The following is a 72,089-nucleotide window of genomic DNA, read 5'->3' on the forward strand; positions in this document are numbered from 1 at the left end:
TCATGATCTTAACAAAGAATATATAGAGAAAGAAAAGAGATTTGGCACTAACCTTTAAGTGAGCCAATCCCAAGCTAGAAAAACCTCTTTATTTCCACTTCTTTTTGCTGCCTCTAGTTTGCTCAAGGTGCAAGGATTGATTTTAGTGAAAGAAGCAAGGGTTTTTATGGTGAGAAACCAAGGTTTTGCAAGGTTTAATGAAGGAGAAACCATTGAGGAGAGAGAGAGAGATTTTCGGCCAACAAAGGGAAGGAAGAAGAAGCAGAATTATTTATTTACTTTTTTCCTATTTTGGCTTTTATAGTGAAGCTTGTCTAATTTTTATTGGCTAATAAGTTTTTAATTGCATCATTATGATGTCATTATTGAGTTTTATTTTCATTTTATTTTATTTTTCTTTCTTTTCTCTTTTACTTATTTTTAATTAATTTTTCATCAATATTTATTCACATTTTATGTTGTAAATCTCACTTACTTGAATGGACAAGTTGGTCAAAAATCATCTCTGGAGGTAAAATGACCAAAATGCCCTTCGTTTTACTTACTGAGTTAAAATTATCTATACTGATTTATGAAATTTTCTTAGCATTTTCTTGGCATTCTATTGTCATCTAAGGCTCAATAACTCTTCACTGAAGTCCCAAAAATTATTTCACAGGGTTCCCCTTGGGTCTAGGATCCGCAACTATCTTTATAGCCGCTTCCCGTTAGGGTTACCCATCGTCGTAGCTTTGTTTCATTTAATCTTAGTGCACTTCATTTTTTTAAATTTTTCCTTCATTTTTCTTATCATTAGTTGGGTTATTTATGACTCCTCACTCTAGTTCAAATATAGTTCCAGACATTCTAGCTGTCCGGACAGACATTAGTCACCAAAATAATATAATGTACAGACTATCTAAAGTGAGGGTGTTACACAAAACCTAATGGAACTTAGATAAATTGTTAGGATAAGTCAGTATTCCAAATCCTGAAATTAAACTAAATAACCACTTGACTCCAGAATAGTATTTATACCATATCTCTCATTAGGAAACTCCAATTGGGATGAGCTAAACTGTTCTGGAAACCTAAGAAATAGGACTCCAACTTTGATTTAGGAACTTTCCTCAAATTTTGAGTGTAAGGACCCTAAAATGGGAATCAAAGACACTAACCTGAACCTAAAATCCTGAAGGCACAGGGTTCAAGAGTCCAATCAGTTAATTGGCCATAACTCACCCTAAATAACCTAAAACATTATGATTCTTGAACTTGAGTGACCCTAAGACATAGGGTAACAACTCATATGAAGGATATTAGGCCTAAAAATGGTTGTAGCATGCCCAAATGACTAGACAAAATTTGATTCCAGAATCTACCTAGTTCTGGAACCAAAAAAGGTCAATGAACCAATTTTGGTAATTTGACCATAACTTGAGTTCTAAAACTCCAAATGACATGATACAAAAAGGAAAACAAAGGTAAGACATAGATGAACAACTTCCATGAAGGCAGTGTGGCCAAACAGTGGCTACATCTTGACCAATTTGCTAAGTGAAGTTAAGACACAAATTTTGGACCTAAAGAAAGGTTCATGAAATAACTTGTTATAAGGCAAGGAATTAATCTAAATGATTTGCCAAACATAAAAGTGACTTGAATATATATATGGGACCTATATTCCCATTACAAGTGGAATGAATGGTACCGATGAATAGTACCAATGAATAGTAATCGTGAATAGTATATAAAATAATGTAATAGCACTAATTTGCCTAAAGTATACCTAGACTTATGTATATAGCTTGGATAAATTGGTATACCAGTTAGGGACTATAGATAGTAGTACTACCCACATAAATGATCATTGATAGACAATATCTATCTAATATGGTTATTCTACAGGCTTTATGCCTGCCCATTGGCCATTGTGCCTAATATGATTTCTGGCTTTATGCTTGCCTGCTGGCCTTGTTCCTAACATGACAGATGTATACATGATAGACATATGGATGTCTAACTAGTATACTCCCAAGTATCCAGTCTTTATAGTCTGTCATAGGTTACTCGGACACAAATATGAGTAATAAGCTTTAAAAAAAATTAAATAATTACATGAAAAGAACCCAGTAAACTAATATGCTCCTATGGAGTAACCAAAGTTATGAAACGACTCATAAATAATAGAAATACAGATTGTAATGAACATCAGAATATGCATTATTATTTTCTTAGTTTATTTCCTTTTATTTTATGCACCACTAAGCAATTCGCTTAGCGCATTGGTTTTACTATGTATAGGTACTTGAGACCAGCAATAGCCACAGTAGTAGCAGTAGTGCCCACAAAGAGATTTGATCAGATCTATCATAGTGTGGGAGTCACCTCAGCAGTCTATTTTTGGCAGGGCCCATGTATATCTAGATTTTGTACTTTTTGCTCATTATACATAAATGAGATGTAATTAAATTTTGAGATTGTAAATAATTTGTAAATATTATACTTGATTTTATATGAATGAAATGAAATGTTTTTATTTGAAATGAATATGAGAAATCTATATGAGAATTATGATGATATGATATGACATATGGAAAAATGAAATGGATATGAAACTGTTTTTAACAGGTGATTAGTGAAACCTGCCAAACGCTAATAAAACAGAGGAGACTCTGTCCGGATCTCCATAAAAAAAATTAACACATGGGTAATATGAATAAATAGAATTTAAATTAATAATATATATGACAAGACAAGATAGGTGCTCCGGCACTAATTGTTGCACGCCTTGCTCGGCTACACTATAGATGGGTAAGGGGTGTCACACACTGACTCCCCCATGGTTGTGACTATGTTATGTTATGTATGTTATAGATCCAGAAAATCCAAGGGGAGATCTTTATGATGCCCCTTGGTGCATGACACATGTCATATTTTAAGTGAAAGTTCTAAGGAGCCTCTGTATGAGTCAGGCACATTGGATGTATTAAGCAGAAGTCCTGAGGGGCCTCTATATTAGCAAGGCACATTAGATTAAGGGAATCACTGGTAACAAGTCCATCTTATGTGAAATGTTTATGATGTGAAAACTCATATGGATGATGCATTACATATGGATGAAAATTAAGGTTATAAATAAATGTTTTGGATTAGTTTACTCACTGAGCTTGTGTAAGCTCGCCCAACTTTTCCCCTAACCCCAAGTGCAGGAGTGTAGGAATAGAAGAATCTTTTGGAGCTTGAGTAGCAGGAGTAACTATAGAGTATTTAAATGTATGTTGTATGATTAGTGGGCATGCAATATATAAAGGAATAGTTACTGTGTTGGAATTCAAGTTTCATAGATATTTTATCTAAAACACAAATGATGTAATTATGTATGTTTAACATCTAAGCTAAGTCCCTATGTGAGAATGTATGTGTGAACTAATATAGCTATTTTGCGCATGTAAAGGTTTACATTCTGAATTGATTTTATGTTGATTATGAATGAGAAAATTAAAGTGTAATGGTTTGGAGTATGCTTGGATTGTGATTTCTAGGATTTGTTTATGTGTAACAGGTCTTTAGGCTTACTACGGGTTCTAAAAGCATTAAGCTGACCGGATCCCTAGCGCCGGTAACGAACCCCGATTTGGGTCGTTACACATGTTCAATTACATGGATGAGAAGTGCAATTGAGTTTTTAGCAAGTTTAATGACCCTTCTTCAAGTGTTAGCTATGCTTCCTTTAGTAGAGGTTGGATTTGAGGGTTTGAATCAAGTGAAAAGTTATTTTTTTTTATTTGTTTAAAATAAAGTTAAAAAGATATATTAGGTAATGTTTTATGCATGCATGTAACTTATATGTGTGGAATGAGTCTTATATGTGATGAATTGATGTTGTTGGCTTGGAGTATGTTTTGGGACTGTAAAGTGGAGTTTTGGAATGTTTTATTGCAGTAGAATGCGATTTGAGAATTCTGGAGATTCTCAGGTTCAACTGTCGAAAATCATTATTTCAGCAACCAGAGTAATTGCTTCTTCTTAAGAGTTTTTAAAGTTTAGGATTTTGGCAGCCGAAGTTCCTTGCTTCAACAATAAAAGTAACAACTACCTGAAAAGGGCAATTAGGGTTCGAGATTTCAGTAACCAAAGTTGCTTCTGCCTACCTTATTTCCCTCTTTGTTTTATAGCTCCAAAACTTGTTTTTAGACACCAAAGAGACTTACAATATGTTGTATGATACATGTATAGAGTTATAGAGATCCGGATACCATTAGGGTCCATCTTTTATAAGATCGAACGTGAGGAACCCAGAAGGTTATAGTGAAGGAATAGTTACTGTTTGTGATTACAGTGTTTAATAGGCTACAAGAGGTCTAATAAATGATAACTTTCTACTTAATGGTAAATGAACACATGATCTTTTGCATGCATCATTCCATTATTTTATTAGATTATACATAGCTAGAACATGAATATGCTGCATTATTGCATAATTATTATTGGTACTTGATAGATGTTGGATGATCCACTTATTTCTCCTATGATACGGATATGTTTCATGTTTAAATCATGCATGATGTGATATGGTAAGACCAAATGAAGCCTAATAACTCCTTGGCTCACTATTTATGATAGAGGAAGACCCAAGGAGCGTCTTTATGAGTCAAGCACATTGGTTATCTTATATATTTAAGAGGAAGTCCTGAGGAGCATCTTTATGAGCCATGCAAATTGATTATGGGAAATCACTAGTGACAAGTCTATCTTATGTGAATTGTAAGTGTCTAAACTCATGTGATTGATGCATTGCATATGTACGAATTGAACTATATCATAAATGATTTTTTGTTGGTTTACTTACTAAACTTCCCCAAGCTTACCCCATTTTCTTAACCCCTGAAGTGTTGCATGATTAGAGACTTTAATAGGAAAAGTTAGCAAGAGGCACAGGTCTAGTAAGTTACCTTTTATGAATTGAGTTGTATAGTGGCCATGTAATTTGTGAACTATTAGATAATGTGCTTGGTTTTAAATGATTGTAGAATGTAATGTGCATGTGTAAGAATAGTATGTATATATGCCCAAATCCATAAGCACTCTCTTATAAATTATGTATAAATGAAAGTATGGATTACACTTTAGTATTTTATGAGTGATATAAAAAAGTTCAAAATTTTAAACTATTAAAAAAAAAAATGTTTTATGCTATGATGGAAATTTTAAAGTGTAATTGCTTATGAGTTGCTTGGATTTTGGTTTATATGCTATGAGAAAAGGTTTTAACAGGTTTTTAGGCTTGTTATGGGTTCCAGCAGCCTTAAATTGACCCATTCCCTAGAACTGGTAAGGGCCCCTAGTTAGGTCATTACAATAATAATTATGATAATAGTAATGATAATCAATATTATAACAAAAACAATTACCTTTTTAGTAATTAATTACATAAGTTGCAATATATATTAATAGTAAATATGACTTAAATGATTACAGAAAAATAAAACATTAATATAACAACATTAAAAAAAAGTAATAATTAATAATAAGTAAGCCAAGGTCTCCTTGTGCCATAAGGCAGCTTTAAGGGAAAATTTGCCATATGACAGTTTCAAGGAAAACTTAACTTGCTTTAGATAGATAGATAAATAAATTACATGGTAATTTATTTGAAAAATAAAATTACATAGTAATTGAGAATCAGTAGAATTATAAATAAATTTTGAAGATGGAAATCAATAACTTTGAAAGAAACAATAGAAAAATAAAGCAAATCAAAAAATATTCAAGAGCACTTAGATAAAAAGAAAATACTTAGTGAGATGATAATACTTGATGTGTATCAAATATCTTATATGGCTTACTATATATAGGCAAATAAATTGAATCATTTAAATAAAAATGTAATTTTATCATTAAATATTATTTAATTAAAAAAAGTAACAAAAGTATTCAAATTCAATTTTTATAACAATAAAATATTTTCCATTTACTTGGCCATTTTAATTCAATGGCTATAATGTAATGCCCTCACTGTAGGTAATCCGTACATTCTACTGTTTCGACGACTAACGTCTATTTGGACAGTCAGAATGTCTGGAACTACACTTAAACTAGGGTGAGGAGACATAAATTGATGAAATAAAGACCAAGAAAAATTAAAAAAAAAAATAAAAGAAATGAAATATGACTAAGTTAAAGTAGCTAAAACCACGGCGATGGGTGACCGTACTGAGAAGTCACTGCATAGACAGTTGACGATCCCAGACCTGCGAGGAACCCTAGGAAATAATTTTCGGGACTTAATTAAAGGTTTACTAAGGTACAAATGATATTAAAAATATCAAAGAAAATTTAGTTAATCGGTACAGATGAAAATAAAAATGAAATAGACAGTATAAAATTAAAGAAACCATCGGATCGGGGATTTAGTCGGTATTACTGAAAAAGTTTGACTATAACCCGAAGAGGGGCATTTTGGTCATTTAGCACCTAGAGTCGACTTTTGACCTAAATGTCCATTAAAATGAGTGATATTAAAATTTTAAAAATCCCATGAAAACATGAAACTATATATAATGTAATTAAAGGAAACATAAGGGGGAATTATTAGAATTATTAAAAACTTTAAGTATTGAAATTAATAAACTAATACTTAGTGGAGTATAAATAGCATAAAGTGACAAACTTATTCCACTCGAACTTCATCTTCTTCCTCATTTCATCCCATAGCCGAAACCTAGTTCTCCACTCTCCTCCATGAATTTCCTCTTCCAAGCTTCAAATCCCTCCCATTCTCAACATAAAACTCAAAGTTCACTTCACTAATATTAGTCCCCAGACCTTGGAAAGTTTATAGGTAGCCAAGAAAAGAAGAAATTTTGAAGTTTTTACAAGGTTGAAAAGCTGTCATTAAAGGTTAGTGCATGAATTATCTTACCTCTCTTCTTTAATCATGCTAAGCATGTTGAAATGAGTTGGTATGATAAGAAATTTAAAGAAAATGATTAATATTTAAGAACCCTAGATTTCGGCAGCCTTGGAAACTATGAGAGTTTGATAAATTCATGCATATAAATGGTGTTTAGTGATGTTGATGGATAATTAGATGAAGTTGTATATGTTGGAATTTCATTGTATGTGTATGTTATGATTGACAAATTGGAGTTAGGGTTTTGGTTTAACTATTGGAGACTTTGAAAATCCAGTGAATGTTTTGAGCCATAACTGAAATTGTGTTGCTCCAATTGGTATGAGGCTAATTGGGGATGAAACTAGACCTAAAATGCTTCATTTTTCATGAAGAAAACATGCCCAAAACTTGACCAAATTGTTGTCCCAATCCGGATGACCAAATAGTGAACCTAGAAAAAAGACCAAATAAATAGTACACATTCATTTGGCCATAACTCCCTCTACACAGGTCCAAATGATCTGAATTTTATACCATTGGAAAGCTTAGATATAAGACTACAACTTTCATGGAGACCACAGAGCCTAGAAATGTCTCAAACCAATCCAAATTGTTGGCCCAATCTAAGTCACATAACTGTCTAAAACCATATTGCCCATAAATTGCTATACATAGGCTTACCTAGCCAGTTTCGGCAAAGAGGCCATACCTTGGTCTACAAAAATCCAAATGCAATGAGACCAATAGCAAAATCTCCACAAGACACAGGTCTACAACATTGGTATTTTGACCAAAACCCATAAATCAAGGAAACTAGGTCAATTGGCTAGGTCAAATTAGTATGCAAATTCTGGAAATTGCCGAAGTGACCACTTGACCTCAGAATGGTCTTTTAGTCATATCTCCCACTAGGAAACTCCAATTGGGATGAGACATATTGTTCTAAAAACCTGAGGAATAGGGCTTCAACTTTTTTTCAGGCACTTTTCCTCAAATTATGAATGTAAGAATTCTAAAAGTTGAGTCAAATCCACTGACCTGAACTGGGATCCTATTGGCATAGGGTACATGAGTCCAGGCTAGTGATTTGGCTATAAGTAATTCTACAAAACTTGAAAAATTGCAATCCAAAATTTTGAGTAACTATAAGACATAGTGAAACAAACTCTATGAAGAACACTAAGCTTAAAAGTGACTATAATATGTCCAATTAAATTGGTAAAGTGCAACTCAAAAATCTACCTAGTTAAAAAGCCAGAATTAGGAAATGAACTAGTTATGGTTAATTGACCGTAACTTGAGTTCCAGAAATCCAAATGACATGATTCAAAAATGGAAAATAAGACAAGACATAAGGGAACAACTTTCATGAATGAAGTATGGCTAAACAGTGGCTACAAAGTGATCAAATTGATAAGTAAAATTAAGACATTAAAACTGAACCTAAAGAAAGGTTCACAAGACAAACTATTTTATGGTAGGGTTTTAACCCTAATATGTTACTAAACACTAAATTACATGAAATAGGTATGTGAGACCCACTTTTCCACTATAAAGTGACATAAAATTTCTAATAAGTAATTGATAATGCTTAATTGCCCAAAGTAAACCTAAGCTTATATATATAGTTTGGATCGATTGGTATACTAATTAGGGACTACAGATAGCAATACTGCCTACATGAATAATCATTGATCGACAAAATATGTCTGATATGATTGTTCTATAGGCTTTATGTCTGCCTGTTGGCCTTTTAGCCTAATTTCATTTCTAGCTTTAAAAGCCTGCCCGCTGGCCTTGTGCCTAACATGACAGTTGTATACAGGGTAGATATATGGTTCCTGTGTATCTAGCTTTTATAGTCTGTTATAGGTTACTTGGGCACTGATATGATTTTAAAGAGACTGAAAATGAAATAAATATATAGATAAGATCCTGATAAATAAATTGATCCCAAAGTTAAATAAATCTGTAAAGACTTAGAATTTATGAAATAGCCTAGAATTATTATTTTTAATTATTCAATTATTTTTCTTTAAAGTTATGCACCACTAAGCAATTCACTTTGCGTGTTGGTTTTCCATCGCATAGGTACTGGAGACTAGACACAACCACAGCAGTAGTGCCCTGACAGAGATTGACCAGATTTTACAGTGTCTACTAATCACCTCAGCAGAGTAGTTTTGGTAGGGCCCATGTATATTTAGTTTTGCATTTTGTTTACTGCACATAAATAAATGATGTAAATCTTTTTGAGATATGTAATTCAATTTTGATATTGTAAATAAATTTTAAATTATTGTAAATGAATTTCATATGAATGGAATGAAGAATATTTACTTGAAATGGATATGAGCAAATTATATGAGTACATGATGATGTGATATGATGTATGGAAATATGAAATGGATATGAAGTTGTTTTTAACAGGTAAACATTAGAACCCGCTAAATGCTAGTAAAGCAGAGGAGGCTTTGCCCAGGTTTCCACAGAAATAATTTGTGATAAAAAAAAATTTACCACATGTTTTCTATGAAGTTTAAAATTAATAATGGACAGGACAGGATAAGATAGGGTGCTTCAGCATCGAATGTGGCACGCTTTACTCGGCTATCCTGTAGACGGGTAAGGGTTGTCACATTTAGTAGTATCAGAGCAGAGGTTTAGGCGGTCCTAGACCTACATAGATAGAAAGAAGTAGTTTGCATCACATGCATGGGCCTTTAAATAGAGTCAAGGTGATACTAATGCAGATCTATTCTTTGTCTGTTTTATAGGATCAAAGGCATCTGATCCTTCAAAGCACAGGTCTCCTAGACTGATCGAGGAGCTAAAGAGTCACGCACCTGTACCTACTCCTAATAGGGAGCAAAGCATCAGAGCTGAGTTATCTATGAGTGCTGCGGGTAGAGCACAGTAGGCCTTCCTAGAACAGATGACACAGCTGCTCTGTTAGGTCACCAGAGCCATACCTCAGCCACAGCCACCTCCACCTCCACAACCTCAACCACAGCCACTGCTACCTGTACAGCCACCACTACCCCTACAGCCGCAACCTGTACACAGGTCCCCATTGGAGAGACTGTGAAAATATGGGGCAGTTGACTTCAAGGGTAAAAAGGAGGATGATCCAGCTGCCGCAGAGTACTGGCTGGATAGGACAGAGAGGGTTTTAGAGCAGCTCCACTGCACCCCAAAGCAGTAGTTGTTTGCTGGTTTTTACAAACCCGCAAGTGCACGGATCGCTAACAAGTAATAAAGTAGTGAGTAGAGTATCGTCCCACGAGGAATTTAATTAGTAACTACCAAACTACACAGTGATTTTGACCATTTAAGCTATCGAATAATGACGTAATGAAAGTTGTTTATTTTAAACACTAGAATGATAAACTTAAAATGAAATAATCTATTTTGAAATAATTTCAGAATTAAGATTTCATACTTGAATCTTACTATGGATGTTATCTTGTTTATTTGTTGGATTGAGAATCATTTGCTTGATGGAAATTAATCCTAAGGTATCCTAAGTCTTCTCTCAAGGCACCTAGGGTTTATTTTAATTAACTTAAACCCAACTTTCATGGCGATCAAATTAATTAAAACCATTTAAGGTCCTTGACCAATTTTGAGATTCCACAAAGATAATCAACCTATGTCTAGGTCAAAATTCCTAGGTTCAAAATCTTAATTTTTTAATATTAATCTTCACCTTTCAGTCCTTCAATTAATATCTATAATCAGTACTAAGTGGGTACCAACACATAGCATGCATTAAGATCACAAGAAATTAAATCAAGGAACAAATCTCAAATCTAATAAATAAAACTTAATGTTTATCCATAATAATGATTACAAGCATTACTCTCCCAATTCCAGAATATAAAAACTACTCACTCTTGGTGAGTTCAGCAAACATAATAAAAATGAAGTAAAGAGCAATAAAAATCCGTTTAAGGAAATGGAATGAAAGAACCAAAGAGGGTTTACAGCTTTAATTTTGTGGAACTTCGGCTGAAAAACTCCTCCTTGATACTGATATTCTTCTCCTCAAAACGGCTGAAGAGAGTGCAAAAGCGAGCACTCTTTGAAACTCCTAAAAAGCTATGTAAAAATATTGATCCCCTTCTTTTTGATATTTTCTACTTCTATTTATAATAGCCATTCTAGGGTTAGGTCATTTTGAGTCCCAAAAGCCTTAGGAGTTTGTTTTGAATGCATAAACAAGAGTAGGAATTCGGGTTAGGAAACTGGCTGCCGCATGATACACGGCCCGTGTTTCACTACACGGCCATGGCCATGTAACTTACTAGAGCGGAATGGCGGAGTCTTGCATTGGCACAGAGGCTTACACGGGTCTGCGTTGGCTGCACGGGTCTGGTTACATGACCTGTGTACTTTTGTTCTCAAAAAATTCTTCAAACTTGTGGCTGGCAGAGACTTACACGGGTCCCTACAGATTACACAGGTCCAATTACATGACCCGTGTACTTTTGTTCCTCCATTGGCTCTCTGGCTTTCATCTGGCAGAAGGTTACATGGGTTTGTGGCTTTGCTTACACAGACCGTGTACTTTGTATCAGCAGCAATTCTCAGTCTTTTGACCTCTCCAAGCTTCCCTTCGCACTCCTATGCTCTGGGACTTCACCAAAACACCTGAAATGATGCAGAAAACATGGAATTAAGAGCTTGATAATAGAAATTACAAAAACTAATGGAATCAACTACCATGCATGAGATTACTTACCTAAATGCTACGAGATAGTATACAAATGTGCTTAAAAATATCTATACAATTCAAGTGTATTAAATGCCCCCAAACTCAAACTTTTGCTTGTCCTCAAGCAAAACACAACTTTTTTTTAGAATGCACTTTAGGGGATAACTTAGGAATATAACCAACAATTCAATAAGCACATAATTGAACTCCTCCAATCCTTCATACCATTTACCCTCTTTCAAGGCATAAGGGTTCTAATAGCTGCCTGTTTGGAACTTCACCTCCTTTCATGGTGTTTCTAATAGTTATTCCTCTGTGCAAGGCTATTAATAAGTCACAAATAATCTGTTTTATCAAGATAGACTTGAGAAACACTTACTCCCCTAAATTTGCCTCTATTATGGATAATTGTGATGAAGTGACTCAATTCCAACTTCATAGGCATATCTCAATTTTCTATATCCACTAATGTAGCATACACTTTTCAAAAGATCAAAAGGTCTTTAAAAGGGTTATAATGGGGGCTAAAAGGATAATGACTTGGTTGCCAATGAAAGGTTTTTAGGGAATGCAAATATAAGGATAGCATTTATGCATAAAATACCAAGTATACTAAGTTTATTCTATTGATTTTGTATAGAGAAGAGGGGCTTTTAGTTTTTATAGTGCCAAGCATGCTTCCATGATACTTATCTTGGGACTTCTTCTTCTTTTTTTTATTTATTTATATCTCTTTTGTCCTCTTCCCCAAACTCATTGCTTTTGCTGGGTTGGAAAGGCAAATTTTTCTTTGATTTTAATTGCACACTTGCACTCTTTCTTGAGTCCTACATCCTCTCTCCATTTTTTTTTTTTTACACTTAATATACTTTTGACTCATGCATTTATCCTCCTCAAAAGGGTAGGATATGTGTTTAGGCTAGGAGCTAGGTAAATAATATGGGTAAATAATAAATTCTAAGGGATAGATATAAGTTTCAAATTGGCTACAAGGGATATATATTTTAATTAAGGGTGGCTAAGGCTTAGTGAGGTTATATCAAAGAATGCCTTAATCATTTCTTCATCAAGCATATGCTAAGATTTCGCCTTGATAGGTCCAAGAGATATGTTCTAGAGCTGGTGAGGCATTTTCAGGTTTGTTTATATTTCAAGAAATTTCTCCTAACTTCACAAGTTCGATGTGACAAATTAATAGTTATGAAGGGGTTTAACTAATCTAGTTCTACTAAAGAGATAAGGTTTTTTATAGACAACATGTTAAAATCCCTTTTTACCTAGATACATTCATTCCTCTATCCTGTGGAGTCCAATTATTAGCTTACTAGAAATTGGTTATAGTTCTAAGTTTCACAATTCAAAGTTCAAAATTTTCAAAAATTTTTCAATATTTTTTTGGAATTTTGATACACAAGAATAATATAGCTGAAATTAAGCAATGTAATGATATGCAAGACATGAAATGCACTTGTAACACCCCCCCCCCCCCCCTGCGCCCAAACTCGAATCGGACATTGTCCTCAATGTCAACATAATATGCAAAATTAGAGAAAACCATACAAAAATAATAAGAAAGCATATTATGTATTAAGCATGGAAAGGTTGGACAAAAAGCAAATAAAAAAGACCTATGATTGCAGTTTAGGACTAAGGTCTATAAGATTTTACAATAAAGTGCCTATCCTATAGTCCTAGCTCTAAAAGGTCTCTGATGGTGATGATGGCGACGATGGCGACGATGGCTCCTCTTCATCGAGCCTCTCCATTATCATGTCCAGCTTATTGTGGGCTTCCTGGAGGCTATCCTCGATTGCTTACATCCTGTTATTGATGGTGGTCTCGATACGCTGTAGGTATCCAAGGACCGGGTCTATGAGTGGTGGTGTGTATGGAGGCACTCGAGTGGGGGACTCATGAAATAATGGCTCTTAGGCTTCTGCTTATGACTGCGAGGTCTCACCAGGTCCATCTTGTGCTTTGTCTCTCCGAGGGATGGCATTCCCTTCGGCATCAAGCAAGTAGCAGGTGTTGCCGACCTTCTTACATATCCCCATAGATATGCAGATGGTTTGATCGATTCTTGATGTTCCATTGATGAAGCGCAGCCTATGATGTCTTGGGACGAATCTAAAGTGGAATGCGATGGTTGTGATGAAGCCACCAAGCACGATGTGCCCGGTAGGCTGATAACAGAGGTGGCAGAGGTGGTTGCACAAAAAGAAGCAGGAGCTGCAACGTGCCTGGTGACCATACACCATAGGAAAATGAGCTCGCTGGCGTTTACCACGCTAAGGCTATTACCAGGGCCCATGATGGTGTGGGCGGCTAACCGGTGCATGTAACGCAGGGCTGGATTAGTGATACCTGAGGATTTTGACTTGCTGGAGTTATAAGGCTCTGTGTTCGGGGCTATGTAGCTCCAGAAGTTAATACTATTGTAGAGCATGTGGTTCTAAGGGATCTCTTGGTGGCTGGTGCTGTCAAAGCCGAAGATGGCATTGAACTCATCTACATTCATTACCCAGTTGACACCAAGGAGGCAAAATTTAATTCTGCCTCTATCTTCCCTATCGGTAGGCCATAAGGTGGCCTTGAAACTACCCAAAAACTCTAGTGTGGTGTCCCGGTATGCGGGGAATTTGAGTTGGGCAAACCTTGTCCACCCGATGCTGTCGAGGAGTCCATTAATCTCATCTTGTAGCCTGATTTGCTCTAATAGTGTGAAATCCATGTATTTTGTGGAGCTAATTTTTTGAGTGTGAAGCCGGGTGCACAAGGCCTTATAGGCATCATCATGGAATCCCCAAGGAATGGAGATTTTGGGTTGTGGTGGCTGTTGGAGTGGTAGAGGAGTTGCTTGTGGCTGGGGTTGGGGTTGTGGAGGTGGTACAGTCCTTGTTCTTAGGCATTGTGGTGATAGCTGAGAGGGAAAAGGTGAGGATTCTCCTCCTTGCCTCGAGGAAGACCCCATTCTTCGTGCAGATCATTTTGCAGGAGCCATTGATCAATTTTGGGAAAGAGAAAACTAGGGTTTGGTGAAGGGAGAGGAGATTTAAGGGGTTTTTATAGACTAAGAGGGGTGGAGAGGAAGGGTTTTGTCTTTAGGAATGGTTTCAAGGCAAGGGGTGTATTTAAAGAGTCATTAGGACTCTTCGTTTCACACCCCAGAAGTCGTGTCTGTGACAAGATACATGGGTCTTATATCACTATACAGGTCCTAATATGTAGGGCCGTGTAAGTTTCTGCCCGAAAATTTCAAGTTCTATCATAGTACATGGCCTGAGTAAATGAGCTATAGGACCTGTGTAACTTACTGCCTCTTGAGTTGCTTTGCTGAACATGTTACACGGCCCGTGTAAATTACAAAGGAGACTCGTGTAAAATTCTGTCCTCAAGTTATTCCGCTAGCAACATTACACGGCCTGTGTAAATTACAAAGGGGACCCGTGTAACTTTCTGTCTCCCTCAGAGTTAAAATTTGCAAGAGTTTTATGGACTTCCAGAAAGTTACAGGGGCATGTGAAACCTATACACGACCCGTGTAATTTTCTGATTCTCCATTTTTTTCCTTATGAAAAATTTTGCTCACCACAATGCATAAAATGGATGTAAAGGTTAGCAATAAAGCTACTTCCCTAGTTTTGTTCAATTTTCTCTTGTGTGATTTTGACTTAATGATTCCTCTCTTCTCTTACTTCCAACTCCTTGCTTTTCCAAAGGTCCTACAAAATGAAACACTAATGAATATGAAACAAAAATCAAAATAAGAAAAGGGAAAGAAGGTAAGTTTAGAAAAATTTTGGATTGCCTCCCAAAAAGCACTTGTTTATAATCATTAGCTTGACTTTTCCTTCGTTCTATCACGGTCTGTCCGGAGGATTGTTGAGGGTGCAATTGACTCCCTTTTTTATGGGTTTTCCTTGAAAGTAAGGATTTAGCCTCTACCCATTGACTTTAAATGCTCCTGAGGTTTCGTTCCACAATTCTACTGCTCCATGCGGGAAGACTTGGGTTACCTTAAAAGGTCCAGACCATCTTGATTTCAGCTTTCCTAAAAAGAGTTTCAATCTAGAGTTGAATAGCAAGACAAGGTCTCCTTCTTTGATTTCCTTCCTTAAGATGTGCTTGTCATGCCATCTTTTGGTTTTGTCTTTGAAGATCCTAGTGTTTTCATATGCGTCCTGTTGGATTTCTTCCAACTCATTCAATTGTAGGAGCCTTTTTTCACCAGCAACTTTGAGGTCAAAGTTTAGGATCTGAATTACCCAGTAAGCTTTATGCTCAAGTTTAATAGGGAGATGGCATGATTTTCCATAAACTAGTCAGAAGGGTGTTGTACCAATTGGGGTTTTATATGCAGTGCGGTATGCCCACAGTGTATCATCTAACTTCATGCACCAGTCCTTCCTGGATCGATTTACAGTTTTCTCTAGAATCCGCTTCAGTTCCCTGTTTGAGATTTCTACTTGGCCGCTGGTTTGAGGATGATAAGGTGTGGCCTCCTTGTGAGTCACTCCATACTTTTTCAATAGTCTTTCGAATTATTGGTTGCAGAAGTGACTTCCTCCATCGCTAATTATTGCCCGTGGTGTGCCAAATCTTGTGAAGATATTCTTCTTAAGGAACCTTATGACCACTCTAGCATCGTTGGTTGGTGTGGCTACTACTTTTACCCATTTTGACACATAATCAACACTAACCAAATACACTTGTTTCCATGGGAAGAGAGGAATGAGCTTATGAAGTCTATCCCCCATATATCAAATAATTCTACCTCAAGTATACCATGCAATGGCATTTCATTCCTTCTTAAAGTGTTACCTATTCTTTGGCATTGATCACAAGCTAGCACAAAGGATCTCACATCCTTAAACAAATATGGCCAGTAAAACCCTGCTTGCAAGATCTTGGCTGCTATTTTTAAGGTGCCAAAGTGTCCTCCATATAGTGATGAATGGCAGTGTTGCAGATTGCTCTTTATTTCCTCTTCAGTTATGCATCTTCTTATCAGTCCATCATTACATCTCTTGTACAGTAGAGGTTCCTCCCATGTGTAGAACTGCACATCATGTAAAAATTTCTTCTTTTGCTTATAAGTCATGTTTGGAGGCAATACCTTGCATACAAGAAAATTAACAAAGTTAGCATACCATGGAGCTTAGGAGAATGCTAGTAATTGCTCATCAGGAAATAAATCATCAATTGGCAAATCCTCGAAGTCCCCTGTGTACTCCAATTTTAGCCTGGAAAGATGGTCAGCCACTACATTTTTGGATCCCTTTTTGTCCTTAATTTCAAGGTCAAATTCTTCCAGGAGTAAATCTATCAAATCAGCCTTGGTTTCGCCTCTTTCTTGTTCAAAAGGTACCGGATGGCAGCATGATCTATGAATACAATGACTTTTGACCCAATTAAGTAGGATTTGAATATGTCCATTGCAAACACCACTGCTAGGAATTCCTTCTCTGTGTTGGCATAATTGATTTACGCATCATCGAGTGTCTTGCTAACATAATAAATGACATGGAGCTTTTTATCTTTTATTTGCCAGAGCACCGCTCCAACTGCAAAGTCACTCGTATTGCACATCACCTCGAATGGTAGCTCCCAATCTGGTGGCTGCATTATTGGTGCTGAGATCAGGGCTTCTTTGATCCTGTTAAAAGAGATAAGGCAATTTTCATCAAAATCAAAGGGAACATCTTGACTTAACAGGTTGGTAAATGGCTTAGCTATTTTGGAAAAATCTTTAATGAATCTTCTGTAGAACCCTGCATGTCCCAAAAAGCTTCGCACTCCCCTGACTGATGTTGGTGGTGGCATGTTTTCAATGATCTCAATTTTTGCCTTATTAACTTCAATTCCTCTTTCTGATATCAAATGTCCCAGAACTATACCTTCCCTTACCATGAAGTGGCATTTTTCCCAATTTAGGACCAGGTTTGATTCTTCACATCTTTGCAACACCATAGATAAATTAGCTAGGCAATCATCAAAAGTAGTTCTATAGACAGAAAAATCAACCATAAAAACTTCCATGATATTTTTTATATAATCAGAAAAAATAGCCATCATGCATCTTTGAAAGGTAGCAGGGGCATTACAAAGACCAAAGGGCATCCTTCTATATGCAAATGTTCCATAAGGGCATATGAATGTGGTCTTTTCTTAGTCTTCTGGGTGAATGAGAATTTCAAAGAATCCCGAGTACCCATCTAGATAATAGAAGTAAGAGTGTTTCGCTAACCTCTCTAACATTTAGTCAATGAAAGGGAGAGGAAAATGGTCTTTTCTGGTGGCACTGTTCAATTTCTTATAATCTATGCACATTCGACAACCAGTGACTACCCTAGTAGGATCAATTCATTGTTTGCATTTTGGATAATAGTTTTCCCACCCTTCTTAGGAACTACATATACTGTACTAACCCATTTACTATCAGAAATTGGGTATATGATGCCTGCATCTAATAGTTTCAAAATTTCTTTCTTGACTACTTCTTTCATGTTTGGGTTAAGTCTTCTTTGGTGCTCGATAGTGGATTTACTGTTTTCTTCTATAGGTATCCTATGCATGCAACTCGAGGGGTTAATCCCTTTCAGGTCTTCTATTTTATACCCTATGGCCTTGTTATGGGTCCTAAGTTCTCTTAGCAATTTTTCCTCTTCTATCTTAGACAAGCTAGCATTGATTATAACAGGATATTTACAGTTTGAGTCAAAAAATGCATACCTTTGTGAGGAGGGGAGAGGTTTAAGCTCTACCTGTTTGGTGTTTTCCTGGAGCTTGCCCTTGGGTTGTTCCTCCTTCAACTTCTCCATCTCGGAAGCTTAAGCTAAGGGTAGGGGTGGATAAGCTGCTGACTATTGTGCACAGGCTACTATTTTCGTGTTTTCATTATTCGCTGTGTGACTGTGCACAATGCATGCTTCAAGAGGATCTTTAGGATGTATCTTAGAAAATTCATCTTCAACTTGTTTGTCAATTATGTCAACCTTGAAGCATTCGTCATGTTCGAATTTATGTTTCATTGTATTGAACAAGTTGAATTCCACTTCTTCTTCTCCTACCTTGAGGGTTAGTCGCCCATTTTTGACATCTATGATTGCTCCGGCGGTTGCCAAGAATGGTCTTCCCAAGATGATAGGGATCTAAACATCTTCTTCCATCTCAAGGACAACAAAGTCTACTGAAATGAAGAATTTGCCCACTTTGATGGGGATGTTCTCAAGTATGCCCACTAGATATTTAACAGATCGATCAGCCAATTGCAGTGAAATTGTCGTAGGCTTCAGTTCTCCGATCTCCAGCTTTTTGCATATTGATAGAGGCATTAAACTCACACTTACCCCAAGATCACAAAGGGCCTTGTCTATTTTCTTATTGCCAATGAGGCAGGGTATGGAGAAGCTTCCTGAATCTTTCAATTTTGGAGGCAGTTTGTTTTGCAGTATGGCACTGCATTCCTCTGTTAGAGCAACTGTCTCATAGTCTTCTAGTTTTCTTTTCTTTGACAGATTCCCCTTAAGAAATTTGGCATAGGATGGCATCTGAGATGGTGCTTCAGTGAAGGAAATATTGATATAAAGTTTCTATAAAACTTTTAAAAACTTTCCAAACTGCTTGTCTAATTTGGCTTTCTGAAATCTCTGAGGAAAAGGTAAGGGAGGCTGGTATGGCTCTGGTAACTTCTTTTTCTTCCCTGCTTACTCTTCCTGATCTTCTTGGCTTCTTCCTCCTTTTTATCTGCTTGGCTTTCAGATTTTTATGAGGTTTCCTCTGTCTACTCTTCCTCTGGTTGTACTAGAGTTCTCCCACTCCTTAATGTAACTGGCTTACAATTCTCCCTTGGGTTCATCTCTAGTTGACTAAGCAGTTTACCAACAGCCTTACTTGAAGAACTTGCTTGCTGAGCAATTTGATTCTCTAGCATCTTGTTATGGGTAGCAAGTTGGTCCATTCTGGAAGTCAGCTATTTAATCAATTCATTCTGTTGTTGTTGAGCTACTAGGAAACCTTCCATCATGGATTCCATGGTGATCTTCGGTTTAGGTTGCTGAGGTTGAGGAGGCAGTGGTGGCTGTGCAAAGTTTTGGCCTCTGTTCTGAAATCCACGGGGTGCTGGTGGTTTGTACCCCTGTTGTTTGTTTATTAGCTAATTCTGTTGATTGGACCATGAGAAATTTGGGTGGTTCCTCCATCTAGGGTTGTAAGTGTTTGAATATGGATTGTTGGGCTGTCTCTGGTTGAAGTTTCCTCCATTATTCACATAGTTTATCTATTCTATGGGAGGTTCATTGAAGCTGTTAAATTCTGAGGTTGTATATCCTCCTCTCTAGTCATCACAATGTTGGTTGCTTATACCAACTGTGTTGGCTTGCATTCTATCGAATCTCTTTGTGAGCTGATCAAATTGAGCATTTATCATGCTTAGGGCATCCACTTCGAGGACCCCTGCTGTTCTCCTCGCGGTTCCTCTTTCATTTGACCACTCATAATTATGATATGCGACCCTCTCTAGAAGTTCAAGTGCTTGTGTCACTATTTTCTCCATTAGGTCACCTTCTGCAGCTGAATCTACTATGCTCCTTGTAGAGGGTAGTAACCCATTATAGAAATTTTGCACTAGTAGCCAATCCTCTATGCTATGGTGTGGATATTCCCTCTGCAGGTCCTTATATCTTTCCCATACGTCATAGAGTGATTCACCTTCCTTTTGTCTGAAGGTGTTGAGCTCAAGCCTCAGTCTTGCAGTCTTTATAGGTAGGAAATATCTTGCTAGAAAAGCTTGTGAGAGGTTTTCCCAAGTGGTGAATGTTCTAGCTGGTTGAGAAAGTAATCACTTCCTTGCTCTGTCTCGAAGGGAGAATGGGAATGCTCTGAGTCTTATGGCTTGATTAGACACTCCATTCATCTTAAACATGTCACATAGGGCAAGAAAGCACTGGAGGTGATAGTGTAGATCTTCTGTTAGTGAACCTCCAAACTGGGCTTGTTGAATCATTTGAAGCCATGCTGGTTTTAACTCAAAGTTGTTGGCTTCTACTGTGGGTCTTGTGACACTGGGCTAAAATCCTTGGACAGATAGAGCTCTGTAATCTCTCAAGAGTCTTGGCCTATCATTATTATCGGCTATGGTTAGAATTTCGGGATTTTCTTGATCGTTCTCTTGATTTTTCCTTTCCCTCCTGATGGCTCTCAGAGTTCTATCTATTTGGGGATCACAGTCCAAGATTTCTTCTTCTAGCCTTGTTCTGATCATATACCAAGTCAGGCACCTGAGAGAAAAGAAAAGAAATAAAACAAATCCAATAAAATTTGATAATATATGTAATTGCCTAAATCAGCTAAATTGCCTATCGCTCAATATTACTAAAGCCAAATTCCCCGACAACGGAGTCAAAAACTTGTTTACTGGTTTTTACAACCCCGCAAGTGCACAGATCGCTAACAAGTAATAAAGTAGTGAGTAGAGTATCGTCCCACGAGGAATTTAATTAGTAACTACCAAACTACACAGTGATTTTGACTGTTTAGGCTATCGAATAATGAGGGAATGAGAGTTGTTTATTTTAAACACTAGAATGATAAACTTAAAATGAGATAATCTATTTTGAAACAATTCTGAAATTAAGATTTCACACTTGAATCTTACTATGGATGTTTTCTTTTTTATTTACTAGATTGAGAATCGTTTGCCTTTATGGAAATTAATCCTAAGGTATCCGAAGTCCTCTCTCAAGCTACCTAAGATGTATTTTAATTAACTGAAACTCGACTTTCATGATGATCAAATTAATTAAAACCCTTTAAGGTCTTTAACCAATTTTGAGATTCCACAAAGGTAATCAGCCTATGTCTAGATCAGAATTCCTAGGTTCAAAATCTTGATTTTTTAATATTAATCTTCACATTTCAGTCCTTCAATTAATATCTATAATTAGTACTACGTGGGTACCAATACATAGCATGCATTAAGATCACAAGAAATTAAATCAATGAACAAATCTCAAATCCAATAAATAAAACTTAATGTTTATCTATAATAATGATTACAAGCATTACTCTCCCAATTCCAGAATATAAAAACTACTCACTCATGGTGAGTTCAGCAAACATAATAAAAATGAAGTAAAGAGCAATAAAAATCGGTTTAAGGAAATGGAATGAAAAAACCGAAGAGGGCTTGCAGCTTTAATTTTGTGGAACTTTGGCTGAAAAACTCCTCCTTGATACTGATATTCTTCTCCTCAAGACGGCTGAAGAGAGTGCAGAAGTGAGCACTCTTTGAAACTCCTAAAAAGCTCTGTAAAAAGATTGATCCCCCTCTTCTTAATATTTTTTTGCTTCTACTTATAATAGTCGTTCTAGGGTTAGGTCATTTTGAGTCCCAAAAGCCTTAGGAGTCTGTTTTGAATGCATAAACAAGAGAGAAAATTCGGGTTAGGAAACTGGCTGCCGCATGATACACGGCCCGTGTGTTACTACATGGCCATGGCCATGTAACTTACTGGAGCTGAATGGCAGAGTCTTGCATTGGCACAGAGGTTTACACAGGTCCGCGTTGGCTACACGGGTCTGGTTACCCGACCCGTGTACTTTTGTTCTCAGAAAATTCTTCAAGCTTGTGCCGGCAGAGACTTACATGGGTCCCTACAGGTTACACGGGTCCAATTACATGACCCGTATACTTTTGTTCCTCCATTGGCTCTCTGGCTTTCATCTGGCAGAAGGTTACACGGGTCTATGGCTTTGCTTACACAGCACATGTACTTTGTATCAGCACCAATTCTCAGTCTTTTGACCTCTCCAATCTTACCTTCGCACTCCTATGCTCTGGGACTTCACCAAAACACCTGAAATGATGCAGAAAACATGGAATTAAGAGCTTGACAATGGAAATTACAGAAACTAATGAAATCAACTACCATGCATGAGATTACTTACCTAAATGCTATGAGATAGTATACAAATGTGCTTAAAAACATCTATACAATTCAAGTGTATCAGCAGTTGGAGTGCGCTCTGTCATTACTTCAGGAGGATGCATATCGGCGGTGGGTGACAGTATCGAGGGTAGTACAGCCTGCACAGATCACCTAGGATATCTTCCTGGTCGAGTTCAGAAAGAAATATGTCAACCATGTGTACTTAGAGGCTAGAAAGAGAGAATTCCTGGCATTAAGATAGAGGCAGCTTACAGTCTCCAAATATGAGCAGGAATTCGTGAGACTTAGTGGATATACATTGGAGATAATGCCCATAGAGGTTGATAAATGCAGGAGGTTTGAGGATAGATTAAATGACAACATTAGACTGATAGTTACTTCTCATCGCTTTACAGACTTCTCTTTATTGGTAGCATCAGCTGTTGATGTGGAGAGAGTCAGAGATGATGAGCAGTCCAGGAGAGACAGACAGCATAAGAGAGGTCCTGGACAGGGCCAGTTTAGTGCACCAGCTACTGGTAGTAAGAAACCTAAGGGTTCATAGAGCCAGACACAAGGCCAGAGGGGCCAATCTGGAGTATCTGTAGCTAGTTCCCCAGGTATAGTAACAAGGGTATCAATTCTAGTGCCAAAATGTACCCACTGTGGTAGGAGACATAGAGGGGAGTGTCGACTATTAATTGGGGGATTATTCAGATGTGAATCTACGGATCATTTCTTACGAGGTTGTCCATAGAGGAGTGCTCCCACTGCTCTACCACCGACTGAGAGGTTTGCCCTGGCAATGCAAAGGGTAGAAGACTTGTGAGGCCTGAGACAACTGGTACATCACAGAGGGCTTCTAAGATAATAGAACGACCAGAGACTGGAGTAGCACCCCTTGTGTATGCTATGGCTTGGGAGGAGTCAGATTCGGTAGACATTATCAGAGGTATATTTTCTATTTATAACACCTTTAAATATGTATTGATAGACCCTAATTATATTCACTCCTATATATGCATTGTACCTCCTGTTGAAAGAGGATACCGATAGATGGGTTAGAAGATGACATACTTGTCACCAACCCTTTAGGCCATAAGGTGATGGTAGATTATCAACCGAAAAGGATCGTATTAAAGATAGTGAATGGAAATAAGAAAGAGACTGTATATGAGATGAAAGAGGATGGGTGCAAAACTGATTGAGGATAAGTATAGGAAAATTTTGATTTATTGGGATATACCGTGGTAACTACGTAATGTTCTCAATGTTTGTGCTGTAAGCTGTAGATTAAAATACCGACTTGGGACTATTGTGTAGAGCTACGTATTTTCGATAGTAAATCGAGATGAGGATAAGATTGTAGAGCTAGGTCCAGTGAGACAGACTAAAGAGAAAGTTAAGTATTATAACACAAAAAAGCAAAGAGACAAGAAGATAGCAATTCCTTGATTATTTACACTGGGTAAATTTCGAGGACAAAATTTATTTAGAGGGGAAGAATTGTAACGCCCTCACTGTAGGCAGTCCATACGTTCTATTGTTCCGATGACTAACGTCTATTCAGACAGTCAGAATATCTGGAACTACACTTAAACTAGGGTGAGGAGACATAAATTGATGAAATAAAGACCAAGAAAAATTAAGGGAAAATAAAAGAAATGAAATGTGATTAGGTTAAAGGAGTCAAAACCACGGCGATGGGTGACCATACCAGGAAGTCACTATATAGACAGTTGACGATCCCAGACCTGTAAGGAACCCTAGGAAATAATTTTCGGGACTTAATTAAAGGTTTACTAAGGTACAAATGACATTAAAAATGTTAAAAAAAATTAATTAATCGGTACAGATGAAAATAAAAATGAAATAGACAGTATAAAATTAAAGGAACCATTGGATCAGGGGATTTAATCGGTATTACTGAAAAAAGTTTGACTATAACTCGAAGAGGGGCATTTCGGTCATTTGGCACCTAGAGTTAACTTTTGACCTAAATGTCCATTGAAATAAGTGATATTAAAATTTTAAAAATCCCATGAAAACATGAAACTATATGTAATGTAATTAAAGGAAACATAAGGGGGAATTATTAGAATTATTAAAAAATTTAAGTATTGAAATTAATAAACTAATACTTAGTGGAGTATAAATAGCATAAAGTGACAAACTTAATCCACTCAAACTTCATCTTCTTCCTCATTTGATCCCATAGTTGAAACCTAGTTCTCCTCCATGAATTTCCTCTTCCAAGCTTCAAATCCCTCCCATTCTCAACATAAAACTCAAAGTTCACTTCACTAAAATTAATCCCTACACCTAGGGAAGTTTATAGGCAGCCAATAAAAGAAGAAATCTTAAAGTTTTTGCAAGGTTGAGAAGCTGCCATTAAAGGGTAGTGCATAAATTATCTTAACTCTCTTCTTTAATCATGCTAAGCATGTTGAAATGAGTTGGTATGATAAGAAATTTGAAGAGAATTATGAATATTTAAGAAACCTAGATTTCGGCAGCCTTGGAAACTATGAGAGTTTGATAAATTCATGCATGTAAACGGTGGTTAGTGATGTTGATGGATAAGTAGATGAAGCTGTATATGTTGGAATTTGATTGCATGTGTATGTTGTGATTGACAAATTAGAGTTAGCATTTTTGTTTAACTATTGGAGACTTTGAAAATCCAGTGAATGTTTTGAGCCATAACTGAAATTGTGTTGCTCCAATTGGTATGAGGCCAATTGGAGATGAAACTAGATCTAAAATGCTTCATGAAGAAACCATGCCCAAATTCTGCCCAGAACTTGACCAAATTTTTGTCCCAATCCGGATGACCAAATAGTGAACCCAGAAAAATGACCAAATAAACAATACACATTCATTTGGCCATAACTCCCTCTACACAGGTCCAAATGACCTGAATTTTATACCATTGGAAAGCTTAGATATAAAACTACAACTTTCATGTAGACCATAGAGCCCAGAAATGCCTTAAACCAAACCAAATTGTTGGCCCAAGTTAAGTAACAAAACTATCTAAAACCATATTGCCCAAAAATTGCTATACATAAGCTTACCTGGCCAGTTTTGGCAAAGAAGCCATAACTTGGTCTACAGAAATCCAAATGTAATGAAACCAATGGAAAACTTTCCACAAGACATAGGTCTACATCATTGGTATTTTAACCAAAACTCAGAAATCAAGGAAACTAGGTCAATTGGCTAGGTCAAATTAGTATGCAAATTCTGGAAGTTGCCTAAGTGACCACTTGACCCCAGAATGGTCTTTTAGTCATATCTCCCACTAGGAAACTCCAATTGAGATGAGCCATATTGTTCTGGAAACCTGAGGAATAGGGCTTCAACTTTGTTTTAGACACTTTCCTCAAATTATGAATGTAAGAATTCTAAAACTTGAGTCAAAGCCACTGACCTAAACTAGGATCCTGTTGGCATAGGGTACATGAGTCCAGGCCAGTGATTTGGCTATAAGTAATTCTAAAAAACTTGAAAAATTGCAATCCAAAATTTTGAGTGACCATAAGACTAGGGCAACAGACTCTATGAAGAACACTAAGTCTAAAAGTGACTACAACATGTCCAATTAAATTCATAAAGTGCAACTCCAAAATCTGCCTAGTTAAAGAGCCAGAATTAGGAAATGAACCAGTTATGATTAATTGACCATAACTTGAGTTCCAAAAATCCAAATGACATGATTCAAAAAGAAAAAATAAGACAAGACATAGGGGAATAACTTCTATGAAAGAAGTATGGCCAAATAGTGGCTACAAAGTGATCAAATTGATAAGTAAAATTAAGACATTAAAACTAAACCTAAAGAAAGGTTCATAAGACAAACTATTTTATGGTAGGGTTTTAACCCTAATATATTACTAAATACTAAATTACATGAAATAGGTATGTGGGACCCACTTTTCCACTACAAAGTGACATGAAATTTTTAATAAGTAATTGATAATGCCCGGGTTTCCACAGAAATAATTTACGATAAAAAAAATTACCACATGTTTTCTATGAAATTTAAAATTAACAATAGACAAGACAGGATAAGATAGGATGTTCCAGCACCAAATGTGACACGCTTTATTCGGCTACACTGTAGACGGGTAAGGGGCATCACATATAAGTTACAACAACAACAACAATAATAATATGCATTAATTAATTTTAAGAAGATGAAATAAAAAGAAAATTAAATTATTAAAATAAAACATAATACATACTAATTATAAATAAGTTAATTTTTTACTTAAATTATACTTTTCTGTCTCTTAAACTTTTTAATAAATATTTTATTATAAAAATAATAAAAATATAGAAATATAATAAAAATATTTATTAAAGATATGAAATAATTTAAAGTTATTAAATTATATAATTATTTTTATCATCTTAAATATCAAATTTTTTATATCCTCTTAGTATGTTAAAAAATAAAATATATTCAAATAATATATTTATTTAGCAATATTAATATTATTCTAAAAGATAATACTAATAATCAAAAAGCATTAAAATAGTAAAGAAAAATAAAACTATATGCATGTGTAATAAAATTAAATTAATTATATTTAATAAATAAATTAACACTTATAATGCTATAGGGTAATTTTTCTCCTTAAAATGTCACATGACAAGCTCTCTTTTTTAAAATATTACATGGCAATCTCTTATAAGATTAGTTTGAAGATATATACCGAGAACTATTGGTAGACTTTTAATAACTGATCTATATGTTTCACGTGGAGATGGAATCGAATTTAAAAGAAAAAATTTTTTTCTTATTTTAGTTTATTTTTTTATAAAATTTTATTTTAAATGATAATAAAAAATTTAACTAAGCGGAAGTTAAATATTAAAAAAATTCTTCATAGAATATAATTTGAATTTAAATTAAAACTTAAATTAACCCATTAAAATAAAAAATTTTAAATAATAGTAAATTTTTATATTATTTTTTAACCAAATAAAATGGGATATATATATATATATATATAATATCTAACATTTTGAATTTATTTTTGAGATAAAAGAATAAAATATGTTTTTATGAAAAAATTAAAAAAAAAACTACCTTAAATGTATATTATAAATGACTATGAGTATCATAAAGTTAATTATACTTTTAATTTTATAACTATATTTCATATAACTTAATTATATCATAATTTTAAATATATTATTTTATAGGATAATGAAAACAAAATTTAATATGCTTGCAACATTATAAATACAATAATTGCCATTAAGAAGATAAATTCAATCTAATCAACTAAGCTAATCAACTTGCAAATGCTCACGAATCTAATAAACAAACAAGCTAATGAAACTATTAAATAAGTCAATTCATAAGCTTTTAAACAAGTTAGCTTGCAAGTCTTAACAAGTCGATTATTATTAAATTCAAATTCGACTTGTTTATTAAATAAATTTAAAAATTAGATTCAAACTCGAGTAGTTAAGAAAACAAGTCAAGTCAAGACAAGCTTTTACGAAGTCACATTAAATACGACTCAATTTATTTACACCCGTATGTTACCTGTTGCGCTTGTCAAAATTAGTCAATCTAGTTCATCTTAAAATATGAACTCGTTCCAAACATCCTGCAAATCTAATATAATCAAATAAAACAGGAAATTCACCATCTGCCTCACATAACATGTTTCATTTGGATAGAGATAAATTTCAAATGACGAAAAATTTAAATTCGATATCGTGTTAAAATTTAATGATTTTTTTTCAATTAAGACATTTAAATCTTTGCTCATTTCAAATGCACACCTATTCATACAGAAATGGAACACAATCCTATCAACCATATCTCAAACCATTTTACCCTATACAGACAATGTCAAGTTCCTTGTGGGTTTCTGCAGTACAGATTTACAACTTGCAACAACCAGAATCCAAATTGCACTGAACAGATCAAAGTTTTTTATCCAAATCTAGTTCCTCCCATAAAAAAGGAAGCAACATCCACCGATGTAGCATTCAACCATCAGAAAGCCAATTTATAGCCCTTTGAAGTGACTGATGCATGCTGCTGAGAAAATCAACTTATACCTCACGAAAGGGGAGACTTTTAGTAGCAAAACCTGTCAAGGATATATATGTTAATGAATAATGATAATGGTAAGAGTGAAGAAGCCATTAAAATTAACAGAATAAACAGATATTATAAGAGTGAAAATTTAGGATGATAATCAATAATATTACAAACAGATTCAATAAGAATAAGCATCTAAAAATTATCCATTATCCATAGGGCATTTGAAGGCAGTAAATGAATTAATTCTCCTAATTGTTCATCTGTAGAACTTGAAATTAATTCTTCCATAAAATGAGCTTATGCCGTAGCTTGTAGATGAATTCTAATATGGTTTAGCGAAATCAAATAATTTCAAAATTCTACTTCTATATAGGCCTGTGAAGTATTCAGTTCAAACCGGAAAAACAAACCGAACCGAACCAATTCAGTTTAATCAGTTTGGTTTTTCAATCTATGCGGTTTGGTTCGGTTTTAAGTTTTATATAATTTCGGTTATTTGGTTCAATTAGGTTAATTAAATTAAAAAACCAAAAAAAAAAAGGAACTGAACCGAACATTTATATATTTACTTATGAAATGAAACCCTAGGCCTTCTCCTTAACATTTCAGCTACCCAGACTTCTCTCAGAAACCCACAACTCACAACTCTAATCTCTCATTTTCTTGAGTTCTTCCTACTAATCCTTCCCTTCCTTCCTTTCTAAACGAGATGATCCACGACAGTAACCATGGCTTTTAGGTTTGTGTCTCTGGTCCAGATCTCATCTCCAACGCCTCTAGCAGATTGAAATCAGTGAAATGAGCTTGGAACGCTTTCAAATCGCATTCATGGCTTTGGGTTCACTGCTTCTAGATTGTGTCGTTATTGATTCGACTTTTTTTTTATTTATTTGTTCTGATTTCATGAGTCCTGGTTTATAAGTTCATGGCTTCTACATCGCATTCATGTCTTCTAAGTTTATGAGTTCATTGCCTATGGGTTTGTGGAGTCATGCTGCTGATTTTTTATTTTTTGAGTTTTTGAATGTGTAATGGAACTTGTGATTGAGAGTTTTTGTTGATCTGTATTGGAATTACAATTTTTGAGAAATTTCTCATGTGATATTGTGATTTGTTTAAGTTATATGAATTTGTTTGAATTGATTGTTGAGTTGTTAATGGGTTTCTGAGTTATATGTTGAGTTGTTAATTCTGAGTTATATGAAGAGAACATTTCTGAAGATGAAGAACTCTGCATTTGGACTCTGCCTCAAACCGACTATTCTAAACGTCGATTCTTCCCTTAATTCGGTTGTTTTTCAGCTTTTTGATTTCGGTTCGATTCAGAACCCACTGGTTTCATTTTCAAGGCACCAAAGGGAACAAAGTAGATGAACAGACTTTCTCAACATATCAGCAAATGAGATATACAAGGAAGTAAAACAAGTACAAAACCAAATCCAGTGTACCAAATTATATGCTCTATTTGGAAAATCAATTGCTATGGGATTAAATCTCTGAATTTCCCATTGTACGTGAATCAACGAACAGCAGAAATGTTACTTTTATAATACCATTATTTATCGCCACTACATTATCATACTATATGATTTATCGATTAGTATGGTCTTGTTACTATTCTACACGAGTTTAGCAGTCCACTAATATAAAAGCCTTAGCTGAAATAGACATGAGGAAAAATATTTGTAATGGAAAGAAAGGCAAGATCACAACCTCTATACTTCAAGAATTGGTTCTGTCATTAAATTCCCTCTGCTGAGTGAGTCTCATCTCCAGCAGTAGAACCCTTGATAGCATATCTAGGCCCTTCTTCAACAGTAGGACTTTGTGCAGATTCTCTCACTTCAACTTCAGGATTATATCTTTGCGCAGAATATCTTACTTCATTTTCAGAATTAGATTTTTGAGGAGATTCACTTACTTCAGCTTCAGCATTAGATCTTTGGGTTGACTCTCTCACTTCATCACTAGCAGTAGAACCTTCCACAGATTTGCTTGAGCTTAGTGCAGATTTTTTAGCACCATCCCCAACAACTGAACCTTGAACGGACTCTTTCAATTCATCTCTAGTGACAGAGATTTGCAACGATTCTTTCAATTCTTGCCCACCAGGAAAGAATTGGTCAAAAGATGGCCTGCCTTCTTCTTCCTTCGTCTTGTAATTATCGTCTGAATCATCATCATAATCCAAATTTCGCAAAATTTCTGGAAGGGAATAATTATTATCTTCTGCAAGCTTAGTTCCCATTTCAATGTCGATTTTCTCTTTTGAGCTAATGAAACCATCCCCCAGGTGTGGCACAACTGATCCAGCTACCATCTGTTCATCTTCCTCCACAAAGGAACGGAATTTATTCATTGAAGGTGGAATCTTGGTGAAAAATATTTCTGTAATATTTCTTACCATTCCCCTATTATATGGATTCTCCTTCTTGTCATATCGGTAGCGAAAATTCTCGTAAGTGGTCTGCATTAGGACAAGAATCATAATGTGTTAGGACAAGAATCATAATGTGTTCAATAGGATTTTGCACAGAACTAGTTAACAATTGTTTATTACTCTGAGGAAAATCAAGTAAAAGATACACAGATATGTACACACGCAAATAAGAAAAACAAAATGTGTGCTAATGTGATTATAAATTAAAAAAAAAAAAAGGGAGAGAACACACTAAGAATAAGAAAATGGCAAAACATGGCTGCTGAGAAACATAACAAAAGCAAAAACATCAGAAAAAAATGAAGTTCATACTTCATTGACCAATGACAGTGTCAAGACCTAAATTCAAGTAGACTTCTATTGATCTTGTTTTATATTATGACCCAAGTTGCTATGTAAATTACCACCAACAACTAAGGACTTTTGAGCCACAAAGTCTTTGGTGCCTAGGATAACACTTTAGGATCATGGACCTACCCTAGAACAACCCAAGACACATAGCCTAGGGCATGACATTTATAAGTATGGAAAAATGTATAGGTCTCTAGAATTCGTATTGATGTAATGCCATAGATGGGGTTAAGATTGAGATATATTTGGAAAATGTGCTTTCTACAGTTACTTTGTTTTTATTGGACTTTGTTTTTACTTTGTGCTCTTAGAAATAAAATTTGGTTTTATTCCACTCATATATGGTGAGTATTGACAAAGTAGTATCTAGTTTGTTGAAAACAAAGTCACCACAGGATTTTCTTTTGGAGAATGTATATATGGAAGACAGTTCTTGGTATTTTCTAAAGAGCACAAAAAAATAGAGTGCTACAATAACATAAAGTCACAAAAAAGATAGGAAATATTATGAGAGAGAGAAGAGAGAAATTTCACACCCAGCATGCTTGCCCTCAAAATGCAAGTCAAATAGCCAAACAGTACATTATCAAAATCATAGAAAATAAAATAATATATAGGTGAATAAAAAGTAGTCAAAGGCATGATCCATATATGTATTCCAAACACTTGGAGTTGAGGCACAAAGTGCATGTGCACACCTAAGGGATGTGAGACACATTTATAAGAATATGTACAGGACACTTCTATAATGCTTTCAAATTCTAGATATTACTAATAAGGCACAAATGATATGATGATTCATAATAAAACATTGATACCATAAAAAAGATGGCACTATCTTTCTAATGTACTAAAAAAAAAAAAAGGTTGACTGATAAAATTGGTTCAATAAAACCATGAGCAAGCAAAGGCAAAAATCAATAACCACTTGTAAGCATAGTTCAATACACCACGTGCACAGCCAAAGATCAAAATAACAAACTATGAAGTCTACTTTCCAAGCTGTTCCCACAAACAATTAAGAAATCCTTGTAATTAACAAAAAAAAAATCTTCTTCTACTATCCCTTTATTATTGTTAAAGGTCTCAATGTCTTCTTCCTCTTAGTCAATCTCTCTTAAATTAGTACCATTCTTTCTCATCTATAATTTTTAACAAAGTGGCATTAAAATGATGTCTAGTCTATGCCTCTACACCAAACAGTCAACTTGAATAGGAGGGAGAGAAGCAACTTTAGTAAGGAGTACAGAAATATATCATAATGTGCTATTAACCTATTTTATGCATTTGTAACTGTTTTATTGACATTGATAGTACTATTTGATAGTAAAACTTAAAAGAAGATAGAGAAAGGGGGATGGGGGGGGAGCCCTTCAGGTCCCCAAGGCACTCCTAAAAGCTTTATGCTTGGGCAACTATGCATAAGCCTTAAAGATAAGAAAATTATTAATACTTCTAGGAGACCATTTTTTTAACTTAACAAAATATGAGTCATTGGTAAACGTTGCTCAAGTTCTCTATATTATTCTTAAATATTTCCAGAATACTCTACTTTCAACTTTAAAAAAAATAAAAGATTAGTAAGAAACATAAAAAAATTACCAAAATTGAAAATTCCTATACAAAAAAGAACAATCACATCCTTCCTATGACATCATTAATTTCCCTTACCTACTCATGTTATACATTATTCATCAATGATATTTTCATGCCAGTGAACTTAAATGAATTGTTATGGAAAGTCAATCATTATATTATTTCTGTGTATATTCTGTATTTTGTATTCCTATTTAGGATTTCTTCCTAATTAGTATAACTCAATTATAGGAATCAATTGTATATAAATACCCATGTACAGATTAATTGAAATCAATGAGAATCATCTCTTTCTACATCTCTTTCTACATGGTATCAGAGCAGGCCATCTAGGGTGACTATTTGTTCTCACCACCCAGCTCAGGAGAGACCTTGGCCGCCGACCGGCCGTTTCGATTCCGATCAACATTGCCAGCGTCGCCTCAATCTCCTCATTCCACCACTGTGTGCTGTTGCCTAATCCAGTACACCATTAAAGGATTTCTAAGGTTTGGCTCTCAGATCCTATTTCGGTATTTACTTGATTTGTGATTTTGGATTATTTTGTTGCTGTCAGCACTTTGGATTAGCGTTTCAGTTAGTTTTCTTTGTCTCAACAAATGGCAGACAATAAGAATGTTATTTCTGATGTGATTCCGATGATGACTAAGATCACGGAACACAAACTTAATGGTTCAAATTACCTGGAGTGGAGTAAGACTGTTAGGGTCTATTTGCGTAGCATTGATAAGGATGATCACCTTACTAAAGATCCACCTACTGATGATACACAACAAACTTGGCTAAGGGAGGACGCTCGGTTGTTTTTGCAGCTTCGGAACTCGATTCACAGTGAGGTAATTAGTTTAATTAATCACTGTGAATTTGTTAAGGAATTGATGGATTACTTAGATTTTCTCAGATTCGTAAAGGGAATATCTCCGTATTTATGATGTTTGTAAGGCATTCTACCGTCTTGAGAAAGAGAATAAGTCTCTCACGGCTTATTTTATGGATTTTAAACGGGTATATGAGGAACTTAATGTATCATTGCCTTTTAGTTACGATGTGAAAGTTCAGAGCCCAACGGAGCAATCGTTATGAGTTTTCTTGCGTGCCTTCCTTGAGTATGAGACTGCTAAATCTCAGATTCTTTCCAGTTCTGAGATTTCCTCTTTGCATGAAACACTCACACGAGTACTTCGTACAGAGAATACCCAATCTTCACAGCCTGCCAGTAGTGCTCTTATTAGCCGTAATCCAAATGGACAACAGGGTAATAGAAGAGGAAGTAGAGGAGGAATTACAGCAAATGTATAATCGTAATGGAGAGGCTAGTTCTAATCAAGACTCAAGAGGAGTCATTTGTTATTATTGTCATGAGCACAGCCATACAAAATATAATTGTCCACAACTTCAGAGGAAAAATCAGCGATCACAGATGGCAAATATGGCAGCAGAGGATTCTACAGTATCTTCCTCTGAGAAAACTGTTTTGGTATCTGCAGAGGATTTTGCACAGTTTTTCCAGTATCAGGCATCTCTAAAGCCTACCAGTTCCCCTATCACTGCGATCGCTAAGTCAGGTAAATCCACTACATGCCTTGTGTCTTCCTCATCCAAATGGGTTATTGATTCTGGTGCAACAGATCACATTATAGGTAATTCTAGTCTTCTATCGCTTTCGGTCTAATCCCACTTCCTCTCTGTTACTTTAGGCGATGGTTCTACTTCTTGTGTCATGGGTTAGGCTGCGAATCCGACTTCGTCAATTTCTTTGTCATCTGCTTTGTGTCTACCAAATTTCTCTTTTAATCTACTTTACATTAGTAAACTTACTCGTACCTTAAATTGTTCTATTTCTTTTTTTGATCGGTGTTTGTTTGAGGATCTTACGACGGCAGATTATTGGTAGAGGGCGTGAGTCGGTGGTCTCTACATTCGGAAAATCATGTACGCGGTCACTTGTTTGCTCGATCAGTAACACCTCTTGAAGCTCATTGTAGATTGGGTCATCCTTCTTTGTCTACCATGAAGAAGTTGTGTCCTCGATTTGAGCTTTATCGGTACTAGAATGTGAGTCGTGTCGGTTTGCAAAACATCATCGTTTGCCTTACGTGTCTAGAGTCAATAAACGGGCTTCATCCTTTTGAGTTAGTTCATTCGATGTTTGGAGTCCTTGTTACTTACTTCTAAAACTGGATTTCGTTATTTTGTTACTTTTGTTGATGATTACTCGTGTTACTGGTTATATTTAATGAAGAATCGTTACAATTGTTTTCTATCTTTTGTGCTTTTTGTAATGAAATCAAAACTCAATTAATATTTCTGCGCGCATATTAAGAAGTGACAATGCTAAAGAATATTTTTCAGCACAATTTCAGTCTTACATGACACAAAATGGCATTCTTCATCAGTCTTCCTGTGTGGATACCCCATCCCAAAATGGCGTGGCCGAAAGAAAAAATCGGCATCTTCTTAAGGTAACTCGTGCTCTTCTTTTTCAGATGAAAGTTCCTAAACACTTTTGGGCGGATGCGCTTTCTCGGCATGTTTTTTGATCAATCGTATGCCGTCTTCTGTCCTTAATGGGGATATTCCTTATACTGCTTTGTTCCCTACAAAATCTTTGTTTCCTGTTGAACCTCGTATTTTTTGTTGTACTTGTTTTGTACGTGATGTTCGTCCGCAGGTTACTAAATTGGATCCAAAGTCTCTCAAATGTGTCTTCCTTGGGTACTCCCGGATTCAAAAAGGGTACCGCTGTTTCTCTCCTACTCTTAATCGTTATCTTGTTTCTGCAGATGTCACATTTTTTTAGTCCACTCCATTTTTTTCTCAATCATCTGTGTATGAGAGTCAGGGGGAGGAGGATGATATCTTAATATATACTGCCCAACCAATGTCTAGTCCTCTCTCACAGCCTGTTTCTTCTGTCTCTAGACCTACTCGGCCTCCCGTTGTTCATGTTTATTCCAGGAGATTGGAGATTACTGACTCAAATCCTCCACCAGCTACTTCGTTGGGAGATCCTGTACCTCATACTGATCATGATTCTGATCTAGATTTACCCATTGCTCTTCGTAAAGGTAAACGTTCATGTACTTACCCTATCTCTTCTTTTGTTTCTTATAATCAATTGTCTTCTTGTTCTCGGTGTTTTGTTACTTCTTTAGACTCTGTTCCTATCCCTAATCATTGGTGAGGCCTTTGTCTCATCCCGGTGGTGTCTTTGCTATGAAAGAAGAAATGGAGGCTTTAGATGCTAATGGTACATGGGAACTGTTGCCTTTGCCCACCTGGTAAGAAAGCTATTGGTTGCAAATGGGTATTCTGATGAAAGGTAAATCTTGATGGTTCTGTGGCTAGATTAAAAGCACGCCTTGTAGCAAAAGGATATGCTCAGATATATGGGGTTGATTACTCTGACACTTTTTCTCCTGTAGCTAAACTTACTTCTGTTCGCTTGTTTATCTCTTTAGCGACTACATATGATTGGCCCTGCACCAATTGGATATCAAGAATGCTTTCCTTCATGGTGATCTTCAGGAGGAGGTGTATATGGAGCAACCACCTGGGTTTGTTGCTCAGGGGGAGTTGGGTAAAGTTTGTAGGCTTCGGAAGTCTCTTTATGGCTTGAAACAAAGTCCTAGGGCCTGGTTTGGGAGATTCAGTGAAGCAAAGACAGAATTTGGTATGCAAAAGAGTAAGTGTGATCACTCAAGATTTTATAAGCAACTGAGGTCGGTCTAATTCTCCGGTAGTCTATGTGGATGACATTATCATCACCGGGAGTGACTCTGCAGTATTTCATCTTTTAAAACCTTCCTCCAAACCCGTTTGGACCAAAGACTTGGGATTATTAAAGTATTTTTTGGGTATTGAAGTTATGAGAAGTAAGAAGGCTATTTTCTTGTCTCAAAGAAAATATGTCATCGATCTATTGACAGAGACAGGAAAATTAGGTGCTAAGCCTTGTAGTGCACCAATGACTCCAAATTTACAAGCATAATGGGGATAGTGAGTTGTTTGAAGATCCAGAGAGATACAGAGATTGGTAGGAAAATTGAACTACCTTCTTGTCACTCGTCCCGACATTGCTTATGCCGTTAGTGTGGTAAGTCGGTTTATGTCTTCCCCAACTGTTGCTCATTGGGAAGCCTTGGGACAAATCTTGTGCTATCTGAAGGAGCTCGAGAAAGAGGTTTGTTATATGGTAATCATGGGCATTTGAATGTTGAATGTTTTTCGATGCCGATCATTGGATCTAAGGTTGATAGGAGGTCAACTTTGGATATTGCATTTTTGTTGGAGAAAATTTGGTGTCTTGGAAAAGCAAGAAGCGAGTGTAGTTTCTCGATCTAGTGCTGAATCCGAATACTGAGCCATGGCACAATCGGTATGTGAGGTAATGTGGATATTTCAATTACTAGATGAGACAGTTTTAAGACCCCCAACTGCGAAATTGTGGTGTGATAATCAAGTCGCTCTCCATATTGCTTCTAATCCGGTATTTCATGAGCGGACCAAACATATTGAGATTGATTGTCACTTTGTTCGTGAAAAGATTCAACAACAGATCATCTCAACAGACATATCAAAGCGGAGAGCGATTAGGAGATATTTTCACAAAAGCTCTGAATGGAGCTAGGATTGACTACATTTGTAACAAGTTGGGCATGATTAACATCTATGCTCCAACTTGAGGGGGAGTGTTATGGAAAGTCAATCATTATATTATTTCTGTGTATATTCTGTATTCTGTATTCCTATTTAGGATTTCTTATTTAGGATTTCTTCCTAATTAGTATAACTCAATTATAGGAATCAATTGTATATAAATACCCATGTACAGATTAATTGAAATCAATGAGAATCATCTCTTTCTACATCTCTTTCTACATGAATAAATGACATACCAAGCATAGTGCAAAGGCGCTCCAAAATCATTGCATCATTGATGAGGGGACTTTCAAACAATTCAGATCCCTAAATGTGGGTATTTGATACCCATATCAACCAATAAATAAGCCTTCTTAATTGCTGAAAAGGTTTTTTTTTTCTTTTTTTTGAAAATGAATATTGAATTTCTATCAAAATATTAAGCATGCAACGCAATAAAAGAAATGTGAATCAAATAATTGGTAGGATATAAGAAAGGATCTAGATGAAATGGAGGAAATAGTGAAAAGGGGATTGACCCACAACTACTTTAGGATTAAGGTTTAGTTGAGTTGAGTTGAGTTGAATCAAACAAGTGAAGAAGTTGAACAAGATCCCAAAATTGATTCCATACATGCCATTCTTTCGAAAAGAAAAGCAACTCATCCAAATTGCTGGAATTCTTTCCCACAAGAAATCACATTATCCAAGATCCTTCTTTCATGGGACCACAAACCAACTTCTCCTTACACACATAACATGTAAATGGCATTTATTAAGCCACAAATAGTTATGGCCATGTCCAAACTCCAAAATTGGACCTATTTTCTTGTTTTCCTCTTCAAAAATGGCATCAACCCCACCCCAATTTTTTTCTGGATACTATGGAAATTTTAGCTCTCATGCGTACAAAATGATTTGCTATGTTTCATTAATATTTTAGCTTGCTTTCCAAGTACATTGAAGTTGAATGGCAAGCTTTATATGAAGGTGATTAACCAACTACGGTGTATGTGGCAACATGTTAGAAGGTGAAAAAACAAAACCAGGCACAAAATTAACGTAGCAAAAAATAAGGATGCTAAACCAAGTATGCAAATGTAAGGATAGACCAGATAACAAACGAATATATTGGTGGAAGTGGCAAGTGGCAACTACTAAGGAAGTAGGGAGAAGAGAGATTGAGATTATTAGGGCATATGCACCATAGAACAGCAAATGTACCAATACAGAGGGTTAAGCCTAAGATAAGAATGTACGGGGCATATTAAAAATAGCATGGAGGGAAGTAGGAAGGAAGGATTTATTGGTCCTAGATCTTTCTAATGATACAGCCCAGAACCAGGAGGAATGGAGAGTGGATGCTAATTTGGGATTAAGGTTTATTTGAGTTTAGTTTTAAAACTACATGAACTAAAGGATTTAAGAAGATCCAACCAAAGAAGTCAACTAAAGCAGATTCTTAAATTTGATTTAAGTGGACTGTAGGCAATAATGGTCAAACTCCAATCCACCAATAATAAAATTAATAATTCGTATTAAATTTACTAATAACAATAAAGTTAGGTATTTTGGCCAATCCCCAATGATGGAAGTTTTCAAACCCCAGGACATTTCTTCTATCTACAATTGGCATTTTTGAAGCCTTCAGTAGCATATGATGAGGCTTTACTAGCAGGCTAGATGCCATTTTCGTATATTATCTTACAGAAATAACGAGGAAAAGGAAAACATGTTGTAGATAATGACCTTTGCAAATGTTGAAAAATAATTAAAATGAATTAACAGACTTTGAGCAAGAGAAAATAACGTGAATTTGTTTGTGCCGATATTAATTCCATGGATGAAGCCTTTGCAAGACAAAAAATGGTAAATTATATTGATCATCACTAAAATTCAAGGCTTGTTTCATTTCAGTCACTCAGTACAGTTTGTTAACATCATGCAACTTTAATTTTTGTTCAAAAAAAGCCATCATGACCTGCCATAACAGGTTATCCAATTGCTAATACAATTACCTTTTTGCCATGTTTCTCCCTTCTTTTTTTCCATCTCTATCCGCTCTCTATTTCTTTGAATCAAAATAAAATTTAATTTTATAATATATATATATATATATATATATATATATATATATATATATATATATATATATTATAGCACAATAAATAGAAAAAATTTTATATACTTTTTGATATAAAAAATAATTTAATAATTCAAGTTAACACACTAATAAAAAAAATATTAGTGCCATTAGTTATTCAAATTATAAGTTGGTGAAATAAATAAAAAAAAAAAACTTTGTTTCTCTTTTTTTTTTTTTTTTGCAGGTGTCATAGGTTCTACTAACGAAAGTAAAAGTCTCAATTAATAATTATTTATTATTTTACATTAATATGACATATTTTAACTTAATAGAAGAACTAATTGTGTGTGTGTGTATAAATTTTTGTGCAAGTCAAATGAAAATTAAATTTAAAACCTTCCATAAAAATTTTTTTCTAAACCGAAAACCAAAATCAAAGATTTGAATCAAAATTAAGCTGAAACATTAAAAAAAATTAAATTAAATCGAAATTTCAATTTCAATTTTGATTTATTTTCAAAAATTAAAAAACAAATAAATTGAACTCTGGTTCTTCCCAAAAACTGAACTCAAACCTACCTATCCCTATATTCAATGTATCCACTCTAATATCCACCACAAAACCCAACAAACTCATAAAATAATACATTTGACCATATGCAGGTTTAAATTTTGATTATCTCATCTTTTTAAAAAATTTTATAAAAAACATCAAAATGATAAACAAGCAAATGAATAAATAAAAACTCATTAAAACTAACAAATCAAGGGGTAGATCTTCATTATGAGTTGGGCACTTGATAAAACTTTCTAATGGCTTAAAGAACTATATATATATTCACTTTTTTAATTTTATTTAATTGTTAAAAACTATTGTAATTGGTGATAGGGAAGGAGTTAGTTTGGATGGAGTGGTACTGTTCCAAAGTAATCACTTTAAATATCTCGGCTCAGTCCTTCAAGTAGATAGAGGATGTGAGGAGGATTAAAGCCGAATGATTGAAGTGGAGACGTGCCACGGGAGTTTTATGTGATCACAAGATTCCCAATAAGTTGAAAGGAAAATTTTACTGTAAGGCCATACGACCGGCTATGTTATATGGTAGTGATTATTGGGCACTGAAGGAGTCGTATGCAACTAAGATAAGAGTTGCAGAGATGAAAATGTTAAGGTGAATGAGTGGCCATACTAGACTAGATAAAGTCCGTAATGAGAGTATTAGAGAAAAGATAAGAGTGGTGCCAATTGAAGATAAGTTGAAAGAAGGGAGATTGAGGTGATTTGGTCATGTGAAGCGTAGACAGACGGAGGCTCCAGTTAGACAAGTAGAGCACATTAAGTTAGAGGATAGAAAAAAAAAAAAAAAAGGGGTAGACCTAAATTGACTTGGAGGAGAGTAGTACAACATGACCTAAAAACATTACACATTTCTGAGGATTTAACCCAAAATCGTTTAGAGTGGAGAAAGCGAATCTATATAGCCGACCCTAAATTTTTTGGATAAAAACTTAGTTGAGTTGAGTTGAGTTGAGTTGAAAACTATTGTAATTATATTCAATATTTATTAATAGAACCTTTAATTCTAAATTTTCATTGATCTACAGCTATTTACAAGGATTCAACTCCACCACTATCTCAAGACATTCCAAGCTTTTAATACCCATGATGTATTATAAAGGGATGAGATTTAATAATGACAAAAAAATAGTGCATAAAAAAAATCACCTAATTTCACTAAATGACTAAAAATTTTGTTGCACCTTAATGTTAAAATGAAATTTGAAAGGTTTGATAGTAATGATAGAATTATATCATCATGAGTAGTTATGGCTCAGTCAAAAAATAAAATTAAAGATTTAATTGGAAAAATTAAATACAATGAAAATAATGTTCAACAATTAAAATAAAATATTAAAAATTAGCATTGTGAATAAAATTAAAAAAAATAATATATTAAATTTTATATAATCAACTTAAAATTTTATTTTGATTCAAAGAAATAGAGAAGGGATAGAGATGGAAAAAGAGAAGGGAGAAAGAGAGCAAAAAGGTAATTTATTTTGGCAACCAAAGAACCTGTTATAGCAGGTCATGTCGGCTTTTTTCAACAAAAATTAAAGTTGAGTGATATTATTTTAACAAGTCGAAATTGAGCAACTAAAATGAAACAACCCTCAAAAATGAATGACGACGATCAATATAATTTACCCCAAACAAAAAAAAAACATATAGCAAAACTGCAAAACATTATACACACACACAAAATACACATAGTATACACATGTTAATAAATAAATAAATACACGTATATAAACCCTAAATAACAGAAATAGAACTTCAATACAGCAGGCCCATTAATGATCATTTTGTACTATTGAACATGACAGTAGAATATGAATTAAAATATTGAAATGCACCAAGATTCCATAATTTGTAAAGATATATGAATATGATACACCAATTGTTAAATAACTTGCACATTGAGATGTCACTAAAATGTGATTAACCAGTAGCCAAAAAAAACAAAAAGAAGTAATACCCATCAAATGTTTTTGTGCATTTAGGGCATCAAGATAGTCACCTGGTTTGTGCAAACAAGATAGGAGTGAAAAATTGTAAGGCCACCAACAAACCAGACAGCTACAAAGCAGTATACTATGAGAAAATCACAAAGGATTTCTTGAGATATGGCTTTCCAAAGGTGCTCCTTTCTACTGAGGATATGAATCCAAGAAAATACAAAGACACACATGCACAAGATGGTTGCTGTTGATATAAACATGAAGAAGAATCGATAGTTGCGCTGCAAACCACATCAATATGCAGTAACGCTGTTAGCTCCAAACAAAAAAGTAACATTGTGTGATAATGCTAGCTTAGGATCTGTTAACAATTGATGAAAATCATTTCATTCATTCACAGCACATTAAGATTACTAATTATACCTTGTACCAAAAGTTGCTGGCTCTAATTGTGCCTTCATTAATGTTATTCAGTTTTAACTATCCAATTGCGAGCACACTCTTTGTAAGATTACGTTTAAAACACTTGGTTGGCCTCCAAGTAACTATTAAATGACCACAGCTTATAAAAGAAAAAAGGGTTTTCAATGGGACTTCATCTTTTGCTACACATGAATATCAGCAATAAACCATGCAATTCTATTAGGTCGCTATGCAATAATTCAATTAAAAAAAGAAAACCATTTTTTATTAATTAGTTCCAGACTACTAATCAAATCTCTGTAAACAAGGATTTCAGAGGAAAAAGGTATTTTAACAATTCAAATTATATAAATCAGTAAAACAGGATATTTACCAATAAAAGGAAGTGAAGAAGGGCATCTCCTAGATTCCTAATTACCATATGAAAGAATATGATGCACAGTCTGACTGGTGGAAAACTTCATGAGAAAGAAAATTTATCAAAATTCAATCCATCAGATTGAGAAGATTGTAAGGCAGCTATTAATACATTCAACAGTTGGTGACTAGATAGCAGACACCTTATTTGGGTTGCAAATAGAATCTAATAAGACCAGAAATGAACACATCCAGATTGGGACATCAAAATCATATCCAAGGTTAGGATACGGCTTTAATTTAGAGAAAACAGGAAATAAAGGAGCATCAAAATTTGAATAGATAATGAAAAGGAGATCCAAAATCCTAAAAAGGGCAAATATAAACTGGGTGAAGCTAAAAATTAATTTACTTCCATTGCTCAACTTTAAGTTGATCTTTTTGGCACATCCAGTGAATAGACAATAAATAGGAAAAGGTTTCAGGAAATTATTCAATTTTCACTAAAACTTGCTCTAGTTTTTGGTTGGCAGCTATGTTGCTCACATTTTAAATACAGGGTCAGAAATGTATCCATGTCTAACATTAGTATTTTTCTTTTTTATGTTAGGAGCATCATAGCCAGCAAGTATTCATAGGCATTTAAAGTATGAAAAGAGCAGAGCACCAAAATTTGGCAGTCAGCTTAAGTAGTAATATCTGTCAAAACCAAAAGAAAAATCCATTTAAATATGAGATTTCAATGAAAAAACGTTTTAAACTTACTACTCCGATGCACTGACCAACCCATGGACAGTGATGATCAAATCTCTGAATGCAGTTGTTGCAGATCGAACAATGAGAAGCACGAGGAGGACGATAAAGCAAACAAGTATCGCAGTACTTAACTTTCACTGTATGGCCATTTACCATAACATCTTTTGTCCGGGGTAGTTTTAAATGAGGGGTTCTGCCATTGACCCATTCCATAGAAGGAGTAGCTGCATCAAATGCTTCATCTGATTCAGGAGGCCGTGAATTTCTACAGACTATTCCGGGATCTCGACTAGAGGTCAAGAAGAGAAAGACTAAATCCTGAGGAAATTTTGAATTTGATGTCAAAAATTACACTTAGTATGCAAGAAGCTATCATTGAATGCCAAAAGGGCAAAAAAAAAAAACCTTCACAGCTGTAATTTTTCATGTAACTAGAAAATTAAGAAAAATGAAAACCTTTAGAAGACACTATTTACAAAAACAAGCACTTTAGCACAGCATAAAAAATAAATAAATAAATAAATAAATAAATAAATTTCTGTTCTTGTTTTCTGAAAAACAACAGGTTCTGATGTATGTAATGAATGTTGGAGGTAGAAAAAGGGCCCACAAACAAAATGAGCATACAGAGATGAGGATGCTTAGATGCACACAAATACAAAAATGGCCAAAAAAAGTACCAAGGACATTTATAGGGACATGGAGAACACACCCACTTAATACAAGTTAGAGAGGAATGATTGAGAATTTAGACGGTTTCCATATCATTATCAGAACCACAATATGGCAGATTGAATATATCCAAGTTACAATAGTGACTCAAGACAAGAGGTAGACCTAGGATGACACTACAAAGTGGTTACAAAGAATTCAGTGTAACTAAGGCTTGGTATAAACATAGCCCAAAAGACAAAGGGGGGTCCACATGGCTAATCCCAAATAAACTGAAATTTATGCGCAGTTGAGTTGCGTTTTTTTCCAGAATAAGACATAGGATATAGAAGCAAAATTAGTTTACTAGTTCAGAACAATCAATTTTCCAAGATCCTAATATTGATCCTGCAAATGAATCACAATAAGTGTATTAGGTTAGTGCTACAAAGACAAATCATTATATAGGAATTAAAAAAAAGGACAGCTCATTTACTTGTCATTTCCTAATTATAACACCTATGGTCCATTATATCACCCAAAAAGGCAATTGTATATAATGAAATAATATCAACAAAAATTCCATGTAACAAACCACATAAGACTTTTCATGGCTTTAGGGTTATTTCATGTCAAAACTACAGCTTAAAGATGAGTCAAGAGATAGGAAACAGTTCAATAAATAGTTTTGCTTCCTGTTTCTTTTGAGAAGATATCCAATCTTGCCAATTGTTATCAGTGCTCAAGGCCATACTAAAAATGAAACACTTACCAACACAGTAAATATGGAGCCCACAATTAAAACAGGATATCAATGGTCAGGATGTTCTGTATTTTCATCTACAATCTTCTCAAATTCCTACGGTTTGATTCCCATGGTTTTTGTTGATTTTATTTGTCCAGGTTTTCTTGTAGATACAAAGAAAGACACTGAGATCCTCAAATCAATTTTGTTCAGGTCCATCTTATTGAATCCGTCCAAAAAGGCTATATGGGGTGCTCTTCCGATAAAGTTTTTGATTCTTCAAGACTTTAAAGTCCGAGGACAAATTTATTCCAAGTTGAGAAGAATGGTATGGAAGAATTCTAACTCTAGGACAAGTTTTTTCCAAGTGGGGGAGTATGATGCGGAGCATTTTTGGGGAACTTAGCACATCACATGACCAAGGGCATGTGACAGGCAGATCACATGCCCATGGACGTGTGTCACTTTGTCCAGCAGCATGGGACTTTGTTTTTCAGTCCAAATTTTGTCTCCAAGCTGACCAAACACACTTCTACTTCCTATTTTGTTGAAACACAACTATAGAATTAGTTTTTAGGTGTTCCCCATTTCAATTAGGATTTTATTTTAGTTTTCCTATTCTATTTAGAACTTTAGTGTATTTTCCTATTCTAGTTAGGATTTATTTATTTTCTTATTTTATTAGGATGCCTATTTTGGATGTAATTAAATTTCCTACTTAGTTAGTATAATAGTATTTATATTTTCTTAGTTAGTTTAGGAGTGTAAATTCTATAAATGCCCTTTAATATCATGTGTAACAGTTTAGTTTTTTATCAATAAAAATTCCAGCTGAATTATTTTCTCTCAAACACTTGTGTGTGTTGTGTTTCTTCGAGCTTCACACTAAATCAGATACTAAAAATGAAACACTTACTAATATAGTAAAGATTGAGCCCACAATTAACACAGGATACCAATGGTCAGGATGTTCAGTATCTTCATCCACAATCTTGAAGTAGGTTTTCATACAAAAAGCAACTGCAGGAACAGCAATAAGAAGTGTAGACAGGAACATTGAAGCCACATCAGGACCAAATATCAATCTCCCACCAAAAAGAAATCTCTGACCAAAATGGAAATAATAAACAGCAAATCTGTCAGTGAAACGATTCATACTAGCTAAGAATTTTGAAGAATAGAACAAAACTCTCATACCTGTGCTAGTCAACTAGATTCATTAAACCAAACAAACGATTACAGAATTCTTGGAAAGCAAGCAGCTTCTAAGGCTGGTATAGTTAACTAAGTAAATCATTTGTAGCTTAGAAATGAATTCTCTACATATCATTTTTCTGAAAGGAAGAAGAATGAAAGACAAGACAATTTCACCTAGAAGACAGTAAATGAGAGACAGCAGTACACTAATAGTACCATTGCTTATTGCTGTAATCATAAAATTGACATTAGCATGAGTATATAGATTGATAGGGTACACATATGCACAAGTTCTCTCTTGCAAACATTGCTAAATTTAATCACATATTTGAATTAGTAAATGCGCATATATGAGAGAACACAGAAATTCAGAGATGAAAAAGAAGCTTGCATGATCAAACGGAAATCAATTAAACAGGCATTGCTGCAACTATCTGAGATTTTAAAGTTTTGTACAGATTTTTTTTCCCCAGTTTTTGATAAAGAAACATGGTAACGAAAGAATAGATTAGTTTGATCCACAAATTAGATTCTCTATCCTCGACCAACTTGCTGGAAACAATAGGTTATCCTCAACTTCAATTAAAAAGGAAAAAAAAAAATGTATTACATCAACAAGGGAAATAAAGCTCAATAAAAATTGCCCACAGAAGATTGAACCCAGCATTAAAGGTTTGTTAAACTAACATTTAACATGAGCTCCAACCCAACCTGGAGACTATTCTTGCCACTAATCACACCTATGACTTCTAACAAGTTTCAGTTCTGATTCTCAGTCGGCCTAATCTATGTGGCAATCAATCTATCACTATCAGCTCAGACATGTATCTAAAGAGGATCAAAGCACAATCAATTCTGCACATAAAGATTGATCCAAAGTAATCCAAACATCCATCATCATTAAAATAAAAAAGAGAAAGGAATACCCAATAAAGTACTCGTGCAAAACAAAGAGAAAAAAATTTAAAAAAAAAAAAATTCAATCCATGATCAAATAATCCCACCAAACAAAAATTGAGAAGAAAAGAGAGAGATACTGACATTGCTTCCCTTCCAGACCTGATAGAGCCTCCTGGGTTTATCCTTAGTCATGCGTCGAGAAGAAGAAGCAGCCAAATTTGAATTCATTCTTACAATCCAAAGCTGAAACCCTTATATTTCTTCTCTTCTCTTCTCTCTCTCTCAGTCTTAACAAATTTTACTTAATGTTTCTACGTATACAGCATCAACCCAACAAAGCAAATCAAAATTTTGCAATAATACGTGAGAACACAAGTGAAAAACAAAGACAGAGACAGAGAGAGAGGTTTGAGGTTGACAGGTTTTTGGATCAAACAAGCAGCAGTTCCTCCTCTACTCCCCCATAATAAAAAAATAAATAAATAAAAACAAACTATATCGGAGAATAAGGCGGATTATACCAAGACACAGATTCTCTCTCTCTCTCTTATTCTCTCTCTGTCTATCTGTAAATACAAATAATGAATGAATGTGTTTCTCTCTCTGGTTAAATCTTTTCTTTTTTTAAAAAAATAATAAAAATCTGGGTAACAAACGCTGGCATGCCATTGCCAGACAACGAGCTCGGGCGGATGTTTCAATTTCTCGCGGCCTTTCTCCTGGCAAAATTTTTTTTTTAATTTCGTGCTTATTATGGAACGACCCGAAAATTTTATATAATTTCGTTTAATCCCTTCATGATTTGACAATATTAGAACTAAGCCCAGGATTAGTTTCTGATGCTGTTATGTGTCGAAAACCCGTCAGCTTCTGTTACAGCGTTAAACCTCCTTTAGTTTTTTTATGCCAAATTTCATTATTTAATTTGCTCAAAATTAAAAAAAAAAACTGACAAAAAAAAAAGATGAGAAGCTTTTTTTTTTTTTTTCTTCTAACTTAATTGAACAAGTTATCTGATTGAGGCATTAGAGGCGATAAAAGATAGTTGTTGAAAAAAAATGATAAACAATTTATATCTTTATTTGGAATTTTAATTTTTCAATTTATAGAAATATTTTGTATGTAAAGTATGGAGTTTATTAATAAAATATCAAATTTTTATATGATCAGCACATATATTGGCCATTTTAAATTTTTCATTTACTAAATAAGTTAATTATTAAAATTATTTTCATTTATTCAATAATTTAATTATTAAAATTAAAATGGGTGTTAAAGATTTAAGAATTAAATTGATATAATTATATGTTTGATTAATATTAAAAATTCAAATAAAGACTTAAACTTATTTTATCTTTTTTTATTTTCATTACATTTCGTAATGATTAGCTTCATCTATAATTTATATATCCACAATTTACAATGTATATATATATATATATATATATAAACTAGTTAAATATTTGTGTTAAAAATTAACTTTTTATATTTAATTTAAATTTTAATATTTTAATTTTTATTAAAATTATTTTTAATATTTTTTTAATTATTATTTAAAATTTATAACATATAACTATAATACTCTCATTTAATACTTTATTTTTAATATTTACATCTCCAAATTAATTTTTTTAATAAAATTACATTTTTTTCACTTTTATAAAATAATAACCATAAATTACAAATTAATAGTCAATTAATATAATTTATTATTATATTTTTAAAATTATAAATTTAGTATAATTAATTAAAAAAATTAAAATATTAATATGATAACATTAATTAGTAAACCAAACTCTATTTGAAAAGTGTCACGTGACAACTTATAGAGAAAACTTAACATGTTTTATAATATAAAAGATGCATAAAGGAAAATATTAAATTTGATAAAAATGTCATTTATTATTTATATTATTTATCAAAATAAAATTAAGAATACTTTAGTGATAAAATATTTATTTCTAATTTACGTAAAATCCTCTCTAATTACGTATCGCTAATAATTTTTTACTACATATGAGTTCATCCAGCATTTTTAGTAATAGATTTACAAATTTATTGCCAATTTTATGGCTTAACAACAAAAATAGTAGTTAATAACATTTAGATATAACAGTTTCATCATTAATATTTTTATTATTTTTTACTATAAATACATGAATTGATTCATATATCCGAATTTATCGCTAATGATATAAATTAGTTATAAGAATCCGTCACTAATCCACATTAAATTGTCGTTGATAAGTTTTATACTATAGTAAAGTTTTCATGAATTATATTTATATTTTATTAATTTTATTTTTTGTATAAAATAGAATGAGAAACATTTTATAGTTGATATTTTACCTTGTGAAATTATTATTGAAATATCAATACGAACAATAAATTTAAAAATGCAATTGTTAATGTATTTTACAATTTACGTAAGATTGAATATTTATTTTAAAATTTATTGTACATAAATATTATTATATACTTAAATTTTATTTTATTTATACATTAACAAAGATAAGAGTTTTTATTTAAATGCAGAAAAGAAATATCTTAAAGTAAGTTAATTAATAAATTTTATGTAGGTATAAATTTGATCTCAAAGAAGTCGAGTACAACTTTATAACAAAAGTACGAAATCAAAGTGTGCGATAAAATTTATTATATGCTCACAATACATATAGTAAAAAAAAAGAAAAAAGAAAAGAAAAACCTATATATAAAAATGAGAATAGGGGGAAAAATGGGGATTATAAAAAATGCTCTTAATTCTTTAAATCATGTATGATTATATTTTTTTTATTATTTAAACTAATTTTAGAATTTATATAATTTTAAAATTATGAGTCCTACTTGTATTTAATTTCTTTATTCAACTTGCATTTGAACTTTAATTAGAAGCAAATATTAAAGAAAGTATAATGATAAAAAAAAAATAAGTATATATATACTATAAAGCAATCTCTTATTGAATTATAAAAGAAAAACATTATCAATAATTCGGGTTATTTTCATTTATAATGACTTATTATTTAAGTCATCAAATATTTAAAATTTTCTATTGAAATAAAAGTCCTAAATCTATTAACTCCTACTTTAATTAATATATATATATATATATATATATATATATATATATATATATATATATATGTATAAGTAGCTAAATATCCGTATTTTTGCATGTGGATTTATTAGTTCTTCTTTTTTAGTATTTAACTTTTTAATATATTTATATTTAATATTAATCAATTATAATATAATAAATATAAATTTAATATTATATAAATTATTAAAAACATATAAACTTATATTAATATTCCAAATAATTAAAAAATTATAAATAAAAAGCAAAATAAAACATAAAAAATATACTTCCATTTAAAAAATTGCAATCAATTCATTTTAAATATAATATTATCAATTAATACATTTTATTATTTTCTGGTTTGTAATATTTAAAGTAAATTGTAAAAATTTTGAGAGTTGAATATATAATTAAATAATATTTTCAAAGTGTAATAATATGAGATTATTTAAATAATATTATGTAAAATATATTTTCATTATATGTAAATAGGTTTAATGTAGGAGATATTCAAGGAGATAATATTTTAATAATGATGTAAAATTCTCTCCAAAAATGAAGACAGGTTTAAAATGGTAACAATGATATAAAGTTCATATTTATTGTTTAATCAATATGAAATAAATTATAATAATTTATTTTTTTATGAAAAGGAAAGATATTTCATTAATTAAAAATAAAATAAAAAGTGAAGTATATATTAACATATAATATTTTTACATAAATGAATTAAAATTTAGAAACAAAATAATATAAAAAATATTTTAATAATGTATTTAATCGCAAATGTCTTAGTTTTTAAAAATTAATTTTTTTAAAAATAATAATTTAAATAATAAAAATTAAAATAGTAATGTCAATAATATTAATAATGATAATTAAAAAAAATCAAATAATTACTATAAAAGAGAGTTATACGCTATTTTTTTGCGGAGAGTGACATGTGACAAATAATATTTTTTCATAAATAAATTCATAAGGAAAAAGCAATATAAAAATTTTTAAATAATGCATTTAATTACAAAAGCATTAATTTTTAAAAAATAAATTTTAAAGAAAATAATAATTTTAATAATAAAAATTAAGGTAATAATGTCAATAATAATGCTAATTAAAAGAAAAATAAATAAAAACCAAACAATTAGCATAAAGAGTCATACACTCATTCTTTATGGATGATAATATACAGCAAATAATATTTTTGTATAAATGAATTTATAAAAAAAGTAATATAAAAAAATTTTAAATAATGCATTTAATCACAAAAGGCCTTAATTTTATAAAATAAAATTTTTAAAAAAATAATAATTTAAATCATAAAAATTAATATAGTAATGCTAATACCAATGATAATTGAAAGAAAAATACTCAACTCAACTAAGGCTTTGTTCCAAAAATTTATTGGGGTCGGTTATATGGATTCTCTTTTTCCACTCTAAATTATTTTGGGTTAAATCCTCAGAAATGTGTAATGCTTCTAGGTCATATTTTACTACTCTCCTCCAAATTAGTTTAAGTCTACCCCTTCTTTTCTTTTTATCCTCTAATCCAATGTGCTTTACTTGTCTAACTGGAACCTCCGTATATCTACGCTTCACATTACCAAGCTACCTCGATCTCCCTTCTCTCAACTTATTCTCAATTAACACTACTCTTACATTTTCTCTAATACTCTCATTATGGACTTTATCTAGTATAGTATGGACACTCATCCACCTTAACATTCTCATTTCTGCAACTCTTATCTTATACACATACGACTCTGTCGACACCATATTTTGGCCGATCCCCAGAATCAATAAACCTTGAAACCGATCCCTAGCACTAAGTCTCTCCTTGCCATTTAACCACAGTTCCGATCTCTCTTCACAGAGAATTAAGTCAATGCTAAGCCTTACCGGTCTCTCAATCATTCACCGATCTCTCAAGCCAATTGTCAAATATCCTGACCAGTTAATTATATTCCTGATCTCTCTTGTCAGACGAGATTGAATTAACACTAGAGCCTTGCTGCCCGTATTCATGGTCGACCTCCCTTTTAAAAGTTTAGGAATAATCAAGCTAAGGTTCCAATCCGGTTTAATGAAGATCCCGATCTTAGATGTTCAAATTTTCAATTAAGTTCCGTTTAGCGTTGGTTCCTTACCAATCTCATGCATGTCGTGTTTTCCGATCTCTCACACTTAGGATAATAATCGCTTTCAGTTATTTCAATATACTCAGACAATCAAGTGTTTAGAAATTTTCCGATCACAACCATTCATTGAACAAAAGAGTCATTTCATTTCATTTCATTTCAGAATTTGTACAAGTTATTCGGCTGGGGGGTCACCCCCAGCCTGATCTACATTTCGCTCACCCTCTCCCTCCTCCTCACTATCCTCACTCGCCTCGGAGCCAGTGCGCCATCCAAGAGAAGTCCTCCTCTGGGTAACGCTTCTGGAGTTCGGCTAAGAGGTCCTGGTGAGCATTCACATAAGCACCTGCTATTCCTGTCACCATTTCTTCGTCTTTCACCTTAAGCTCTTTGATAAGTTGAGCGACTTGAGAAGCTTCGTTGGCCCGAAGCGCCTGGACTTCCCCGAGAGCACGATCCTTTTCAGCCAGAACATGAGACTGTTCGGCCAGCTTGTCTTCATAGAACTTCGCCCTCCCCTCAACTTGAGATATGTAATCCTGAGTGGATAGGAGTTGGGATCGGAGAGAAGCCACTTCCTGATTTTTCTTCTCGATCTCCTTACACAGGCGATGAGCCTTTTCCCAAACTATGTGCTGGTTCACCAGACACTCCACATTCAGGCTCATGGATCGAGTCAGGATATCGTCAAGGTTGTCCGGAGACAGTCTGTCCCGATCCTCCCGAAGGCAGATAGAAGACCCCAAGACTTTGGCAAAATCAGGGTTCTCCCGAACAGTCCGATTGTTCTCCAGAGAAGCGATCAGCACTTGAGCGCCACGAGAAGAGGGCTTCGAAGAAGGTCGAGAACGACCCCCTTCTGTGCTTGGAGCAACTGGAGGAGTTGGAGCCGACTCTTTCTGTTGAGGAGGAGATCGGACAGCTTCAGTGATCGGTGGCCCCGAAGGTCGGGACGGGCCTCCTTGCGTCTCCACTGGTTCATGGCCGGGAGTTTGAAGTAGGGCCGAATGCTTCATTTCCTTTATTTTTCGGGAAATCTCTCTCTCCTTCTTCCGCTTCCTGGAACCTTCACCGCCCGCCATACCTACACAAAAAAAAGGTCAGTGAGATCGATAAGGTCCAAAGATCTGAGAAATAGAAAATACCGATGCCAAGGTCAGAGAGCGAAAGTTCGCGATCTTGGCCGGTGATCAGCTGTATGGTCCAATGGTGCAGCTCGGCAGTCACCGCATCTAAACAGGAGTACTTTTGAGTAGCAGCTTGATTCTTCAGCTCCAGCACTATTAGGCTTTCCTCCTTGTTCAGGGTAATGTGCTTCGGAATCAAGGGCCCCTGGTGCCACCAGCTACGGGGGAAGTCCTCAAAGCAGGTCGAATTTTTGCTCCTCAGAATGAAGAAGCAGTTCTTCCAATTTTTAAGGCTGGAGGGCAGATCGGTAAAGAGCCCACAATGAGGCTTCGCCTGAAAGAACCAGTGCTCGTCGTCCTTTCTGCGAGTTAGCCTGTGCAGCTCGGCGAACACCTTAGCCGTAGGTCTGATCCCCTTAGCTCGGCATAGGCCTCGGAAGGCTACTAAGATCCGCCACGAGTTGGGGTGGACTTGAGCAATGCATACTCGGTGAAATTTTAAGACCTCCTTGAAGAAATCGTCCAGAGGGAACCGCAGACCGGCCTTTAACTGTTCCTCATATACCATAACCAAGTCATTCTCTTCAAAGAAGTAATCAGCTCGGTGATAGCTGTGACACCGGATAGGTTTATACGAATTAGGACGAATATTGTACTCCTGGCCAAACGATTGCAGATCGGATTCTTGCAAGATCGATGGCAGCTCGTCCATAGGAAGATTCTCCCTCCCCGAAGGAGGTGCATGCCTTGATGGTGCGATCCGCCCCCGAGCTGGAACGGAGACCCTAGGAGGTTCTTGTTGAACGCTTGGCCCGACCACCTCTTCTTCATCAGACGACCACGAGAACTGAATGGAAGGAGGGCTCGCCGCTCTCTGACCCTCGGCACCGCTCATTTTCAAAGGAAATAAAGAACTTAAACTAAAAAGAAGATCAAAGCCCTTACCGGAGTCTGATCAGCGTCGGAAGAACTTGAGTAAACGAGAGAACTTTGAGGTTGTGAGTGAGAGATTGAAAATGACATATAGGAGCAAATGGCTAACCCCCCACCCCTATTTATACTCGTCCGAGCATTTAATGCTCACGAGGTTCCAGGCAGCGCATCGGTTAGCGGGACTCGCCAGCTGTTCTGACACGTCTCACGAATATTCCCAAGATTCCATAAAGAGATCGGTTAATTATAGAGCGGTAGATCCAGGTGTTTAGAATTACAGATCGGATAAGTGTCATTCAGGTAAAGAATCAGATCGGATAATCATATTAGAGCTCGGAAAATAATTAATAAGATAATAATTGACAAAATAAAATCTTTATTTCCAAAAGACCGGATTACATCATTTGGGCGATCTCAAGAGATCGGAATACATTTCCAAAAGTCTGATTACATCATTTGGGTGATCTGAAGATCGGATTACATCTGATTACATCAAAAGGCCGATCTCTAAAGACCAGCGGAACATCCTATCTAAAGAGGCCCATGTCAATAGTCAACATTGTGACTGATCCAAAATGTGTCGCCGACCGGAGCTTAACCCGCTGTCGGAACACCCAATGTGGAGGGAAGACGCTGTCGGAACACCCAATGTGGTGAGAAGCCGAATAAACTCGGAAGGGCAACCGCCAAGGGTCGGCGGAACATCAGCAATTTGCTTGGCCAAGATCGGTTCGTCGATTATGCCGGTGGAACAACTCGAGATCGGCACGATCGAGGTCCGCAATCCAGATCGGTTAATTGATTCAGTTCTCTCGCCATCATCAGATAAGGTTATTGCTATTATTCGATCACCGGGATCGTAAATTTTTAGTCGAGGAACAAAGGAGTTTATCGGAGAGGGATCAAAAACCACAATCATGGCCGGAACGACCGCCGGAGCAGCTAGAACTGAAAAGTAAAGAGGAAGAGAGTAGAATCGGATGAAGGGAAGTCTCTTTCGTCAGGGGTATATATAGGGGGAAAACGAGCATTTATTGCTAAGCAGAAAACGAAGCGGACGCTTCGGGAATCGAGGGGAAATTAATGCTTTGACCGGACCGAACCTAATAAAGGGAAAGATCGGAATAAGAGATCGGAAGATGGGAGATCAGCATGAGAGATCGGAATAAGAGCGTGGGAGGGATCGGAAGGCAAAAAGAATAAGACAAATCCCAAATAACCGTCGTCAGAATCAGAGCCGAGGTAGTTAAAGCGTGGCAGACGAGATCTCCACCGCACGCCTAAGAATCGCCTGCAATGCTGAAAGGTGCCAGGGTATGTCTTGACAGTCATGTACATCCCAATCTCCACCGTTGATTTCACTTGTAAGGACGAACCCGGAGCCCTTGGATCAAGAGAGGAGACGACAAGACCAGCGCCTTTCGCTATTAGCCCTCAGATCGCTCCGGACAAGAGGATTTGAGACCGTCAGATTGAAAGAAGAAAAGGACAAATATTCTGAAGAATAATCTCAGCCGTTCATTTTAGTTCTCTTTAATTCTCAAGCATCCGATCTTGTCCTTCAAAATCTTGACCCTCCATCTCCCTGAAAATAAATCCTGACCCTTCACGGGGAGCACCCGATTCCTATAAATACCTGCATGAAAAACTGTTCAAGGGATGGGCAAAAAAAGAGAGGTAGTTATTATAGCGGAAGAACTCTGAAACTTCATTCAGTTTGTTACTCTGCTACTTAGAAGTGTTGATTAGAAAGACTTTTGAAACTAGTTTTCTAAAGTGTTTTCTTGAAAAGGATTCTGAATACTGGAACTCTACATTTTCAGTTTGTTCATTATCTGGTCACACTCTCACTTTCAGCCCTTATCATCTCTGTTTTCATTCCTATTGTCCAAGCTAAACTTCATTCCACTCGGTTTTTATCTTAATCTGATTGCATTTTAGCTAAGCACCCTTTAAGTTCACGACGGACATCAACCCTCAGGCTAATCAATCCACTGCCTTATCACTATTTGTCACCCTGTAGTTATTTCAATAGATTTGGCTCCTTACAGGTAAGAGCTCATACTGCTGTTTTATTAACTGTTTACGTTTACTTTTCGCATTTTCTTTGTTCTTCTTACGTATGCAATTTTCTCTAAGTTCATTTTGTGTAAAAGAACCCCAAAAAAAAAAACGTTACTCCCGAGTTATCTCTTTAGTGATCAGTCCATCATTTTATTAATCTTCGTCATTTCTGAATGCAAGTTTTCCATCTCCTAGTAGCGTGTAAGTGGTTGGGTAAAACGTAGGTAACTGCAACTTAAGGGTCTCTTTTAAGAGAGAGAGCCTGAATAACGCGTCAGGAAAATAGCCAAACTATTAGGCTGACGTAAACGACAATTCGGCAAGATGCCATAAAGTGGAATGAAACCAAAGTAAACGAAACAGAATAGATTGGACATTAATAGATACTGGTAAAGTGACCTTAGGGGAAGTCCGCAAAATTCAGTCCAGCTTCTCTTATTTAGTCACAAAATATCAATTAGAAGCCTTACCCCCAGCACCTTAGAACGTCAGAATCCTTAGCTTTAGGACCTTATGACATGTAGCCGAAATTAAAATTTGGGAGATCGGAAAGATCCCATTAAGGTTTCTGTTAATTTAAAAAGAGATCGGAAGAGGGTTCTTATCCGATTTTCAAACTCAAAACTTTAATTAAATAGAGATCGGAGGAGAGTTCTTATCCGGTCTCAAATCAAAATTTTAAATAAATACTTAATAGAGATCGAGGGAGAGTTCTTATCCGACCTCAAATCAAAATTTTAAATAAATACTTAATAGAGATCGGGGGAGAGTTCTTATCCGGTCTCAAATCAAAATTTAAATAAATACTTAATAGAGATCATAAGAGAATTCTTATCCGATTCTCAACTCAAAATTTAAAATAAATACGTAATAGAGATCGGAGGAGAGTTCTTATCCGATCTCAACTCAAAATTTTAATAAATATTAAATAGAGATCGGAGGAGAGTTCTTATCCGGTCTCAACTCAAAATTTTAATAAACATTAAATAGAAATTGGAGGAAAATTCTTATCCGATCCCTGAGCTAAAATTTTAATGAATACTTAAAAGGGATCGGAGGAGAGTTCTTATCCGATCCTCAATCCTAAATTTTAAATACCCCAAAAGAGACCGAAGGAGGATTCTTATCCGATCTCCTCTCAGAATTTAAGAGAGATCGGAGGAGAGTTCTTATCCGATTCTCACACCTAATTTTAACCTACACGCAAAACAAACCCAAAACCAAAAATGATATGCGACGTCAATTCACTAAGGTTGTCTCATTTACTTATGTATCTGGGTGATCCGAATTTAGTGAAAAATTAAAATCTCCTTTTGACAAAAGGATTAACATGTCCATTTAAGCCCTCCTAACTAATACAAAGTTAAATCTACTTACCCTTATTAAGGGACGAGGTGGGGTGCCTAACACCTTCCCCACCCGTTTACGGACCCCGAACCTAGAATCTCTGTCTTGAAGTGGTTTCATTTCAATTTATTTTCACAAATGGTTTTCTTTAGTTTCCCTCAAAACTAAGGTGGCGACTCCTCACTCTTTCCCACTTCGGTGAGGGTTCGTTCAGGCGACCGCAAAATCCCTTGCGACAGCTTGGCGACTCCACTGGGGATGTACTAATACTGACTTAACCCCGGTCTAGAGGTCCAAAAGTAGATTTAATTTTTTCCGATCACATTATAGTGGGCTCATTCGGCAATATTTTATACGTTAATTATTGTTATTCCGCTAACTGTTTTACTTGTTTTGCTTGTTTTATTCCCTACAGCGCTTATTGTTTGAAAAAAAGAAAAAAATGGAAAGAATAAAATCCCCCTGAATTGGGAAGAGGTAAAGGTGTCCCTTCACACACTGAACACTCACACGATGTCCTCACACACTTCGGTCCTATACCCGGGCTTTCTTACCCTTTTAGGAAAGTAGGAGGGGGTCATGTAGCGGTACCCGTGGGTTTTACCCCGTTAGTATCCGTGAAGGCTTCTGCTCAGATTGAAACTCGTTCTATCCACTGTGATACTGGTGGAATTTTCCCGATAATATCATGGTTATAGAATGGGGCTATACTGTTACAGTAGGGGCAATTTGGGAACCTGTGGCTTTTAGAAAATTAGACCTTGAGCTAAACTATCACAATAGCTGAAAGCCGTAGTAAGCTACCTTGTAAGATAGAACTATCCAATTAGGTAGCACTCATCCGATATCAGGAGTCTCCCTATGCTAGGACAAAAAGGGGCATACTTACTCTTACCCTGTTCTGCTTTAATTTCCTTTTGTTCGTTTTTGTGAGGGTAATCTTGAATTCTACTGAAACACCTACACATTTTCCTACTTTGATAAATGTGTATGTGTCACCCTGCCAACAGTATGATTCAAAATTACCCAAATTTATCTCTCTAACGAGTTTTTCCGCAGGCATCATCAAACTAAGAGTCTGTGAGAAGGATAAGGCATCATTTTTGTCATGGCATCCTCGAGTCAGTCGGCAGAAGAAGTTCAGAATGCTAAACTTTGGTCCAAGTCAACTCATACTCCAGTACTCTCGCAAAATAATGTTTCCAAGGCACATGCTAGCTTACTACCCTCATGGGATCTGAATAAAATTGAGGTCAGAATGAACAGCCTCGAGGGTCTGTCTAATGGATGGAGGTCGTTTCCTGATCAGGTCAAGGCACGATTTGAAAGGAAATACGGGAAAATTGCAACCCTAATGCGAGTCAAGGTCCAAATCCCGGCATTAAAGGCCATGCTGTCAGTTTGGAATCCTAAGTATGGGGTATTCTCTTTCAATGACATTGATACAGTTCCCACTATGGAAGAATATCACGCATTACTGGAGATTCCTTACTCAACACAGAATCGGATCTACCTGCACCTTGAGCATAGGCAGACCTGGAAACGATTAACACATTTGTTGGGTATTCCTTCGGAGGAGGCAAAGTCAAAAGAAACGGTCAAAGGAAACACGCATGGATGGTATTGGACCTACCTTGAGAAGCGGTTAGATCAATTCCTCCAAGAGAAACAGTGGGATCAAGCTTCAGTAGCACTCGCATTGGGAATCTATGGCCTGATTTTGTTCCTGGGACCATTAGGAATCATAACCTGCAGCACGGTGGAAGTATTCTGGGCGGTAGAAAGGCAGGAGGTCAATCCGATACCAGCAATTCTTGCGGAGACCTTATTAACCCTTACCTATTGCAGACAATAGGGTAAAGGGTCCATCAAGTGTTGTTCTCAATTGTTATATCTCTGGATTATCAGTCACATATGCCCTGTGGAGACAAAGGGATTGACTTGGTACCTGGACCAGCCTCTCATCGAGAAGATGACCCGGTTAATAATCAATTCGAAGAATGAACAGCAGTGGCGGGAACAGATTTTGAGTTTCAATAGCCATGATTATTGTTGGAGGAAGTTGTGGGCGTCAGGCCAATCCGTTTTGATCAACACGGGGGGTAATCAGTCGGTGTCCCTGATCGGAGTAACCGGATACACAAGTTACACTCCGGCCTTGGTAATGAGGCAGTTTGGCTCAACACAGTCCAGAATCGACATTGAAGAATATCACCAAGGTCATTTCTACCATGAGCTCAAGGAAGAGGAAGGGTTGAAAATGGCTCGCAAGTCTTGGGAGAACATCACTCTGGTGGAGAGATCGCCTAAAGGCCTGGCGCCGGGCGATTATCTTAAATGGAGAGCTGACAGGGACCGAGAATACTCAACTACAGAATTCGAAGACAGCGATCCGCGCAGAGATGTCCTATTAGAAGAAGCTGATGATCGCCTGGTTAACTCGCTACAAAAGGCAAATACCGAGAACTCGCAACTGAAAGAACAAATAAAACAGTTGGAGGACAAATAGCAGATTCTCAAGAGGAAAGTAAGAAGGCTTAGGGAAGAGGCAAGGGCCGAAAAGATGGGTTTTGAAGAGCAAGAGATACGGTGGGAAAAGGAAAAAAACTCTCTCCACGCTGTAATGAAAGAAGTAGAAGCACAGAATGGTGAGCTTCAGGAAAAGATGAAATACCAGGAGGTACTCGTTGAAGAGTATAAACAGGAAAACAAAAAGAAGAAGCTCGAATTAAAAGAACAGGCACTACTCATCAACGATATCTTGAAAGAGTGTGCTAAGGAAAGAAAAGAGAAAGAAAAACAAGCTGCTCTCTATCAAGAGCTGAAAGAGAATGTTGACCAGCTAGAAAGAACGATAGCACAGGGAAAGCAAGAACTCCTACCTGAATCCGAGTATGCTCTAAAAGCATTCGACCCTGCCAAGCAAGAAGAAAGGTTATATGAGTATCTCAGAAAATGTCATCTCATTATAAAAAACCTCCCAGAGCCTAGGCCAATGTAAAGAATACGGTGTACAAATTATTCAGTTAATGGAATGATTTTTGGACCATTGTTTAGCAAATTGTGAATGAATAGTATGACTCCCGTAGGAACTCCCTCGCTAGGGTTATGTGAAAAATTGAATGCGCCATATGGACAGGTATCATAAATACGCATTCAATACGGTCATTCGCAGTCAGACTATTGGACGATGCCATGATAAAAGTGATGCAGTTATCCTTCAACAGATTTCATTTCTGGCCCTCAAATGCCACCGTATCCTTCGTCCACATCAGGACCCTATTTAATTTTGATCAAAATTCACTAAAAATTTCTTTTTGACTCCTTACAGAAAAACAACATTGCTTCAAACAAGGCAAGTCTGACCAAGCACGCGATTCAACCCCAGCGAGTGTACTTAGCAAGATCTCGAACAAGAAAACTAATGGAAGACCAGGAACAAGTACAGAACCTACAGGGGCAAGTGTCTGAACTAAAAGACCAGGTTTCAGAACTTATGAAGCTGATGAGGGAGATGTCCCAAAATAAGCCAGCTTCGGACCTTAACCTACCATTACCTCCCCCACCTCCAACAAATGATCCACACCAAGCTTCAACTTCTTTCACCTTTCAATCACCTATCCCAGACCCGACAGTCACTGTCAATCCAGTCGCCATGAATAATGACCTGCCTTTCTCCTATTACCCGGCTGTCTCAAATGCCGAGCCTCACCCTTCAATCCTAATCCCTCCAGTTTACTCCACCCCTCAGCTCCCGGCCGGGGGAGCATATCATGCAGTGGGAGGGGAAAATAAGATGAAAGAAAACGAGAAACTATCTGCTCTAGAAGAGAGACTGAGAGCGATAGAGGGGCTGAACATGTATGGTTCGGTCGACGTGGCATCACTAAGATTAGTACCGGATGTGGTGGTGCCACCCAAATTCAAGGTCCCCGATTTTGACAAGTATACTGGGAATTCGGACCCTCGAATTCATTTGGCCACCTATATTGCCAAGATGTCCTCTATGACAGATGATGACAGACTATTAATCCACTTCTTTCATGAGAGCCTCTCGAGCAAAACGAGGTGGTGCGTTTGCTAGACAGAGTGCATCGCGCTCCTGGAAGGATTTAGCCGAGTCCTTTTTAAAGCAGTACAAATTTAACTGCGATGTGGCCCCCACAAGGAGGGATCTTGAAAATCTGGTGCAGAAAGACCGGGAAAGCTTCAAGGAGTATGCCCAGAGATGGAGAGAAAAGGCGGCAGAAGTCCACCCTCCGGTGACTGATAATGAGCTATGCTCTCTGTTCATCGAGACTTTAAAAGCTCCTTACTTCAACCTGATGATTGGGAACACTTCCAACAGCTTCTCAAACATCATCCAGGCTGGTGAAAGAATTGAAGCCAACTTAAGAATGGGACGACTGCATGAGTCTGCTGAGAACCCTGCAAAGAAGATTGCCAATTTTGGCAAGAAAAAGGAGAGTGATGTGCATTCTATCGCTCGGCAGAATAATTACTCCCTATTTCCTCAAAACAATTACCGGCCATATTCTTCCCCTCACAGCCAAACCATCGCAAACATTCCGCCTCCTCTCCCAAATTATCCACACCCGCGCCCACAATATCCCCCGCCTGCAAATTACCAACCAAGACCACCTCTTCCTCCTGTTCAATCAAGACCACCACAAAACAACCCAAGACCCCCAAGAAACCCTGATCCACCTCTTCCCCTCCCACTCAGTGAAATATACCGATACCTCGTCGGTATAAACCAAATCGTACTAGTTCCCCTAGACCCGATCCAGCCGCCATACCCTAGGTGGTATGATGCCACTGCCCGTTGTGAGTACCATGGAGGGGCACGAGGGCATTCAACTGACAATTGCGGTGCACTCAGGGGGAGAGTGCACGCTTTAATCCGAAACGGGTGGCTGAAAATTGAGGGAAATGGTTCCCTCCCCAATGTTACCTCAAACCCACTGCCTAACCATAATGCGGGCAGTGGTGTAAATATGATAGAGTCTGATGGAGAGAGGTTGGCACCAGAAGTAGACGAGCTCATCCCTCATTTTGAGGGGATTTTTGCCATGGCAGTAAGAGAAGGCTACCTTTGCCCCCGGATATCAGGGTCGGGAAAAGATACGGGATGTCCTTACCATGGAGGGGCAGTTAACCATGAGTTGCGAGATTGTGAGGGATTCAAACAAGAGGTCCAGAACTTGTTATCCCTCAAAGTTCTGAGATGCCAGACAAAGTCAAAGACGGAAGGGGGAGTGAACACCACTAGATTCGGCCAAACTGCTTCTACCTCCAAACCCAGAATCACCTTTTCACCCCCAGTAGCCTCACCGCCAGTAACGGTTATCCGAACTCCGCCCCAGCTCCCTGTCACCAATACTCACGCTGTCCCTTGGAACTATAATTTCCAAGTTTTCACTCAGGGAGCGTTAAGCAGTACATCCGCTCCTAATCTTGCCTCACCTCCGGCACCACCAAAACCATGTTTTGCTCCTCACGAGCATTTCAGAATGACTTATGCTGGACCTACCAGCAACATTACTCCCCAAACCAGTCCTCAGCCCGTTATCGCTACAAAGCCCTCTCCACCTGAGCAAGAAGTCGAGTTTATAACTCGAAATGGGAGGTGTTACGGGAACGAAAAAAGAGAAAAGAGGAAAGGGAAAGTAAAAATGGGAGAGTCATCAAGAAATACAGAAGAGGAGGTTGAGAAGGTAGGGGAAGTAGACCCTGCTGAACATAAAGAAGAGGAAGAACTGCTACTCCAAATAATGAAACAAAGTGAGTATGATGTGGTGGAACAGTTAAGGAAGACGCCTGCACGAATTTCACTGCTGTCACTGATCCTGAGCTCAGAAGTGCACCGGCAAGCCTTGCAGAAAGTCCTGGATCAAGCTTTTATGAACCCCAACATTACTCCGGGGCAGTTTGAGAAGATAGTGGGACAAATCCAGGCATCCAGTTCTGTCACTTTCTCGGAGGATGAGATAGATCCTGCGGGTTTAAGGCACACTAAAGCTCTGCATGTAACTGTGAAATGTAAGGGTTGTATAGTGGCCAAGGTCCTCATCGATAACGGATCAGCCCTCAATGTACTGCCTAGCGCTACCTTAGCCAGGCTGCCGGTCGACCAATCTGATATACGTCAGAGTGCTATGGTGGTGAGAGCCTTCGACGGTACAAGGAGAGAAGTGCTGGGAGACATTGACTTGCCAATCCAAGTCAGTGCATGTACTTTCAACGTCACGTTTCAGGTGATGAACATTGAGCCGGCCTACACTATGTTGTTGGGGAGGCCGTGGATCCATTCTGCGAATGCTGTTCCTTCAACTTTGCACCAGAAAATAAAATACATTAAGGATGGCAAAATCGTCACTGTAAGGGGTGAAGAAGCCATATTGGTCACCAAACCGCAATCACTTCCTTATGTGGAAGCAACCGAGGAGTCGTTGGAGAGTTCTTTCCAGGCCCTTGAGTTACAAGATACCGGGAAGGAGGGGCTATGGCTATGGTGGCCAAAGTAATGTCAAGAAATGGGTATCAAGAGGGGAAAGGCCTAGGCACTGCCTTACAAGGGATCGTGGAGCCGATACCGGCTATCCAGAAGATAGGCCGTTGCGGATTGGGTTATGGGGAAGATGCTTTCATGGATGGACGATTCTGGATGAGGAAAACGCTTGGGGATTAGAGATTCGATCAGAAAATGGGAAAGATGAAAGTAGTCCCGAGAATCACAGAAGTCTTCACTAAACCGGTCATTGAAAATCCGGCAGATGTGGAAGAATCACCTGATGACCTATCCATTGATGTCATTCACCTAGATTCCTTCTACGAAGCTCTAGTCTCACCGGTAGCTGAGGGGCAGGAACTGGACAACTGGACGGCAGAGGACATCCCTGTACTCAATTTCGAGTAAAGTACCTTTGGTTATCTACACTTGATCATTTAGTCCATAGTGACAAGTGTAATATTGTAAATGGACCTTTTTCTTATGGCATAAATATTAATGAATTAATAGCGCATTTCAAATCCAATTCTTTTTTCCTTTCCTTTTGAATTTCATCCTTATGATATATTCCATTTTTATTCATTCAGGACCATTCATCAATTAACACCTAATAATCCAATAGACTCAGAAATTCCTCTGGTTAATTTTCAAATCCCCATAACTGCCATTACTTCAAGTGATTCTGAGGAAGACCTTACAGAAGAAAGCAATGAAAAAGATGAACCCTCCCTAGTGCCTTGTGAAGACGAAACACACACCATAAATTTAGGCACAGAAGAAGTAAAAAGGGAACTTAAGGTAGTGGAGAGTGAAGAATTGGGAGATATGATCAGTCTGCTTAAAGAATTCCTCGACGTATTTTCCTGGAGCTATGATGATATGGTGGGTTTGGACCCTCAGATAGTGACGCACAAAATTCCCCTAATTCCGAGGACAATCCCTGTAAAGCAGAAGTTAAGAAGAATGAACCCCGACACACTGCTCAAAGTTTGGGATGAAGTCAAGAAACAGTATGACGCTGGGTTCCTGGAAGTGGTCAAATACCCCCAATGGGTAGCTAACGTCGTCCCGGTAACGAAGAAGGACGGGAGAGTTAGGGTGTGCGTTGACTACAGGGATCTTAATAAAGCAAGCTTGAAAGACGATTTCCCTCTCCCTCACATTGATGTGTTAGTTGACAATGCTGCGGGATTGGGCAGGTGTTCGTGTATTGATGGGGCATCAGGGTACAATCAGATCCCGATGGACGAGGAAGACAAGGATAAGACTGCATTCATCACTCAATGGGGAGTGTTTTGCTATCGGGTCATGCCTTTTGGGTTGAAGAATGCTGGTGCTACCTACCAGCGTGCAATGGTCACATTATTCCACGATATGATGCATAAAGAGGTGGAAGTGTATGTGGATGATATGATCATTAAATCCAGAGGAAAAGAAAGCCACGTACAGGTGATGAGGAGGGTATTCGAAAGGCTCAGGAAATATCAGCTGAAATTGAACCCTGCTAAATGCATATTCGGAGCTAGATCTGGGAAATTGTTGGGATTCATAGTAAGTGAGAAGGGAATAGAAGTTGATCCAGACAAGGTTCGAGCTATTCAAGAAATGCCATCCCCAAAAACAGAAAGGGAGGTGCGCAGTTTCCTGGGAAAATTGAACTACATTTCGAGATTTATTTCTAATCTCACTGTCAAAGCTGAGCTTATTTTCAGACTACTCCGGAAGAATAATTCCACTCACTGGGATTCAGTTTGCCAGGAGGCTTTTGAGAAAATCAAGCAGTACTTGTCAAACCCACCAGTGTTGGTTCCTCCCGTGGCGGGGAGGCCTCTGATCCTGTATATGGCGGTCCAACAGAACTCGATGGGGTGCGTTTTGGGACAACATGATGATACCGGCCGAAAGGAGAGGGCTATTTATTACTTGAGCAAGAAGTTCAATGATTGTGAGTCGAGGTACTCTTTCTTAGAAAAGACTTGCTGCGCGTTAGCCTGGACAGCAAATCGCCTCAAGCACTACATGTTGAATCACAAGACATGGCTCATCTCCAGGATGGATCCTATCAAATATGTGTTCAAAAGCCCATTCATACCAGGTAGGATAGCCAAGTGGCAGGTTATACTCTCCCAATACGACATAGTCTACATGACCCGGAAAGCGGTGAAAGGTAGCGTGATCGCTGACCTCCTAGCAGAAAATCCTATCCAGGATTATGAAGCTCTGGATTTTGAGTTCCCTGATGAGCATATTAATGAAGTGGACTACAAAGAAGAGGGGCCAACCGACGTATGGGAAATGTATTTCGACGGAGCTGTCAATTTGTCCGGTAATGGAATTGGAGCTGTATTGGTATCCCCGGATGGAAAACACTTTCCGATAGCTGTCAAGTTGAGGTTTGATTGTACCAACAATGTCGCAGAGTATGAAGCTTGTGTAATGGGTCTGCAAGCTGCTATAGAGATGAAAATTAGAAAATTGGAGGTGTATGGAGACTCAGCTCTGATAATTTATCAAGTCAAGGGAGAATGGCAAACCAAGGATCCAAAGCTGATCCCATATCAGAAGTACTTACTGGAGCTGATTAAGAAATTCGAAGAGATCTCTTTCACTCACCTTAGTAGGGACAAGAATCAATTTGCCGATGCTTTAGCTACTCTAGCCGTTATGGCCCAAATGGAAGAAGGGCAGATAACTCAAGCATTGAGGATTAAAGCAAGAGATGGGCCAGCTTACTGCTTCATGATTGAAGAAGAGCCCGACGGTAAACCTTGGTATCATGACATCATGGTCTAATGCAGAACCAGAGAATTCCCCTCGGGGGAAAATCGAAACAAAAAGAGGATGCTTCGGAGATTAGCATCGGGATACTTCCCCAGTGGTAAAACCCTATACAAGAGAGGGTCCAACGGTGAACTATTGAGATGTGTGGATGCAGAAGAGGCAAAGAAAATCCTTTTTGAGACTCATGAAGGAAATTGTGCAACCCATGCCAATGGGCACATGATGGCTAAGCAAATCATGCGACGGGGATATTTTTGGACTACAATGGAAAAGGATTGCATCAAGTATTTCCGAAAGTGTCAGATTTATGCGGATCCAATAAATGTGCCACCTCACAAGTTGTTCAACCTCGTCTCACCATGGCCTTTTGCAATGTGGGGCATCGATGTGATTGGTCCCATCAATCCCAAGGCATCCAATGGGCACAGATTCATCCTTGTAGCCATCGACTACTTCTCCAAATGGGTCGAAGCCATGTCATACGCGCACATCACACAGAATACATTTCTCAAATTCCTCAGAAACAATATCATCTGCCGGCATGGCCTCCCTAATGAAATCGTCATTGACAACGCCAAGAATCTCAACGGTCCAAAGATTCAAAAATTGTGTGATCAATACAAAATCCAACATCTCAATTCCTCCCCATACCGTCCCCAGATGAATGGAGCGGTGGAAGCTGCAAACAAAAACCTCAAGAGGATAATCCGGAAAATGACGGTCACGTATAGGGATTGGCATGATATGCTTCCTTACGCTCTCCACGCATACCGGACTTCTGTAAAAACCTCAACCGGGGCAACTCCATACTTACTGGTTTACGGGATGGAAGCGGTATCACCTATTGAAGTTGAAATCCCTTCCCTAAGGATTCTGAAGGAATCAGGGATTGATGAGTCAGAATGGATCCAGTCAAGGTTGGATCAGTTAAACTTGCTAGATGAGAAAAGGTTAGCAGCAGCATGTCATGGGCAGTTATACCAGATGAGGATGGCTAGAGCATTTGATAAAAGCGTTCGCCCACGCGAATTCCAACCCGGGGACCTAGTTCTGAAGAAAGTGCTGCCGAATCAAAACGATCCCCGGGGCAAATGGTCACCAACCTACGAGGGACCTTATGTGGTTAAAAAGACATTTTCTGGAGGAGCCTTGATCTTGACCCACATGGACGGTGAAGAGTTTCCGAGACCTGTGAATGCTGACACCGTCAAGAGATACTATGCCTAAAAAAACAAAAACAAAAAAAATAAAAATAAAAATAAAAGGAGAGAAAAAGTAGGAGTGAAAACCCGAAAGGGCGCTCCTAGCAAAATGTGTGAAAGAAGGCGAAAACCCCAAAGGGGCGCTTTCTGCAAAATGAGTGAAGGATGAAAACCCGAAAGGGCATCCTGAAAAAGTGAGTTATCCAAAAAAAAAAAAAACAAAACCAAAAAAAAAAAAAAAAAATTCTAGGGGTGAAAACCCGTAAGGGCATCCCAAGAACCAAAAGGGAGAAATAAGGAAAGAAGCATGAGACCAAGAAGGGAAATAAACCGTCGTGACATGAGGCTTCAGAGAATTTGAAATAATGGCATTTAAGGGATTTCAAAATCAGCCACAGGGAACATGTGAGATCTATCCTTGTACCCTTCTTCTTTGAAACTTCTTCTTTGTTTATATTAAATCATAATAAAATCACACTTTATTCCCCATGTTTCTATCTTTTCCTTATATTTATCTTTTTGCAACCTCGGTATTTAATGCGCTATTTAAATCAGTTAAAATTTTTGCCATAAGATTAAGATTTGACAATTGATAACCTCACGTACTTTACTATGAGATTTGCAGGGAATTACCAAAAAAAAAAAAAAAACTAGAGGTGAAAACCTGGAAAGGCGCTTCTGGTCATATAGACGAAGGGGAAGTAAAAACCCGCGAGGGTGCTTTTCGGGAGAAAATCTGAAAAACAGAAATGGGGCATTTGAAGAAACAAGGCCATAGGTCAAGTCTTGCAACTCGTCCTCCATTCGTCATTGGTCTTCGGGATTCTGTTAAGTACACTTCATTGGGGAAGAACTTCTTGTGTCCGGATCAGGCTTGCTTTGTGAGTGCAATTTATATTTCCTGTTATCAACCTCTGGTTCCTTGATCTAAGTTGATTTTAATTTCTTGCAATTTAAATTTCCTGTTATCAACCTCTGGTTCCTTGATCTAAGTTGATTTAAATTTTCCGCAATTTACATTTCCTGTTATCAACCTCTGGTTCCTTGATCTAAGTTGATTTAAATTGTCCACAATTTACATTTCTTGTTATCAACCTCTGGTTCCTTGATCTAAGTTAATTTAAATTTCTCGCATTTTAATTTCCTGTTATCAACCTCTGGTTCCTTGATCTAAGTTGATTTAAATTTCCCGCAATTTATATTTCCTGTTATCAACCTCTGGTTCCTTGATCTAAGTTGATTTTAATTTCTCGCATTTAAATTTCCTGTTATCAACCTCTGGTTCCTTGATCTAAGTTGATTTTAATTTCCTGTTATCAACCTCTGGTTCCTTGATCTAAGTTGATTTTAATTTCCTGCAATTTAAATTTCCTGTTATCAACCTCTGGTTCCTTGATCTAAGTTGATTTTAATTTCCTGTTATCAACCTCTGGTTCCTTGATCTAAGTTGATTTAAATTTCCTGTTATCAACCTCTGGTTCCTTGATCTAAGTTGATTTTAATTTCCTGCAATTTAAATTTCCTGTTATCAACCTCTGGTTCCTTGATCTAAGTTGATTTTAATTTAAATTTCCTGTTATCAACCTCTGGTTCCTTGATCTAAGTTGATTTTAATTTCTTGTAATTTAAATTTCCTGTTATCAACCTCTGGTTCCTTGATCTAAGTTGATTTTAATTTCCTGCATTTAAATTTCCTGCTATCAACCTCTGGTTCCTTGATCCTAGTTGATTTTAATTTAACTTCTGATACTGATCCCTAGGTCACTGACTTAGGTATGCTTTAGTTTCGGACACCTAATGGTCCAAAATACGGGTCTAAATCTTTACATAATTCCTACACGGGAAATTTTTCCCTTAATAGAAATTATGTAAAGAGGGGCAGCTGTCGACACCATATTTTGGCCGATCCCCAGAATCAATAAACCTTGAAACCGATCCCTAGCACTAAGTCTCTCCTTGCCATTTAACCATAGTTCCGATCTCTCTTCACAGAGAATTGAGTCAATGCTAAGCCTTACCGGTCTCTCAATCATTCACCGATCTCTCAAGCCAATTGTCAAATATCCTGACCAGTTAATTATATTCCCGATCTCTCTTGTCAGACGAGATTGAATTAACACTAGAGCCTTGCTGCCCGTATTCATGGTTGACCTCCCTTTTAAAAGTTTAGGAATAATCAAGCTAAGGTTCCAATCCGGTTTAATGAAGATCCCGATCTTAGATGTTCGAATTTTCAATTAAGTTCCGTTTAGCGTTGGTTCCTTACCAATCTCATGCATGTCGTGTTTTCCGATCTCTCACACTTAGGATAATAATCGCTTTCAGTTATTTCAATATACTCAGACAATCAAGTGTTTAGAAATTTTCCGATCACAACTATTCATTGAACAAAAGAGTCATTTCATTTCATTTCATTTCAGAATTTGTACAAGTTATTCGGCTGGGGGTGACCCCCCAGCCTGATCTACATTTCGCTCACCCTCTCTCTCCTCCCCACTATCCTCACTCTCGCCCCCGGGAGCCAGGTCGGCCATCCAAGAGAAGTCCTCCTCTGGGTAACGCTTCTGGAGTTCGGCTAAGAGGTCCTGGTGAGCATTCACATAAGCACCTGCTATTCCTGTCACCATTTCTTCTTCTTTCGCCTTAAGCTCCTCGATAAGTTGAGCGACCTGAGAAGCTTCGTTGGCCCGAAGCGCCTGGACTTCCCCGAGAGCACGATCCTTTTCAGCCAGAACATGAGACTGTTCGGCCAGCTTGTCTTCATAGAACTTCGCCCTCCCCTCAACTTGAGATATGTAATCCTGAGTGGATAGGAGTTGGGATAGGAGATCGGAATACATTTCTAAAAGTCTGATTACATCATTTGGGTGATCTGAAGATCGGATTACATCTGATTACATCAAAAGGCCGATCTCTAAAGACCAGCGGAACATCCTATCTAAAGAGGCCCATGTCAATAGTCAACATTGTGACTGATCCAAAGGGTGTCGCCGATCGGAGCTTAACCCGCTGTCGGAACACCCAATGTGGAGGGAAGACGCTGTCGGAACACCCAATGTGGTGAGAAGCCGAATAAACTCGAAAGGGCAACCGCCAAGGGTCGGCAGAACATCAGCAATTTGCTTGGCCAAGATCGGTTCGTCGATTATGCCGGTGGAACAACTCGAGATCGGCACGATCGAGGTCCGCAATCCAGATTGGTTAATTGATTCAGTTCTCTCGCCATCATCAGATAAGGTTATTGCTATTATTCGATCACCGGGATCGTAAATTTTTAGTTGAGGAACAAAGGAGTTTATCGGAGAGGGATCAAAAACCACAATCATGGCCGGAACGACCGCCGGAGCAGCTAGAACTGAAAAGTAAAGAGGAAGAGAGTAGAATTGGATGAAGGGAAGTCTCTTTCGTCAGGGGTATATATAGGGGAAAAACGAGCATTTATTGCTAAGCAGAAAACGAAGCGGATGCTTCGGGAATCGAGGGGAAATTAATGCTTTGACCGGACCGAACCTAATAAAGGGAAAGATCGGAATGAGAGATCGAAAGATGGGAGATCAGCATGAGAGATCGGAATAAGAGCGTGGGAGGGATCGGAAGGCAAAAAGAATAAGACAAATCCCAAATAACCGTCGTCATAATCAGAG

The 72,089-nt window shown here is 36.5% G+C and overlaps 1 protein-coding gene and 1 non-coding gene across 6 annotated transcripts; one reads left to right on the forward strand and one right to left on the reverse strand.

Moving 5' to 3' along the window:
• The first annotated feature begins 20,236 nt into the window (after positions 1–20,236).
• LOC131178966 (small nucleolar RNA R71) lies at positions 20,237–20,343 on the forward strand. Its single transcript, XR_009147973.1, has one exon. It is a non-coding gene; the product is annotated as a small nucleolar RNA R71 (small nucleolar RNA).
• Positions 20,344–28,227: 7,884 nt separating this feature from the next.
• LOC110664282 (probable protein S-acyltransferase 4) lies at positions 28,228–47,996 on the reverse strand. 5 transcript variants are annotated; one of them, XM_021823898.2, is made up of 6 exons: positions 47,403–47,994; positions 46,081–46,269; positions 43,778–44,086; positions 42,292–42,513; positions 30,309–31,062; positions 28,228–28,641 (listed from the first exon to the last, which is right to left on the reverse strand). In XM_021823898.2, the coding sequence occupies exons 1-5, from the start codon at positions 47,487–47,489 to the stop codon at positions 30,337–30,339; spliced, it is 1,533 nt and encodes a 510-aa protein (XP_021679590.1). In that variant the 5' UTR covers positions 47,490–47,994; the 3' UTR covers positions 28,228–28,641; positions 30,309–30,336. The 5 variants fall into 5 exon arrangements, with proteins under 5 accessions (XP_021679590.1, XP_021679591.1, XP_057999995.1 ...); XM_021823899.2 differs by lacking the exon at positions 28,228–28,641 and having other exon boundaries at positions 30,039–30,915; positions 31,000–31,062; XM_058144012.1 differs by lacking the exons at positions 28,228–28,641; positions 42,292–42,513 and having other exon boundaries at positions 30,039–30,915; positions 31,000–31,062; positions 47,403–47,996.
• Positions 47,997–72,089: the final 24,093 nt, after the last annotated feature.

The sequence above is a fragment of the Hevea brasiliensis genome, chromosome 3, assembly GCF_030052815.1.
Source record: "Hevea brasiliensis isolate MT/VB/25A 57/8 chromosome 3, ASM3005281v1, whole genome shotgun sequence".
Lineage (NCBI taxonomy): Eukaryota > Viridiplantae > Streptophyta > Magnoliopsida > Malpighiales > Euphorbiaceae > Hevea > Hevea brasiliensis.

Excerpts from the sequence above, each read along its gene's own strand:
- LOC110664282 (XM_021823898.2), bottom strand. The coding sequence starts at position 47,489 with ATGAATTCAAATTTGGCTGCTTCTTCTTCTCGACGCATGACTAAGGAT. Across the intron at positions 42,514-43,777 it reads TTGGTCAGTGCATCGGAGTA|CGCAACTATCGATTCTTCTT; the intron begins GTAAGTTTAAAA and ends TGTGGTTTGCAG. Across the intron at positions 31,063-42,291 it reads ATCTTGTTTGCACAAACCAG|ACCACTTACGAGAATTTTCG; the intron begins GTGACTATCTTG and ends GTCCTAATGCAG.